At 49.1% G+C, this 54343-nt stretch overlaps 1 protein-coding gene and 1 long non-coding RNA gene across 4 annotated transcripts; one reads left to right on the top strand and one right to left on the bottom strand.

Moving 5' to 3' along the window:
- Window positions 1–15320: 15320 nt before the first annotated feature.
- ENTPD6 (ectonucleoside triphosphate diphosphohydrolase 6) lies at window positions 15321–33092 on the bottom strand. Of its 3 annotated transcripts, XM_055544134.1 has the most exons (15): window positions 32920–33092; window positions 31539–31629; window positions 28598–28921; window positions 26987–27063; window positions 25963–26106; window positions 25005–25080; window positions 24292–24327; window positions 23526–23614; window positions 22651–22730; window positions 21970–22034; window positions 20514–20615; window positions 18416–18556; window positions 17546–17602; window positions 16539–16651; window positions 15321–16446 (listed from the first exon to the last, which is right to left on the bottom strand). In XM_055544134.1, exons 3-15 carry the CDS (start codon window positions 28887–28889, stop codon window positions 16348–16350), a joined length of 1371 nt encoding a protein of 456 aa, XP_055400109.1. In that variant the 5' UTR covers window positions 28890–28921; window positions 31539–31629; window positions 32920–33092; the 3' UTR covers window positions 15321–16347. The 3 variants fall into 3 exon arrangements, with proteins under 3 accessions (XP_055400109.1, XP_055400112.1, XP_055400110.1); XM_055544137.1 differs by lacking the exon at window positions 24292–24327; XM_055544135.1 differs by lacking the exons at window positions 31539–31629; window positions 32920–33092 and adding an exon at window positions 31036–31197.
- A 103-nt stretch (window positions 33093–33195) lies between these two features.
- LOC129624942 (uncharacterized) lies at window positions 33196–34429 on the top strand. The gene is made up of 2 exons (XR_008701202.1): window positions 33196–33418; window positions 33892–34429. It is a non-coding gene; the product is annotated as an uncharacterized LOC129624942 (long non-coding RNA).
- Window positions 34430–54343: the final 19914 nt, after the last annotated feature.

The raw sequence follows: 54343 nt of genomic DNA, 5'->3' as shown, positions 1-54343 counted from the left end.
TGACTGTGTGGATCACAATAAACTGTGGAAAATTCTGAAAGAGATGGGAATACCAGACCACCTGATCTGCCTCTTGAGAAATCTGTATGCAGGTCAGGAAGCAACAGTTAGAACTGGACATGGAACAACAGACTGGTTCCAAATAGGAAAAGGAGTACATCAAGGCTGTATATTGTCACCCTGCTTATATAACTTCTATGCAGAGTACATCAGGAGAAACGCTGGACTGGAAGAAACACAAGCTGGAATCAAGATTGCCAGGAGAAATATCAATAACTTCAGATATGCAGATGACACCACCCGTATGGCAGAAAGTGAAGAGGAACTCAAAAGCCTCTTGATGAAAGTGAAAGTGGAGAGTGAAAAAGTTGGCTTAAAGCTCAACATTCAGAAAACGAAGATCATGGCATCTGGTCCCACCACTTCATGGGAAATAAATGGGGAAACAGTGGAAACAGTGTCAGACTTTATTTTTCTGGGCTCCAAAATCACTACAGATGGTGACTGCAGCCATGAAACTAAAAGACGCTTACTCCTTGGAAGGAAAGTTATGACCAACCTAGATAGCATATTCAAAAGCAGAGACATTACTTTGCCAACAAAGGTTCGTCTAGTCAAGGCTATGGTTTTTCCTGTGGTCATGTATGGATGTGAGAGTTGGACTGTGAAGAAGGTTGAGCACTGAAGAATTGATGTTTTTGAACTGTGGTGTTGGAGAAGACTCTTGAGAGTCCCTTGGACTGCAAGGAGATCCAACCAGTCCATTCTGAAGGAGATCAGCCCTGGGATTTCTTTGGAAGGAATGATGCTAAGCTGAAACTCCAGTACTTTGGCCACCTTATGCGAAGAGTTGACTCATTGGAAAAGACTCTGATGCTGGGAGGGATTGGGGGCAGGAGGAGAAGGGGACAACAGAGGATGAGATGGCTGGATGGCATCACTGACTCGATGGACATGAGTCTGGGTGAACTCTGGGAGTTGGTGATGGACAGGGAGGCCTGGCGTGCTGCAATTCATGGGGTCGCAAAGAGTCGGACACGACTGAGCGACTGATCTGATCTGATCTGATCTGATCTATCCATCCTCAGCTACTCCTTTGGGTCCTCTTGCCAGGATTCCCATGGTAGTTTCCTCATGGGCTCTCCTGCCTCCCAGATATTCCCCAGAACTATCCCCCCCACAAGGCAGACTGGCCATTCCCTCAGCAGAAGGTTGAGCTCAGCACAGCTTCTGCAAACCACAACCCTGGCCAGGTGAGCTTGCTAAACCAGTCTCAATCCTTCCCTAGCAGGTCCAGGCTGACCTGGGGGAGTTGAGGTGACAGGTGAGGGCAGGCCCCCCTGTAGCTAATGGGCAGGCATTCTAAGGTGACTAGGCCGAAGGGGAAGCCGTCAGAGCCAGGGTCAGTGAGAGAGCTGGGGGTGGAGAGAGAGAAGCAGTGCCAGAATGGTGAAGCTTGGGGGCTGCCTGTGGGGCTGTGAGAGGCGGTGAAGGACACACAGCCGACATCCGCAGGCTCCCTGGTCTGGTTCTCGCCCTCCACAGCCCTCGCCCTTGGGGAGCCTCTTCCTGGCAGGGCAGATTTGTTGTGAAGGCTGCCGGCCGGCTTCAAGCTGCATCTCAGGGCGCTGCCTCTGCCTACCCTCGGCCCGGGCTGGCCCACCACCTGTTTTGGTCTGGCCCTCAAGTTAGGAACACTTTCTACATTTTTAAATGATTGAAACGAATCAAAAGAAGGATAACTTTCATGACATATGAAAGTTAGATGAAATCCAAACTTCACTGTCTACAAATAAAGTGACACTCATTCCTCTGCATTTTGTCTAGACTGCTTTCACATGCCCATGACAGAGCTGAGCATCATGACTGATGTCAGCTATGGGCCCTGAATCTGCCCTTTATAGAGGGTGCTGCCCCTGGCCTAGAACATGTGCTCCTCTGAGAGCGCCCCATGTCCCCAGCATGGCCTCCCATGCTAGGCTCCATGATTATACTCCAAATAGAGCAAATCCCTGTGGTGCTATCTGCCGCATGCAGGCAAGGGTGCACTGAGTGGGAGAGGTGGCTGGCCTGGGCAGGATTCTTGAAGCCTCTTTAAAATTCACTAGGTCACATCAGGGAGACACACATAAAAACCCCAGGAGGCCCCAGGACTCACCTGTTACAATGCTCAACATGAAAATTACCAACAGCATGGAGAGACTGAAGCATGCGGCTCAAGGGAGAGTAACCTTTAGAGCCACACTGGAAACGGTGTGGCTGCTGCTGCTAAGTCACTTCAGTCGTGTCCGACTCTGTGCGACCCCATAGACAGCAGCCACCAGGCTCCTCTGTCCCTAGGATTCTCCAGGCAAGAATACTGGAGTAGGTTGCCATTTCCTGCTCCAATGCATGAAAGTGAAAGTGAAAAATGAAGTGAAGTCGCTCAGTCGTGTCCGACTCTTCGCGACCCCATGGACTGCAGCCTACCAGGCTCCTCCGTCCATGGAATTTTCCAGGCAAGAGTACTGGAGTGGGGTGCCGGCAGGTTCTTATAAAATCGTCAAATAGACACTTAGCATGTGGCCCGACCATTCCACTTTTAGGTATTCATCCAAGAGAAATAAAAAAATGTATGTCTATAAAAAATGCAAGGAGGTTCACAGGAGCCTTATCACTACTACCCCAAAGTGGAAATAGCCTATGTGACTATCAATAGGAAAGTGAAGAGACAATGTGTAGGATATTGAAATAGTGGAATATTAACTCAACCGTAAAAAGGAATGAATCGACACCAGTGAGTCTTACAAACATGATGCCAAACAGAAGCCCAGACAAAAGAGCACAAACTGCACCATTTCATTTACACAAAGTTCCAGAATTGGCAAAAGGAATGTGTTGGGATGGAATTCAGAACAGTCCCCCAGGGGCCAAGTGTAGGGGGATTGTCTGGGGACTTTCTGGGGTGACAGACTAAGGTAGGCTACAGGTTGTATTTGTCAAAATTGTTTGAACTCTATACTTAAGACCGGTACATTTTACTACAGGAGACTACCTCAATAAAGATATTCTTTAAAAAAAAAAAAATTCCCTAGGTCAGCAGTAAAAGCTAGAAAGCTTAAGTACCAAAAACAGGCTATGTCAAACAGGCAGCTTTTGAAAATCCAGGCCTCTAGGAAGCGATACTGAGTTTCTCCTGAGATCCATTCAGTGAAGAGAAATTCCAGCTGAGGTTCTGAGTGAGAAGAGTCCACCCAACAGGGAAGCGAAGGAAGGTTTCTTGCTGAAACCTTATTTGCTTTGCTAACCCTTTAGCCCTGCTGTTTGCTTTGGGTGGAGTCCTACCAGGCACTCTCACTGGGAAACAAGAGAATCCTTGGTTCCACAAGGAAATCTGTGGGGAGGGGAGGTAAAGTCAGTGTCTCTCTTCTCTGGATTTTCAATTCTCCTGCTTTCTTTTAGGCAATCTTTTATGACTCAGGAGGGCAGCTGAGTGCCCTTCCCTATGAGTCCAGCCCCGCAGGACCCAGGGCTTCACCAGGAAGGAGCTGACCTGACCTCTCACGTCAACTGGGAGGGGATCTTCTCAGCCTGAGGGGAGACCACGAGGAGACTGAAAAAGTCTAGGGGTTGCCTTTTCAGATAATTGCGAGTTCCCTTTGCTGCACAGAAGCTTTTTCCTGTTTAGTGTTTATTTTCGCTTTTATGACCTTTGCTTTTGGAGTCAGATAAAAAAAAAAATCATTGCCAAGACTGACATCAGTGAGTTTCTACCTATGTTTTCTTCTAGGAGTTTTATGGTTTCAGGTCTCAAGTTCAGGTCTTTAATCCAGTTTGAGTTAATTTTTGTGTGTAGTGTAAGATTGTGGTTCAGTTTTATTCTTTTTTTTTTGGCTCTCCAGTTTTTCCAGCACCATTTATTGAAAGGACTGTCCATTTTCCATTGTATATTCTTGACTCTTTAGTTGTAAATTAATTGGCCACATATGCATGTGTTTATTTTTGGACTTGTTATTCTGGTCCATTGATCTATGTATCTGTTTTTATGCCCATTCCACAACATTTTGATCATTATGTTATTGTTATTATAGCTCAGGATACCTCCAGCTTTGTTCTTTTTTCTCAAGATTGCTTTGGCTATTCAGAGTCTTTTGTGTCTCCATACAAAGTTTAGGACTCTTCTATTTCTGTGAAAAATACCATTGGAATTTTGATAGGGATTGCAGTGAATCTTTAGATTGCTTTGGGTAGTATGGACATTTTAACAATATTAATTCTTCCAATCCATAAACATGAAATACCTTTCCATTTACTTGTGTCTTCTTCAATTTCTTTCATCAATGTCTTACAATTTCCAGTGTACAAGATTTTGAAAAGCTTTTGCACAGCAAAAGAAACCATCAACAACAAAATGCAACCTACTGAATGGAAGAAAATACTTGCAAATCACATATCTGGTAATATTAAAAATATATAAAGAACTCGTACAACTCAATAGCAAAGCAAAAACAGAAACAAAAATGAAGCAAACAACTTGATTAAAAAATGGGCGGAGAATCTGAATAAATGATTCCCAAGGAAGACATGCGGATGGCCAAGTGCGTGAAAAGAAAAATGTTGGTGAGGATGTGAAGAAAGGGAAAACCTGAGTATTGTTGCTGGGAATGTGCAGCCACTATGGGAAACAGTATGGAATTTCCTTAAAAAATAAAAATAGAGCTACTGTTTGAGCCAGCAATTCCACTCCTGAGTATTTATCCAGAAAGACAAAAACACTAATTCAAAGATATATGCACCTCTATGTTTATTGCAGCATTATTCACAATAGCCAAGATATGGAAACAGCCTAAGTGTCCACTGATGGATGAATGGATAAAGATGTATATGTATACAATGGAATAATACTCAGCAAGAAAAAAGAAAATATCTTCTTTCCACTTGCGACCACATGGAAGGACCTAGAGGATGTTATGCTAAGTGAAATAACTCAGACAGAGAACGATAAGTACTGCATGAATTCACTTACATGTGAAATCTAAACAACAAAGCAAACTAACAAAAAACCCAATCTCATAGATACAGATTTGGTGGCTGCCAGAGGTAGGGGATTGAGGGTGGGTGAGATGGGTGAAGAGGTGCAAACTTCTGGACTTCCCCGGTGGTTAAGAGTCCACCTTCCAATGCTGCGGGGCTGCACAAGCTCCCACATGCCGCAAGGCAACCAAACCCACAAGTCTAAACTAGAGAGAAGCCTGCAGGCTGCAATGAAGACCTGATACAGCCATAAATAAAGAAAGAAATTAAAAAAAAAAAAGTCCTGAGAATGTAACACACAGTAGGACTATAGCTACTAATGTTGCATTGCATATTTGAAAGTGGCTAAGAGAATAGATCTTGGCTCTTCCCAGGTTCATGCATGTGTGCAAAGTCACTATAGTTGTGTCCAACTCTCTGTGACCCCATGGACTGTGGCCCACCAGGTTCCTCTGTCCTTAGGATTCTCCAGGCAAGAATACTGGAGTGGGTTGCCATTCCCTTCTCCCCCAAGTAGCTCAGTGGTAAAGAATCTGCCTGCCAGTACAGGAGACACAGAGATTCAGGTTCCATCCCTGCTAGAAAGATCCCCTGGAGGAGGGCATGGCAACCCACTCTAGTATTCTTGCCTGGAGAATCCCACAGACAGAGAAGCCTGGTGGGCTACTGTCCACAGGGTTGCAAAGAGTTGGATACGACTGAGTAACTGAGCATGCACCCACGCAAGTGAGTAGATCTTAAAGTTGTCATCACAAGAAAAAAAGGATAAGTTTTTAAAAAGATTTATTATCTTTTGGCTGTGGTGGGTCTTTGTCTTTGTGGAGGGCTTTCTCTAGCTGCAGAGAGCACGGCTACTCTTTTGTCATCATGTGGGGGCTTCTCCGTGTGGTAGCTTCTCTTGTTGCTGAACACAGGCTCTAGGCTTGCAGGCTTCAGTAGCTGCAGCTCACCAGCTTAGTTGCTCTGGGGCATGTGGGATCTTCCCGGACCAGGGACTGAACCCGTGTCCCCTGAATTGAAAGGCAGATTCTTAACCACTGGACCACCAGGGAAACCCCAGGGTAAAATCTTGTAACTATGTGAGGTGGTGGCTGGTAACTAGAGATGTGGTGATCATTTTGCAATATATTCAAGTATTGAATCATTACTTGTACTGCCGTTTTACTGCTGTTTAGTCGCTTAGTCGTGTCCGACTCTGTGTGATCTGTAGTCCGTCAGACTCCTCTGTCCATGGGATTCTCCGGGCAAGAATACTGGAGTGAGTGCCATTTCCTTCTCCAGGGGGTCTTCCTGACTCAGGGATTAAACCCAGGTCTCCTGCATTGTAGGCAGATTCTTTACCATCTGAGCCACTGGGGAAGCCCATGTTGTACACACTGAACTAATATAGTGTTATATGTCTATTAAATTAAAAGTAAGTAAACTTAAGAGAAATCAATTTTTTCTTAAATGCCTAGGAGCTGAAAATGGAAGAAAGGACCTTGTGCTTTCACACTGGAACAAAATGATAAGATGTGGTTAAGCACAAAGGGAACTTTCTAGGGGAAATGTGCTGTTCTAGGTAGCTGCCTTCCCAGAGTTCCAGTCTTCATTTTTCAAACTGCTTTATTTTGGCGCAGTGGTAAAGAACCCTCCTGCTAATGCAGGAGATGTGAGAGACTAAAATTCTATCCCTGGGTCAGGAAGATCCCCTGGAGAAGGAAATGGCAACTCACTCCAGTGTTCTTGCCTGGAAAATTCCATGGACCGAGGAGCCTGGTGGGCTATAGTCCATGGGGTCACAAAGAGTTGTACATGATTGAGCAACTGGGCACTCAGCACGCTGAACTATTGAGATTTTATATATGGTATATTAAATACCATTTTATAATTATATTCCATAAGTTACCCCCTTAAAGAGGCTGATTCAGTAGTGTTTAATAGCGTTTAATATTATAGAGTCATGCAACCATCACCATCACCATAATCTAAATTTAGAACCTTCTCATCAACCCCGCAAAACCCTGTACCCCCCAGTTAGGAGCTACTCCCAGTTCTCCCCACCCCCACCCAGAGCCCTAGGCAACCCCCAGTCTGCTTGCCGTCTCTGTGGATTTGCTTATTCTGGACGTTTTGTGTAAACAGAATCATGCAATATGTGATCTCTTGTGTCTAGCTTCTTTCACTCGGCCTCATGTTTTCAAGGGTCATCCATGTTATAGATTATGCCATTTTTACTGCCAAATAATATTCCAAATGCATGGAGAGTCATTTAAAATAATTCTTTGAAATCTCTTCTCTAAAGGGAAGAGAAAGCTGAAAACCCTGGTTTACATTCCCCTCTCCCCTTGTTGCTTTAGATCAAGTATCTGCAGGCCCTGAACTCCAGCATTTTCCTGTGCAAACCCGTTCAATCTGGAGCTACTTTCCAGTGGGTCTGGAGAACCATCAGCTACATATGTTGATCACCTCACGTCCTGGAAGGTATGTTTGGAGCCATCCCACTGCCTGTGTTCTGTGCCACAAACGCACCACTCTGGCGCCCTCCTGATCTTCAGAGAGGCTTCCGGAGAGGGTGCCGAACTGGAGATGTCTGCTTCTTAGCCACATCCACCCGGGGCAGACACTAAGGTTTACAGGCTGCACTCAGGCTCTTAAAGAGAAGCTTGTATCCACTAGTCAATAATGCGGCAAAGCAAGACATCTGGACTATCAAAGTGACAGAGGCAGTCAAGCCTGGAGCTGGTTTTTTTCTTTTTTTTAAAAATGTGATTCTTTAGAAATATTTTTTATTTGGCAGACCTGGGTCGTCACTGCTGTGTGCGGGCTTTCTCTAACTGTGGAATGGGGGCCCATCTCCACTTGTGGTGTATGGGCCTCTTATTGCCGTGGCTCCTCTCGTTGTGGCTCAGACTTGGTAGTTGCAGAGTGAGGGCTTAGCAGTTGTGGCTCACATGCTTAGTTGCTCCACTGCATGTGGAATCTTCCCAGACCAGGGATTGAACCCGAGTCCCCTGCATTGGCAAGTGGATTCTTAACCATTGGACCACCAAGGAAGTCCTGGAGCTAATTTTTAAAATTTTCTCTTGATTATTTTTCTAAATATTCCATGCTCATGAATATGTAATGATTGATTCTCCAGCAGGGAAACCCACTTTTGATAAATAGCTACATTCAAGGCCTGATGTTGAGAGGGTAACAGGCAGGAAGGCCAGGGGTCTCCAAATGGAGGAAATAGCCTGCAAGTGTCAGACATTTTTATCTCTCTTAAGCGGCAGGAGGAAACAAACTAGCAATATTTTTTTCCTTCTCTATACAAATTTAAAGAGAGGTTTCTCTTAAAATACTGTGTTGCCATAATGACACCTGGTTTCGCCTGAAGTTAGCTATTCTTGAGCCTAGAGATAACCAATGCCTTTTTCTTATGGAAATGTTTGTCTTAAGCTATGCTAATGTACTACGCCTTTACCCCAAACTCTGTCTCCAAGTCGGCTCCGCCTCTTGGCCCAAAACCTTCTTGACAAACCAGTATGTTATACTCAGATATTGTTCCCCTAATCTATGTAAATGAAACTATTTGTATGGTGGTCTGCCCTTCTTTAAGATTCAAGTTAATTATTTTATGGCCCAGGATAAACCATTTGGTGCCATTCTGAATTATAAGACATTCCTTTCTTTCATTAACAGACTGCTAGTGACTATATAACATCCAGCTGAAGACTAGCAAGGGGGTACTCTTTCTGCCCCCTTCTGATGCCTATGTCAGACGCTTTCTCTATCTCCTTTATACTTTAATAAAACTTTATTACACAAAAGCTCTGAGCGATCAAGCCTCGTCTCTGGCCCCGGATTGAATTCTTCTCCTCCGGGGGCCAAGAATCCTGGTGTATTCGTGTGATTCAACAACAACCTTTCAATGTGATGAAAAATTCATCTGGAGACACTCTTAACTCGGGAGGCACACCAGTTTGGGGTTTGGAAACCTGCGGACCTGGGTGCAAGGGACCCCCTTCATCTCCTGTCACTGACCTTCAGCTCAGACATCCCAGCCTCTGAGCTACATGATGGACTGTTGACTTCATGCCTGACACCCAGTAAGCCCTCCATCAACACAGGCCATGGTTGTTATTGTAGCTCAGAACTGAGGGATGCAGCATGTGGTTTGCTTATCTGGCCACACACTCAACATAATTTTCAAGGTGAATCCAAGGAAGTGGGAAGTATGAAACAGCCAGGGAGGCAACCAATGCTGACCTCTCACCCCACAGCAGGGAGGCCTTTTCGGGTACCCTTGAATGCTGACCCTTGAATCAAGAGCCATCTTCTTTCAGGACATCTTTCCCCATTACCAGCTTCCCTGTGAGTCTGAATTCTGGCCTCTGAAGCCACGAAGGCAGGGCCAGGCTCTGATAAACCTTTCAAGTTGTTTTATTTACTTTTTTTAGACTGTGCCATTTGGCTTGCCGGCTCCTAGTTCCCTACCCAGGGATTGAACTTGCGCCCTGGGCAATGAAAGCATGGAGTCCCAACCACTGAACCACCAGGGAAGTCCCAACACTTACAGTATTGAAGACAGGGCTGTTGGACCCCTGCCCATCTAAAGCTTCTTTCTAGGACTGTGATGTCATGATTTATAGAACAAAATATATGTCTGGTCTTCGTCCTGTTCCTGGCTCATAGGTCCCCAAACTCTGGGGAGTTTGTAAGCATAAGAGCAGCGGGAGCATCTTTTGTTGTATTTGGTCTCTTATCCTCAGTCCTGTTAGCCCCTTCAATCATACTTGAACTTGGGTTAATGAGGTGATTTTTGGCAAGCCTCCAGGTAACCACTGGGGTGGTGGCTGGTTGCTGGGGCAACCAACCAAGTGATTAGAGTGCTCAGGGAGTCTGCCTCTTTTAGGCCCAACCTCTGGGGTGGTGATGGGGGCTGGAAATCAGTGACTTAGTCAACCAAACCTATATAATGAGGCCTCCATAAAAATCTGCAGAGTACAGGGTTTGGAGAGCTCCCAGGGTGATGAGGTGCCAGGAGGGTGGTGTGCCCGGGGAGTGTGGGTGCTCCACACCCTCCCCTATGCTCTCCCCTCCTGTCCCTTCCATCTGCCTGTTGGTTTGTATCCTGTGTGATGAACTGGCAATAAGGAGTAAACTGTTCTCCTGAATTCTGTGAGCCTCTCTAGCGAATTACAGAATCTGAGTGGGGTGTTGTGGGGACCTCAGACTTAGAGCTGGTCGATCGGAAGCACAGGTCCAATCCCAAGTACCTGGACTTGAGAAGGGCCTCTGGAGGGCGGGCGATCATGTAGGACTGAACTCCTAGCTGCGAGGTCTGGCGCCGGCTCCATCTCTGGACGGATGGTGTCAGATGGAGTTGAACTGCAGGACACCCAGCTGGGCTCAGAGAACTGTCCGGTGGGAAAAGGCCCACTCGTCTGGTTTCAGCATGAGGCGCTAACAGCAGATCGAGGGGCGAGTGGAGGGGTAGAAAACAGAGTTTCCTCTATGAGGATGAACCCTCTTCACAGTTCATGGTCTCCAAACAAGGCATTTAAAAACAGCTTTACCAGAAATTGCACACCGAAGTGTGGCTTCTCACAGCGCTTACCTTGGGAGATGTGGTATTTATATTACTGACCTGTGATGATTCTGGACACTTTCTGAAAATTCCTTTAGGGAATCACCTCATGACTTTATTGCCACCCTTGATTTTATCCCCAAAATGGTATTATCCATTTGCTTTCCAATGATTATGAAATTGTTCTAAAAATCAAATCCACCCCAAAACAATGATTTGTTTTCCTTGAGAGTATTCAAAAGCATGTGCAGGGATACTGAAAGTAATATAAAAATGAAAACTATATCTTAAAAAAAAAACTGTTAACTTTTAAAACTCTCTCAGTGGGGGACCCTTTCTAACGATGACACAAAACCCAGAATTCAACAAGCAAGATAAATTGTACAAAAACTGTCATAAATTAGACAAATTTAGGGAATTCCCTGGCGGTCCAGTGGTTAAGACTTGGTGCTTTCACTGCCAGGGCCTGGGTTCAATCCCTGGTCAAGGAACTAAGACCCTACAAGCCATGCAGTATGGCCACAAAAAGAGAGAGAAATTGGATTCATCTGAATACATTAAGAGTAAAATTGTGTATTGAAAAAGTACTGTAAAGTAAAAATGTAGTAATATTGATAAAATGGGGGAAATTTGCAACATATTCTGTCACAATAGCTAATTTCCTTGATATATAAAAGCTTCCTAAAAATCAGCAAGAAAATGACCATAATCTGATAGACAAATTGTCAAGGGACATGAACAGATGTTTCACAGAAAAGGAAATACTCCTAGACATGCACATACAAGATAAATGAGATCGGTGCCTAGTGAAATCATCAGTTATCATTTTTACCTGTTAGAATGGCAGAGCAAACAGCCTGGCCAGCGCTGTGTTGGTGAGAGCTCAGGAAGCTGGCACCTGACTGCCAGTGGAGTTGTAGGGAAATTTGGCAGAATAGTCACAATTTAAAACGTTCTTGCCCTGCAGAGGAAAGCAAACCATCCACAAAACAAAACGGCCTACTGAAGGGAAGGAAGTATTTACAAATCATATATCTGATAAGGGGCTAATATCCAAATTATATAAAGAATTCATTCATATAGCAAAAAACCAAGCAATCTGATTAAAAATGGGCAGAGGATCTGAATAGACATTTTGCCAAAGAAGAGATACAGAAACACAACTGACACAGAAAAAGATGCTCAATATCACTCACCATCAGGAAAATGCAAATCCAAACTACAATGAGATATTATCTCACACTTGTCAGAAAGGCTATCATCGAAAGCCAAGAGTTAAGTACTGGCGAGGATGTGGAAAAGGGGAACTTTTGGGCCCTATTGGTGGGAATATAAATTGGTGCATTCACCATGGAAAATAATATGGAGTTTCCTTTTAAGGAAAACAGAACTACCATATGATGCAGAAATTCCACTTCGGGGACTATATCCAAAGGAAATGAAATCATTAATTAGAAAAGATACATGCACCCTGACATTCATAGCAGCATTATTTACAATAGTCAAGATATGAAAGCAACCTAGATGTCCATCAACAGATGAATGGATAAAGATGTGGTTTATGTATGTAATGGAATATGACTCAGCCATAAGAAAGAATTAAATCTTGCCATTTTCAACATGGATGAACCTAAAGAACATCATGCTAAGTGAAATAAGTCAGACAGAGAAAGACAAGTACTGTAAAATCACACAAAATGAAGGTCGCTCAGCTGTGTCTGACTCTTTGCGACCCCATGGACTACACAGTCCCTGGAATTCTTCAGGCCAGAATACTGGAGTGGGTAGCCTTTCCCTTCTCCAGGGGATCTTCCCAACACAGGGATCAAATCCAGGTCTCCCGCATTACAGGCCAATTCTTTACCAGCTGAGCCCCAAAGGAAGCCCAAGAATACTGGAGTGGGTAGCCTATCCCTTCTCCAGGGGATCTTCCTGACCCAGGAATCGAACCGGGGTCTCCTGCATTACAGGCAGATTCTTTACCAACTGAGGTATCACACACGTGGAATCTAAAAAACAGAAGTCATCAAAACAGACATCAGACTGCTGGTTTCCAGAGGTCAGGAGTGGTGGAGAGCATGAAATAGATCAGAAGGTAGATTTCCAGTTAAAGAAGCCCTGGGGATGTAGTATACAGAACGGTGACCATAGTTAACAATACCGCATTGCTTGTTTGAAAGCTGCTAAGAAGAAAGCTGAGCACTGAAGAATTGATGCTTTTGAGACTTGGTGTTGGAGAAGACTCTTGAGAGCCCCTTGGACTGCAAGGAGATCCAACCAGTACATCCTAAAGGAGACCAGTCCTGGGTGTTCATTGGAAGGACTGATGCTGAGGCTGAAACTCCAGTACTTTGGCCACCTCATGCGAAGAGTTGACTCATTGGAAAAGACCCTGATGCTGGGAGGGATTGGGGGCAGGAGGAGAAGGGGACGACAGAGGATGAGATGGCTGGATGGCATCACTGACTTGATGGACGTGAGTCTGGGTGAACTCTGGGAGTTGGGGATGGACAAGGAGGCCTGGCGTGCTGCAATTCATGGGGTCACAGAATGGGACACGACTGAGCGACTGAACTGAACTGAAGAGGGTAGGTATCACAAGAAAAAGTATTCTGTAACTGTGTATGGTGACTGTCATGTTAACTAGACTTATGTATGCTATGTATGTTAACTAGACTTACTGTGATCATCCCACAACATATACATTATGTTGTAGAGGGAAGCTAATCCAGTTATACATCAACTGAACCTCAATTAGGAAAAGAACAGCTCAAGACTGTCTTGGCTGGAGAACCCATTCCTACGTGAGGTGGGGAAAGAGCAGTAGGCAAGCCCTAGGAAGCATTTTGAGTGAAGTCCTTCCCAGAGCTCTTCTAGGGGTTCTCAGAACTGTCTTCTGGAGAGTGTAGCTTCTTAAAGGACTTGTCTCCCAACAGGGCCCTGATCTTCACGGGTGCTTGTCACTCGAGCAGTTCTCTGGATTGGCAAGGCTGCCCCTTCAACCAGTCCGTTTCTCTCTCTCAAGACTCGTCCCGGCTCTTCAGGAGGGTGGAGTAGATTCCCAACTCCACACAACAGCCTCTCAGAACCCAACCCCAGAGGGCAACCCCTCAGTGAGCCACCTAAGACCACAGAGCTCAAGGCATATTTCCTATTTTCTCGATGTTTAACCCTGTGAGGATGAAGGAGAAGTAAGTGGAATGATTCTGAGTATTCAGAGGGTACATTTCATGTTAGGGAAAAAGATTCAGCTTAATTCCATTTTTTTTCCTAATTTCTGTCAATCCAAGCCTCTCCACCACCATTCAATTTAAGCAGCAATTTATCTTAAATTCCTTATTAAAATACGCTTCTGAGAAGCACCCTAAAACGAAGCACATTCACATGTTGCTGCCGTTGGGTCTGCAGTGTCAGGCTGGTTCACGCATGTGTGCAGGAGTGCAAGCTGGATGCCACGGGGTCTTGTCATGCAGATGGGGTGGCTATTCTGAGTGAGTGCGGGAAAGTGGGCGTGGGACCCGCGGGGCAGGACACGTGGGTGGGAACCTCTAACCTGTGTGCATCACCCACAACCTGCTGGGATGTGCATTGTGTGGCTATTTTTGAAAACGCAAGAGCCTGCTTTATTATCACAAAGACAGTGAATGACTTGCATAGTCTGCTCAGCTCAAAAACGTTCCATGACTTATTTGGGACTCTCTTGGGAGATGGCCAGTTGTTTACTTTTTCAGACGTGAGATCACCGACCTATAAATGGACCAAATCAATTTTCACTTTGGCCTTCGTGCATTTTTGATCCCTGGCCTCTGGAATCCGCACAGTAGCTAAGCTGCTATCGTGGAAGGAAGGGGCTGGGAGGCCCGCCAAGGTGGGGGTGCAGGATGGGGGGAGCAGGTTTTCATTTCTTTGTCAAGCAGATCCTCAGGCTTCAGTCCTGAGGTGGCTTTTTGTCTGGGGATAGCATCTCCCCACTGTCTTTTCCTGCCGTGTCCGAACACAGAACTCTGTCCCCCACCTCAAAGTTGACACTTTGGTGAACCCACTGGGCAGAGGGCAGTTGGCTCCGGTTTTCAGCGTCTGTGTCCTGATGGCCTGCCCACAGCCCTCTGGAGTTGGGGATGTGCTGACCCCCCACCTAGTCAGACCCCCGGGGGAGGATGCAGACTCCCCGTATCTGTCCTGCAGGCTCAGGTCTTCTCAGGTTTCACACCTGTCTCTCTCTCCTGGTCCTTCCCACTCAGAGGTCAGGGCTCCATCCCTGTATGCCTGACAAGTGGGCTTATGCAGCAGTCACGCCACTCTGGACCCCTGCAGCCCTAGGAGGGGTCGGTCTGGTCTTTGTCCGGGCTGTGACCCCCTTCTCCTGTTCCTTGATTAAAACCAGATCCTCACCAGACACACTGCAGCTGGAGGTCAGTACCCGCTCCAGACCACTTGGCCCTGGAAGTGATGAGCCCACAGATGTCACAGTCCAGAGGGGGCTCTGCTCTGCTGGACCCCAGAAAAGCCTGGACCTCCACAGGCCTACCCCAGACAGGGGACACCAGGAGTGCCCAGCGGGGCCTCTGTGTGTCCTGCTGCTGCTGTCTCCCCAAGAGGCACTGACAGGACTTTAATCCTGCCATCACGCACCAATCACGGGGGCAGGTTTTTGTTTCACCTTTGGTGAACGGGAACGTCAGGTGCCCAATGTGGGCACTGGGGGTGGAGGGACAGAGCTGATGCTCACCAAGAAGAATCAGAGGAGCTGAAACCCTGGAAAACCCTTTATTTCCAGTGGAACACATGAGGTTCGGCTTATTTCGAGAACTGTACATTCACCACAGGAGCAGCTGTGGGCCTGGGCCCACAGAGCCCTGTGCCGGGCTCAGGGGGAGCCAGTGGGAGCTGGGCCACCAGAGGCTGGATCCAGGGCTGTGGCCGGGTGGACACTGCTTGGCGGCCAACGGCTCAGGCAGCGATACATCCAGTGGGCTCAGCACAGAGCTTCTGTGTGAGCACTCGGCACCACATAGATGTCACTCACACACACGCGTGCGGCTCAGGACACAGATTCTGTGCGAGCGCTTGGCACCACACAGATGTCACACACACACAGCGCACGACACAGCTTCTGCATGAGTGCTTGGCACCACACAGATGTCACACACAAGACACACACACACTCTTCACAGCAGTGCACACTCACATTCAGACACACACACACACACGGCTCAGGACACAGCTTCTGCGTGAGCGCTTGGCACCACACAGACACACACACTATTCACAGCAGCGCACACTCACATTCAGGACCCTTGAGGAGCCCAGGCAGGTGGGCCATGGAGAGGCATCCCCTCCAGCACCCCCGCCCCATGCTCAGTGCCAACCCGGCAGCTGAGCCTGAGCCCCCTGAGGATGCGGCTTCTGGATGACGTCACAGTCCACACCCCCGGGGACGCCAGGCCCACTGGCCCGGGGGGATGCCCGCTGGAGAGCAGCACAGAACAAGACTCCTGTCAAAGGATGCATGTCACAGCCACCCCAGGCCTGAGACGGGACAGTGTGGATGGCAGCGGGGCCGCCCTGGCCTCAGCCTGCGCCCCCTGCCCCGTCTGGACACCGTCCACCTGGAGCCAAAGCCTGGGCTGCGTTCCAGCGCACCCAGGGGCTGGTGTGTGCAGCCATGGGGAGGAAGGTCCCGGCTGGCACCGTGGCCCCCATACTGCAAGTCGGGGGTCCCAAAGGGGCCTGTTCTCACAGAGCCTGTGCTTCTGCGGGAACGGCTGGCAACTCAGTGGCTACGAGGCGGGGCTCTTGTGTTGGCTCAGGGAATCGATGTAATGAAAAGTGGCGCCCAGAGCCCAGCTGGTCTCCACGTTGTCAATCTTCCGGGTCAGCTTGAAGAGACAAGCGGGGAGAGGAGCACGTGTGTAGGGAAGGCGGGCACGTGCTCTTGAGGGGCAGGGAGGGGGCACCCCAGGATCCCTACCTTCAGCACTTTGTCCCCCGGGAAGCCGAGCTCCTGGAGCAGTGAGCTGACGTAGGTGAGGTCCAGGCACAGGAAGGGGCTGGGTGGCGGCCGGGTCTCTGCCGTCCGGCACACTGCGGGGGACACGGCTCCTGGGTGTGGGCACGGGCCCAGGCTGCCCAGTTCCACCCACGCAGGGCACCACCCCCCAGGCCCTGTGCCGCCCAGGGCCTCCCTGCTGGTCAGAGCCCAGGACCAGCAGGGACTTGAGGTCAACCCAGGGTCCACTACCCACCCCAGCTCTGTCTCCACCCAGTGACCCCAGCCACCTCTCCTGGGTGTGGACCCCAGCCTCCTGAGGACTGGAAACACCCTCAAAGCTGATGAGAGAGAGCAACCCATCCCTCTTCGCGAGGAGGACAGATAAACCACCCACAGCCTCTGCTCAGAGCCTTCTCCCGCTGGTGTCCAGGAGACAAACCCAGAAGTGAGGAGAACGATGGAAAAGAAGCCTTTCTGGGGGCAGGGAGAGGGGAAGGAGGTCGTTCGATGGAGAAATACAGAGTTAACTCCTTGGACCTGCAACTGGGAAAGGGACTCAGGGTGGAACTGCTACAAGCGGCCTGCACACCTGCCGGTGGGGAGTGAGAAGGGAAGGGTGGGCAACCTGCCCCCGGCCACACCCCAGGGGGACGGATCTTGGTCCCCCTCTCTGGGCTCTGCTGTGCAGGGGTCCCTGGCAACTATGAATCTGCTGGGACACATTGGGGGCTTGAGGTTACCCTAGCCAAAGAGTCAGAAAAAGTGAAATCAGGGGAGTCCACGCCTCACACCCCAGGACTAAAACCCTCGCCCCTACCGCTCAGGCCACACAAGGCGTGGTGGGCTGGGGTCCAGCTGGCTCGGTGGCCCCTCACATGCTCACACCCCTGAAGGCTTGTCTGGGCGACAGGCAGGAGCTGAAGAGAAATTCCGAGGCCAGGGCCTGCCTCGAGCCTGGGATGGTGTCCTGCCTCCAGGCCACTCACCATACTTGGCCGCTATCTCAAAGTCTTCAACGACAAGGCTGCCTCCCTTCTCCGCATCTGTGGATGAGACCAAGTGCCCCGTTGGCACCAGGGCTGCGGAGCAGAGACGGCACTGAGGCCCTGGGGCCCACGCACTCTAGGGGAGAGGTCCAGAGGTGGACGGCTGCATGTCTGGGCATCAGAGAATAAGGATGAGGTGCCCTGGCTCCGCTGAGGGGAGCCCGCTGGAAGGGCAGCTGCTAGGATGCCCCAGAGAGAGGGACCTGGGCCCAGGTGAGGGGTCACCTTCCCCCATTCCAGCCTTGTCCTGCTGGCCGTCATCCACGGAAGACCCGGCAGCATAGCCAACCTGCTGGCCTCTGTCTCTCCAGGGCGATTTTCTATGCACACTAATGTTTCATCCTCGCCATGGACAACATTCTGACACCCTTAATCTATCTTATCAAAAGACATTTCCAGTCCTGACCCAGTGAAACGACCTCATGACCCTCTCGAGACTTTCTAGCGGCTCTGATGAGCATCGGTCCCAGACTCCCAATGCTGTCTTCTGCCCTGATGGCACTCGCAGGTCAGGAAGGGGTCAGGGTGACACATATAAGCTCCTGAGGGTGGTCTGAGGACTGGGTGCCAGCCTGGGTGCCAGCAGCTGAGGGTTTGAGAATTACAACAGGTGAGAGGAGAATGAACCAACAGCCAGGAAGCCTTCCTGCATTAAGCGGCTCAGAGAACTGAATTATTTATAAAAGGGGCCTAGTACTCTCTACTCACGACAGGTCCCTGCCCTCCCACCACCCTGATGTGACTGGTGGGCCCTCTGCCGGAGGTCCCACACCCCAGGCCCCCACATAGCAAACCCAGCCCCACCCTTACCTATGAGGCCCACATTTGCGGCAAGGTCGTAATAGTAGGAAAAGGCATAGAATTCCACGTCCTTCACTTCCTCTGTCCTGTGCACTTTGTTTCGGAGGATCTCGGACACTCGGCGAGCGCACAGCTGGTAGAGGCTCCCCGCTGGGGCGAAGGGAAAGCAGACTCAGCAGTCAGGGGACTCTGGGCGCCTGACCACATGGCCCAAGGTGGCCACGACCTGGGGGTGCTCACCAGCAACCTTTCAGGGGCCACGTGCTGTGGGCAGGTCAAGGGGAGAAACTGCGAGCACAAAGGTGGCCGGAGGGTGGCCCTGATCCTGAAGGCCAGCAGCCTCAGGCTGGGCGCCTGGTACTGCCCTGACACAGCCCAGTGGGTCCACCCCACGCTCGCCCTGCCTGCCCTGGGCTCAGCTTGAGTGTGCAGCATCTCACCCATCTCACCAGCCATTTGGGTGGGGCCTGCACCCCCTCCTGTCACAGAGGAGGGGGCTGGGCCTCAGAGGCAGCTTGCCAAGCTCATGAGACTGGTCATGACACTTGCTCAGGAGTGCGACAAACACAGACTGAGTTAATGGACGTGGATGGCCCACAGCCCATGCCCAGACCCGTTTCTGATCTTGTCCCAGCCCTGCTCCACATCTGACGGCAGCTCTGTCCAGCTTCCCAGTGGCCCCCGAAGCCTCCCCGTCGCCCTTTGGATCTCATTTCCCTGCCTTCTCCCTGCTCTGACCCTGAGACCTCCTCCTCCTGTCCCCCTGTCCTCTCCCTGCTCTGACCCTCACACCGCCTCCTCCTTGCTCCTTAAATGCAGCAGCCAGCTCAGGGCCTTTGGTGAGCTGCCCCCTCAGCTTGGAGCTCATTGCCCAGTTCATCACGTCTCGTCTCTTCATGCTATGAGGCCTTCCCTGCTTGTCCTTAAACCACAACCCCCCTTCCCAGTCCCCTCCTGTTTATTGCCGGATAATAAAAAATAGAATTTGCTCTCCGTCCTTGGTCCTTAACACAGCTTGTAAAGACTTGTAAGGCCCTGAGTGGTGAGGGTGAGAGAGGTGTCCTGTTATTCTCAATAAGCCCTAATTTTATGCTAATGAGATGACTCCCAGTGGGACCCTCAAGGGCTTCAGGATGGGGGCTGGTGGTTAGAGGATTGGGACGTTCAGTGCCCCCTGGAGGGCATGGGCAGAGGGCTGGGGACTGAGTCAGTCACCACCGGCCACTGAGTTGATTAGTCCCTCTGCAAGAAGCCTTGTAAAACACCTTCAGGAAGGGGCTCAGAGAACTTCTGGGTTGGAGACGTGTGTGTGTTGGGGAGTACCCTGGGGGGCTCCAGGTGCCCCCCCCCACACGCCCGCCTTGTGCCTCTCTCCCATCTGTTTCCCAGCTGTCCTTTAGAAGGAATCAGAGACAGGAACGTGTTTCCCAGAGTTCTGTGATCCCTCCCAGTAAATTACTGGATTTGAGAACGGGGTTGTGGGAACCCCTGATTTGTAACAGGTCGGTCAGAGGAACGGGGGCCCAGCACTTGCAAGGGGTGTCAAGGAGGGGGGCTCAGGGTCTCTGCCCTGACTCTGTAAGTCAGTGTTAGAACTGAGCTGAATCACAGGATACCCACTGGTGGCAGAAAGCTGGGTGGTGAGGTCAGAAGTGCTGTCTGTGGAAACAGTCCCATCAGTGGCATGTCCAGGTTGGACACAGTATCTCAGTAACCCTTTCAGATGAAACTCAGAACACAGAGCAATGGGCGCTGTGGTGAGACAGGCCGGGGGCTCCTTGACCTCTCCCGTCCTTGCTGGAGCACGGGCCAGGGTGGCATGGTCCACAGCCGGGCCTGGCTGTCAGCTTGAGGCTGGGGGATGTCCAGGCCCTTCCTCACTGGAGGCCTGCTGGGAAACCTGGCCTCTGGAGGAGCATCTGGCAGCAGACAGGGAGGCCCGTGCAGGGAGCCCGCGGGAGGCAGGAGCTCCAGAGCTGAGTCTTATCTCACAGGCTAGTACAGGCCAGTCTGTGAAGGAGGCTTGACAGGCTCCCTGCTTCTCTCAGGTGCTGGGGGGTAAGGGGCTGCCATCGACCCTCCCAAGCCACCCGCCTCCATGCCATACCTGCCTCCTGTCCTGCAATCCTGTACGTCACTTCAGCATGCTCCCACTCTCCTCTGAAACCAGCAGACAGACAGGGGCTGACCAACTCCTGTCCATCCTTAGCTGAAAGAAGAGAGGAGGTGAAGAGCACTGGCTGCGGCGGAGCCAAGACGAGTCCCATGGAGGGCGGCCCATGGCACCGAGGGCCTCAGAGGGTCAAGGGAACATGCTTCCTTCCTGCCGTGAGGCTGAACCTCTGGGAGCACCCCAGGTCAGCGGCAGCGGGGCAGAGCCACAACCCCAGCAGAGCCACTCCCAGCTCACCGCCAAGAAGGGGCTCCGAGGTTCCAGGTGATGGAGCAGGGGGTGGGGCCAGGAGCCATGGCGGGTGCCTGCTCACCAGGAGCCTGTGCCACTGGGCCCATGACCGGCAGAGGAAGGGTGGTGGCTGGCCTCCAGGGCCCCAGCCCTCGGGGACACACCTGCTGGCCTCTCGCTGAGCACGCCCCCATCCTTGGCTGATTCTGGTCTGAGCCCTCCCGCACCAGCGGAACGGCCCCATGGGACCCCAGGGACCCCAGCAGGGGTGCCACTGCCTGTGAAGGCAGGAGATGAAAAAGACTGCTGTCTGCAAGTGCTCAGCCCGGTGTGTGGTCTGCTGAGTGACGACAGCTCACAAGGCAGGAGCTGCCATCACACTTTGGGGAGAAACATGGTCCCCTGCTGCTCTGAAGGGTGCAGGAGGGACAGGACCCTGAGGCTGGTGCAGACGGGCAATCGGGTGCCTGCCGTCCTCCGCTGACTAACGGATGTTTTCTAGACCAGAACAAGGCTGCAGGTGTTTGCGAGACACGGACACAGTTTAGGTTTGCAACAAAGGGGACACTATTAGAAGTTTAAACGGCAGGATCTGAAATAAAGGAGCTGAAGCGGGACGTGTGTGGAAGAGGATTCCAGGGGAACACGTGTGGGCTTGTGCACGTCTGACCAAGGCCTCTGGGGGGACAGGCTGAGGTGGCCTCAGAGCAGGGCCCTGGCCCGCCTTGGGTACACGGTTCCCTAAATATCCCAGGAGCTCAAGTGCCTGCTGGCAATGTCTGGCTTGTCTGAGCCAAGTGCGTCAGGATGGGATGACATGGAGAGGGCCTGGGAACAGACACAGGCTTTGTCACCAAACGCCACACCTGGAGGACGGTCAAGCCCGTTCCAAGTTCCCTCCAGTGCAGGAGAATGCAGGGCATGTTCTCAGAAGCCGCCCCATGGTAAATCCTTATAAACAAGCCGATGCTGATAGTGTGTGTTTCTTAGGTTCCTAAGACACTCTCCCTTAGTGATTCAGCAACCACTTCACTAGCCATCTTTCTTTAAAAGTAACTGGGGAGGTCCTCAGGGGCCCCCAACAAGGTCTACGGGCACACTCTTGGAGGCTCCCAAATCCTGTTGGCCAGAAGGGCTCTGGACACTGCACCCTACTCACCAGGCTTCCCCTCCTCGCCTCCCAGGACCGCCAGTCTCGCCGACATCAAGCCAAGCCCCAGGTAGCTGTGGAGAGAGTGCCCTGGTGAGGAGAGGCCACCCGGAGGCCCAGGTGCTGTCTTGCACACGTCCAGTGGGCGTGTCCACTGGACCCAAGGGGGCGGGGGGGCTGGGGCTAGGCGGGGCAGCGGCCTCCTGCTTCTCCCAGGAGCTCCTCGGCTCAACAAGCCAAGACCCTTCCTCGGCGGAGCTCAATCAGGAGCTGTGGACACTGCGGAGAGTGACAAGCAGGCCTCCACCTTCACGGTGCAGACAGGCCTTGTGGAAAGAAGCTACTCAAGGTGTCAGTGGCAAGAAGATGACCCAGAAAACCCCTGCACAATCCACAGGCTCTTCCCCACTTCCCCAAAAGCGTCTTCCAAAGCAGAACAGAATACATACAAAAGAAGAAATACTGCAGCAGAATTTTAAAAGGAGGAAAAGGGACGAGGAGGGGGGAGGGGGTAGCCACAGGGGGAGGGGGAGGGCAGGGGGAGGGGGATGGCAGGGGGAGGGGGAGCCCACAGTGGGGTCCACGGCAGGGTCCGGGGACTGAGTCTGTGCACAGCGCTCTGGTCACTTCCCGGGGGAGGCCTGCAGTGGTAAGTTGAGCCCCTGTCCACCCTTAGTCCTGAGGACGCACCTGTAGGAGTAGAGCCTGTAGGTCCTGTTAAACACCTGGAGAGACGTGAGGAAGCTGGGCGGCGAGGTTTGAAGGGTGCCCTGGGAAGAACACGGGATTAGTGCTCCTTTCCTGCTGGCCTTTTTAGAAAACCGGCCCCCACCTCCCTCAATTCATTTGAAACAGGGATATGCACAGATGTATTCATTTGGCTTTTCATCAACTCACAAGCCATGAAACAGCTTAGACCAAGCAATGAAGCACTTGGATTTTTCCTTTTTTGGGGGGGTTGGGGGCAGGGGTGCACTGCATGGTACATGGGATCTCAGCTCCCTGACCAGGGATGGAACCGTGTCCCCTGCAGCGGAAGCATGGAGTCTTAACCACTGGACCGCTAGGGAAGTCCCGTGTCTCCCCTCTTTTTGAGTAATATTTATCCATTCTGAGAAGTATGGCCCAACCAGAACAGTTCTGAGTATACTTAAGGCTCTTCCATTAAAACTAAAAAAAAAAAAAAAAATTAAAAAGTGGTGGATGAGGAAAGTGCTTTTTAAAAACACCATGCGATGCGATCTTAACTGGAGATGTGTCCATCCTAAAAAGGACTGTGACCCTGTCCCATGTGAGTCAGACTGATGGCCCCTCCCTGGAAGCCCTTGAGGGGCAGGGAGGAACCCACCCCACGCTCTCTGCCCAAAGGGCTCCAGGTAGTATCTGCTAATAGTTTATCACCCCAGAGAAGAGCAAATTCCTAGGTTTTCTAGGCAGAGTTAAAATCAAACTAAGCAGGATTCACTGTGTGTGATGACCCTCAGGAGGGAAGTTGAGCTCATGGGCCTCCAGGGGGCTGCGGCTCCCCAACAGGGCAGGTGGCCTTGGGGGTGGGGGCTGGTTACCTCGAGTCTTGGGAGGAAGGTGATCTGGGTCGACCCCCCGCCTAGGTCCAGCATGCCCACGCTGCCCCTCCCGGGGGTCTTCAGGCTGCCTGCAGCACCGGAAGTAAAATCCACATGGTAATGACAGTTAATAAACAGAATAGCAAAAAAAAAGGGTGGGGCGGGGAGGTCAGAAGCTGGGCCCTTCCATGGAAAGAAGAACAAGACAACAGAGGCTGCAGCCACTTAAAAATCTCCACATGTTTGGGGGAGTGCACAAAGAGCAGCTGCCTGGTGGGGCCTTCATCTGAGCTTTCACCTGGGCTCCGGACCTCTCCCCTGGCATGGCTCTCCACTCCCGGTGGCAGAGCCTGTAGGCAACTTCCCTCTCGTCCAGTGTCAGAGATTCTGGGCTTGTCCATAATTACAACAGAGGGACAAAAACCCACATCCGGAGAGTTATCTGAGAAAAATGGCTCCTGATTCCAAGGACCTATGTTCCTGGTCCCTGGTCTTCCTCCAGCGGGACTTCAATTATAAGGCAATCAGCACTTGCCTCACGTTCAACATTGACTGCGGTGACTGAGGGCTTCTCTAGGAATGAGGATGGTGCTGCTGCAGGCCACAACCACCCCTGGTACCTGCAGCCACAAACTCGGGGCCCGCCACATGCTGGGGTCAGGAACACTGCAAAACCCTGGGGGGTTATTTTAAAGAGCAGAAATGAGGCTCCTGCTCTCAAGACCAAGGTATGTGAACAGTGGGCTCTGTGATGAAGGGAACCCACCTGTTAAGAAGTTCACGGTGATCCATGCGGAAACACCTGCAGGACAGGGTCACAAAGGGCATCTGAATCACCTGAGAGGCTGTAATTACAGCACCAGGGGCTCATGGCGACTTTCGGATTTCAGGGGCACGAGGAGACCACTTCCCCACTACTCTCAGCCTCTGGATCGGCTACAGGAACGGGCGTCACTCAGAGCCAACAGCGGCTTCTGGCAGACTGCTCTAGAAGACACCACACTAAAAGCCGGAATGCTTGGCCAAATGTCCCATCCTACGCTCCCACTCTTTATCGACTGCCTCTTTTCAGAAGGGGAGGGACGAGAACCAAATGTTCTTTCCTTCCACCCACACAAACTCTTAAGGTCACATTTAGAGTCGAGGCTGGTAAGGAACCTTATTAAGCGATGCTCTTGGAATTAAGGCAACAGCAATGTACTCACACAGCAACTGGGGATTCTCTCTAAATGTTCTTAGAAGAGAGCATTTGTTTTCAGGACTGTGATCTGTGCCAGGCTGGCAGCCAGTCACGAGGAGAATCTAACACTGGCCCCAAGAAGGAGGCTCTGAGACAGTCAGACTGTGGGCAGTGGGTGGGGCAGGGCTGTCACTTGGGTGTCTGTGCCTCCGGCCAGGGAAAGCTCCAGCGAGATGCTGACGGCAGCGCTGCATGCAGCCTGCCCTGAGGGATGGCCTCGCGGCACTTTCGGTAATTACCCTCGTCAGTGCCGTTCATGATGGAAACACAGTCGTCCCCCACGAGGAATGGCGACGCCTCAAACACTTCTTTCACCTAAATGTAAAGAGAGACGCGTCTTTAACCTTAAGAATCTAAACTCCTAGTCCCCAGTCACTACCCTGGTGTTAGGATAGGACAGGAAGGGTGGGAAGCCCCATGGGGCAGATTCCAGCTCTGGGCCCCCAGGCAGACTGGTGGGCACATGCCCAGGGGATGGCCTGGCACAGGGAGGCGGAGGCCGGGAGCAGCTGGCTCCTTCTTCATGTTTTAGCCATGATAGATACACAGACCTCAGTACATCTGCACTTGTGTTCCACAATCTGACTTGAGCGCATGAAGATAGTTTCTATAAAGGGACCTTGACAGGCCTGCAACAACGTCATTTAGCAGCTGGCAGGTGCAGAAACAGCTCAGAGCAGGACCATTTTGCTGAGAACACTTTCCCTGATTCCTGATGGTTAAGACTCCTACAAGCACCTGTCAAAGACAGTTTCCAGGGCCACCTTCAGGAGGTGTAGTGCCTGGGCACAGGCCAACGGCCTCCTGAGCTGTCCCATCTGAGCATCAGATCAAGAGAAGGACCTGTTCTTCCTGCGAGGGTGACCAGCTTGGGCTGAAATTTCAAGAATTCAGGTCCCATTGCCTCAGACACACAGCAAGTCCTTGGATGGAAGGAAGCCCTTCAAACATATTATTTTTCACACAAATTTGTTCTTTTTATAACACAGGTTCATTCTAGAAAACATGAATGGCTTTAAACATCTTGAGGAAGAAAGCATCATTCATCCACAAGCCCTCCACCTAAGGTGACGCTGCAAACACGCTGACATGTTTCCTTCTTGTGAGACCTTCTCCAGGGGCCTGCTCGGACGTGGACGGATGCTCCATGGTCTCAGTTATCATCGGCCAACCCTCGGGGGAAATGGACGCGCTCACCTTCCGCAGCAACTTCTGAGCCTTTTCTCCTGGCAACAGGCGCAGACCAGCTGTGGCCTTGAGGACCAAGGGGGTGGCCTTCCAGAAGTCAAAGGGGATGTCCTGTTTGGCCACGTCCAGTAGCTCCTGGATCCCCGGGGCACTCTGTGGACATGGTGGTTAAAGCAGGGTTGGTCCACTCACAGCGTGGTCACTGTTGCTCCCCACCCTTTAGGTTTTATACATCTGTAAATGTATTTTTTTCCTGATTTTACAAATTGGCAGAAACAGTGACTCAAGTGGTGCTGGCGGGGGCATGGGGTGGACGTGTGGCAGCGGAGTGGACTGGGTTCTACACAACTGGCCTGGCCGCCTCAGGCAGTGTCAAGTGAGCTGCCAGGCCTTGGCACCATGAGAGAATTCTAGGGTCCCTTAGGGCCCTAAAACCCATGAAGAGCGACACCAGAGATTCACCTGCACCTGCTGGTATGCTGAGTGCCACACACTGGACCAGGGCCCGTGTGTGTGTGTGTGTGCGCGTGAGTGGACCAGGGACCATTGTGTGTGTGTGTGTGTGTGTCTGTGTATATACACGTGTGGGGTGGTGTGTGGTTGTGTGTATATGTATATATGTATGGTGTTGTGTGCATGTATGTATACATGTGTGGTGTGTCTATGTGGCACGTGTATACACGTGTGGGGTAGTGTGTGGTTATGTGTATATACATATGGTGTGTATGGCTGTATATATGGTGTGATGTATGTGTGGTGTCGTGTGTGTGTATATATACATGTGTGGTGTGTGTATATGGGGTGTGTGTATGTGATATGTATGTGGTTGTGTACACATGTGTGGTGTATATATGGGGGGGCCTCCCATGGGTACCAGTGTCCTCCATAGACCCCCTACGCTGTGGAGCATCCCAGGTCAGCACAGCAGAGATGCTGCCCTGGGAGAACCACACTGCATCCGAGAGGGAATCACTTTAATAAGGCTACAGAAGACAAATGTGATGAGCAAACAGACATGAGAGAAAACTGTTACCTTTTCAACATCATCAGCATAAGCAGAAAGACCTGGCTTCAATGCTTTGAAGGTTTCATGGGTCAAGGTGGGAGTTTCTAAGGGAAAATCATATTTTATACAAGGTACAAGTGTGAATATAAACACAAATGCAGGAATCTCTACAACTATGATGAGCCACACTTTTAAGGCAGACACCTGAAAACAGACATTCACTGTTTCTTGTCTAAACTCTGCCTCTTTAGTCTGGCTAAATGAGGAATATCATACTTAATGTTTTGGCTAGAACTTTTCCTCTTAAAAGAAAAATGAACCTTATTTATTTACTTAGGCCACACTATGAGGCATGTGGGATCTTAGTTCCCCAACCAGGGATTGAACCCCTGTCCCCTGCATTGGAAGCATGGAGTCCAATGCATGCTTAACCACTGGACAGCCAGGGAATCCACCAAATCAATTTTTCTGACATATAATTTACATACAAAAAGCCTATCCATTTAAAGTGGTTAAAGTTTAATAGTTATTTCTTGCTGATTCAACAAGCAGAGGAGCAGGGCAAATGATTTTAAATGAGAAATGTAAAATAATTTTCTGATTCTAGCATGGACACATTACAGGTTCTAAAGAATATTTCATTCTTCTTTTTAAAAAAAATTCAGTGTCTTAAATTATTCAGGGTCTTGGCTTATGTGCTTACACCAGGGGAGAGTATTCCTAGGCACACTGAGGCAGAGCAATGTTGTCAAAATACAGACATGAGGAAAGGTCAGGGACAAACTTTTTGTAAGGACATCTCTCCAAAGAAACTACACTGGAACATGGCTACTAAAGGGTTGTCTGCTGACATGTGTTGCCTTAAACTTAGCTTCAAATCAACTCTGGAGGTAGGCAAAGTCCAGCATATAAACATTTAACTATTGTTAACAAGTTTAAAAATAAAGCAGATGAAAAGTGGAAAAATGTGCCACAAGAGCCTTGGAGGGGCCTCCTGAAGGTGCCCCAGTGCCTTCAGCTCAGCTAAACACGCAGAAGGGTCAGCAGAGAAGAGGGACCCCCAGATGTGGGAACTGACTCCCCAAGCGGTAGAGGGGGACTGGGCCACACTGGGGGTCTCCCCATGGGAGAAGTCAAGGGGTGAAGATGCCCAGTTCCACCCTCATCCCTCCCCAGCCCCTACCTGGGAAGCAGGCCCACAGGCGATGGCCAGTTCCCCTTTCACTGAAGCCATGGCCATTGGGCACCCTGTCGCTGCCTGGCCCCAGCGAGCAGCTCCATGTCATTGCTCATGTACCTGACTTTCCTGAACTCGCGGCTCCCACTGGCCTGAACCTGGGGCTACCAGCTGCCTTGAACTCATCCCATGTGACTTCTGGCCCAAGTCATGGTCCCAGGCACCCAACCCACCGGAGACGCCAGGAGGGGACAGGACACCCCCATACCCTCTGAGATCTCAGCTGCCCTTAGCTGGTCACCAGACGCCAATGTGAGTGAGGACATCGGGGACCCCTGAGAACCAGCCCTGTCGACAAGCTCCCCGGGGAGTCTCGGGCAGGAGGTCCTGTCCACCCCGAGGGCTGTGCTCTGCAGTGAGGTGGAGGGCAGGGGGTGTGGTCGGGGCTTTCTGCTCAGTACCTCCAGGCTGCCGGCTGAACTGGAAGACGTGCACACGGGTGCCGGTGCTGCCCGCGTCAAACATGATGCCGTAGGAGACCTCAGGTCCGTGGGCGGCCAGCCCCGGGGGACTGTGGGCCTGCTGGCCTCTCCGGGCCCCCATGGCCGCCTCGGGGATGCCTAGAAAGGCCTGGGTGGTGGAGGCCCAGTGCCACTTGATGTAGGCAATGTAGATGAACAGGCACACGAACAGCCCCAGTGGGTACGCCACCTTCGTCATCCTCAGGTTCCCATTGTTTGGTATTTTTCTCATTTCCTCGTGTGTGGAAGATGGTACAAGAGCAGCTGGTGGGAGGGAGAGGGCAGGAAAAACACGCTAGGCTCTGAGGTTCCAGGGCCAGTGGGACATTCCTGTGTTGAGACAAAATCTGTTCAACCACAATTCTTTCCACAGGGACTTCCCTCGTGGTCCAGTGGCTAAGACTTTGCGCTTCCAATGTGGGGGGCCCAGGTTCGATCCCTGGTCAGGGGACTAGATCCCACATGCTGCAACTAGTGGTGCACATGCTGCAATTTAGCTGGTGCAGCCAAATAAATAATAATCAATAAATATTAATAACCATCCCGCAGATCTGCATTTTTCCTGTGGAATCAGAAGCTTCATTTGCTTCTCAGAATGATTCTGGAAGGTGGAATCCCCATGGAAGAGAAGAGGAACTGAGATATGTAGAGACTAGATAACCTGTCCAAGACCGATGGTCCTGCTGGTGCTGACCAGGGCCACAGACCCCAGCCCCATGGTGCCCTCCAGGGGCTGGTCCAGGCAGATGGCTCTGGACTTGGTTCTATTTTAGAAGCCAAGTGTACACAGTGTCCCTGGACCTTTCATATAGGGAACAGACATATATCCAGTTCATTCTCCCCAGTCTCACTTTTCCTCCCACGTTGGTAATTTACTTTCCAAAGGTTTAAACTCTGGTCCCTTGGGGACTACAGAGCCATACAAGATCAGAGAAACAGCTCGTTCTGGGAGTTTCATAGCAGATACCCCCTTTCATTTACACGCACATTCCTGCTGAGAAGGGAATCACGCCCATGTGCTTTCAAAGCCCCTGACAAAATAAATTGCTTTGGCCCCACTATTTTCGGTTCAGCATACCTCAAAATGGAGGCCTTTGCTCAATGGAGGCACCAGGCGGGAACCAGAGGCTCAGAGGATGAGAAGGGAGGCGCCTGGTTGTCTAGGCTGCCCCTGTCCTCAGGGACGTCCACCATCTGTCCACCTTCACTGCCAGTTGGAGGTGGAGTGGACACCCCAGGAGAGGGAAGACAGCAGTGCTGGCTGGGTGGGAAGCAGGATGTGTGCCCGTGGGCAAGCCCCTGGTCGGGGAGCTGGTCTCACTTGTAAGTGGTGGGGCTCGGTGCTCAGGACACAAAAGACAGTGGGGGAGGAGGGCTGGAGAACAGCATGACTGCGCTGGCCAGGGAGGCGGGGGAAGCCAGGCCTGGACAGCAGGGGGCAGTCTTGGGTGGACTCATGACACCCCTAGGCTGTCTGGGGGAGGACAGACAGAACAGTAGGGGATCCAGTCCTTCAGCCACACCTGGATGGCTGCGGCCCCTGGAGCATGGCCCAAACCTTAGGGGCCCCTTAGGGGCCCCTGTCGGGGGGGGGGCAGCTGCCCGGAGGCCTGGGGATGGAGGGGAGACAGCATACCCCCTCCCTGAGCTTCTGCAGCTGGGTTCCGGGGTCCTCGGTGCTCTCCCCTCCCACTCTCGAGCAAGCTGCGGTTCCTTTGTGCTTCCCTGCCCTCTGGTGAGAAGAGGCCTCTCTGCAAACAGGCACCAGCCCACTCATCCTGATTTCCCGACCACAACACAAGGCCAGAAACCAGCAGCTGCTCAGCCAACACCTGCAGGTGAAGAAGGCTAGCTGATGATGCAGCAATTCACCGGGAGGCATGAAGGATGCTTCAGGACCCAGGTGATGGCCATCTGAGATTGGGAATGTTTGGGCAGGAGATGGCAGTGACCAGGTTTTCCACATGTGGAGTTTGAAATGATGGCAGGACTTCAGTTGGACACAGAACTGAGCCTTGTGAGAGATGCCAGGTTTGCGGTTGGTGCTTGAGCAGCCATCCCCGGGCAGCCAGCTCCACTCAGGAACAGGCCCTTTCAGAGGCTTCCTGTTTTTAGGTTACAGTAACCCAAAGTTTCCTATGGCTAAGTGATCTCTGAAAAAAAGTACTTATAGAGAAAGCTCTAAAGCAGCTATTTCCAAGGATGGTTAGCAAGGACACAAAAGCAAAACTAACATCTTACAACTCTGAAAGTGTTTTATAGAATCCTTTTACATAATCAGTTTTGTTTTTTTTTTAAGATAAGAAGGGACTTATTAGAATGCAATTTGTGAAGCTTATAAGCTGGAGGGCGAGAAATGCCATACCCTGAGAACTTACTGGGCTACAGTTTCTAATCAGAGGAAAAGTGGGAAGGCGGAGAACTTCCTGGTCTTTCTTGAGTAGATGTGATGCTTCCATCATCAGTTCCTCCTTCAGGTTGGGCAGGGGAGCTGTCTTGTCCCTACACGGTCAGGCTAGGTCCAGAAATTATTGTTTTTCTCTGTGTGTAGAGAGCATGTCCTAGGGATAATTAACTCACTGAGCTCACTGTTTTATTATTTATGAGCAAATTTTACTGTTTTACTGTTTATGAGCAAATTTCATCATGTCCTATGTTAGTCTGAGAGCCATAATACACATAATTAGATTAACAGGTAGAATATTACATTTTGAGGCAAAGGCTGCTCTTAATTTGTCTACCCATTTAAGAAACACCACTTTACACACGCTATGAATATATCCTGTTACCAGAGCCCACAGTGCAGGCACCTATATACCACATGATGACTGACTTCCACACAACAGAACCAATGCCCAGGGATGTCTGTAAACGGACTTGCCTGGGATCACTCGGTTGGCACACGGCAAAGCCGAGGAGTTTCAGGCTTCTGAATCCAAATCAAACGTGCTTCATTCATCACTTCCCTGTCCCTGTGAATACAAGACTACTTCAGACAACCAGAAAACACGTGAAATTACATACACATAATCATTAAAGTTACAGGGGGCCTCCCAGGTGGCTCATTGGTAAAGAATCCACCTGCCAATGCCCCGAGACTGGGTTCGATGATCTCTGGGTGGGGAAGATCCTCTGGAGGAGGAAATGGTAACCTACTCCAATGTTCTTGCCTGGAAAAATCCCATGGACAGAGGAGCCTGGTGGGTTGCAGGCCATGAGGTCACAAAGGGTCAGACATGACTGAGCACAATCATTCAAGTTACACACCAAGTTCAGGGTGGCATAAACAGCAGTCAAACAGAACATAACTCTGAGGGGGCCTGAGCCAGGAACAGCCATGTCCCCAAGGCCTGAGCTTAAAAGTCAGTTTCATTCCTTGGGGTAGGGGCTTGTCCAGAGGTAAGACAGCCGCAGGAGGAGCGGGTCACATTTCGGTGACACTACCAACACCTCAGAGGATCACCAAAGAAAATAATTTTCGTTCAGTTTTGCTCTTTAAAGGAGAGTCTAGAACAACAGCTGTTAAGGCAAGGCGGTGGGGAATGAGGACTCGCTGGTGGTGCGGCAGGATCTAGCTGCACAAAGGTAAACAGAGGTTTGGCTGAGCTAACCTGGCTCCCAGTTGGCTACGGGAGTTGGGTGGGGCTGCATCCCCCTGTCCTGGGTCAGAGAGGAGAGTGTCGGTGTGAAGCAGCGGCAGTGATGTCCCGCCCCATCCCCCGGGCAAGCTTTCTAGGAGCTGGGGACAGGGAGGTAGGAATACGAGCTTTATCCGATTTAGATCTGTAGGCCAGTTTCTCCAAGGGTAAAGTCCCCTCAAAGGACCGTGCGTGAAAATGACTGCCGCATATACTGAAAACCTATCCAAAAATTAAAGCGCATAACCGAACACGAATCCTCCTGGTAGGTGTCAACGGGCTTTCCTCCCCTGCTGATCAGGCCCCTGTCGGGTCTTCTGCGCCCGGGCTGGGAGCGGGTCTGCGACGCCGGCTTAATGAATGAGGCGGCAGGCTCCGGGCGGTCTTGTCCACCTCCGTGCCAGAACACAGACTGCGCCCCCCAGACATCAGCAGAGCCCGGGGTGCCAGTGACCCTGAGGCCACCTCCAGGCGCTGCCGCCCGGAGACGGGAGTTGCCGGGCGCCGGGTCTGCGCCCCGGAGGCCCCCGATCGGCCCGGTCCCCGGGGCCGAAGCGCACAGTGCCCGGGGAGGAGGGGCGCACGTGCATCCGCACCCCGGGGCGAGCGGGACCCGCCGCTTACCCTTCAGCGCCCTGCGCCCCACCCGCGGAGCGGAGTGCCGGTCCCCGGGGAGCTCGCAGGCCTCCAAGGCCGCTTGCCCGCCGTCCTGCCCCACCGGTGTCAGCGTGGCCTCCACCCCCCTGGTCCGCGGGCGGTGGACCCGGGAGCCTCGGCCCCGCCCACGTGTGCCCCGCGTCAGCCCAGTGCGCAGGCGCAGCGTGGCGGCGGGGGCGGGGGCGGCCCAATGCGCAGGCGCAGCGTAGAGGCCCGGGGTGGGGGGGGGGAGGCGGCGGGGCGGCCCATTGCGCAGGCGCCGTGGTCCGTCTGGTGTACTCCTGGGTGGTGGGGTCTAGGTTGCGTGGCTCCAGCTCCTGGCTCTTTTCCGCGGCACGGCGGAGCAGGCTTGCGTGGTACTTGGCCAGAGTCAGCCCTGGAGTCTCACAACCTTGACCAGCTGTGGAAGTTTTGATTTTTCTCGGGTTCCCCCCCACGACATCTAAAGTCACTCTTTTCCCTTAAGGTAATTTATAGTAGAAAATGTCACCACAACAGGCCAGGCAGTGGACCCCCATGTTCTTGTCTCTTTCTGGAAGCGGCCCGGGTTCCCTGCTCCTGGGCAGGGCAGTCGTTCACGCAGCCCTGTTTCCTCAGGGCCCTGCTGGCAGGGCTGCCCACGTGTCCCCTCGGCCAGTCTTCTCTCCTGGCCACAGTGCGGCCGGCCTTCCAGCATCTCTTACTGTGGATGTGCATATGTGACAGACGGCACCGGGCCAATGGGGTGTCAGTGCGCCCCTTGCAGACCTGGCCCTGGGAGAACCTTGGTGGTTCCTGAATCCCGGGGTCTTCCTGAGTTTGTTGTGAGACATGGGCAGTTGGGAGAGAGTAGGTGCTGACAGGTGGGATGTAGGGACAAAAATACTAAGGCCAGGCCTGGGCAGGGGGGCGCGTTTGCTCACTGCCAGCATCTGGTGGGACACTGGCCTCATTTACCAGGTTGTGTGGCTGAACACGGACTCTGTTTGATCAGCTCCACCTTGGGTTCACAGTGCTACCACTTCCCTGTTCTGGGTGACTGAACTTTAGCCTGCTCACAAGGAATGAACACCAGCCAGATAACGTTCTCATCGTTTTGCCAGGCCTTCAACTGCTGTGAACACTGGAAGAGCGCCTTTTGTGTAGATGGTTAAAGGTCACTGAGACCCTCCTCTCCCCACAGTCAGATTCTATTTTTAGCTTTGGTCCCTTTCAGTTCCCCTGTACCCATTCGGCAGCAAAGAGTGCAGTTTCGAATGCCTGTGTATGTTACCCACAATAAACTTCGTCATTGCTCTATAAAATTGCTGCTTTCTCTTTCAGTCTCATGGTTCCTTCTCAGGTCAGAAAATACTACTCACTGTCTTAGCCACCCAACACAGGCCAAGCCAGGAGATCTGGTTGTTCAGGCAACACTTAATCAGCACTGTCCCTTGTTCCACCAGTTTGCTGTCGTGATTAATGCTACAGGATCCCAACGACTATCTCTGTGTACATGTGTGGGTATATCTGTGGGGAAAATGCCCAGAAGAGAAATTGCAATGGTAGAGGATGTGTCTTTTGCCTTTTTTATCCTTTTAAATATTGGATCCATATGGCTAAATTGGGCTTCCCAGGTGGTGCTAGTGGTAAAGAACCTGCTTGCCAGTGCAGGAGACTAAGAGATATAGGTTTACTCCCTCGGTCGGGAAGATCCTCTGGAGGAGGGCATGGCAACCCACTCCAGTATTCTTGCCTGGAGAATCTCATAGACAGAGGAGCCTGGCCGTTTCTGGTCCATAGGATCTCAAAGAGACATGACTGAAGGGACTTAGCACTGACGCATGTCTGAATTACTCATTACACATTGTACTAATTGGCCTGCCCAAGGTAGTATATGGGAGCACGGGTTTCCCCGTCTTTTCACTACTGGAGTTTCAAACTTTTGGATCTTTGCAGTCCAGTTGTACACCATTCTTTCTCACATACAACCATACAAATCTGCCTGCAATGAGGGAGACCTGGGTTCGATCCCGGGGTTGGGAAGATCCCCTAGAGAAGGGAAAGGCTACCCATTAAATGCCAGTATTCTGGCCTGGAGAATTCCAGGTTGCAAAGAGTCGGGCATGACTGAGCGACCTTCACAACCATGCAGTTTTTCAAAAAGCATTAAAAGTATATATATTATTTATTTATTTTTGTCTGTGCTGGCTCTTCATTGCTGTGTGTGGGCTTTCTCTAGTTGCTGTCAGCGGGGGCTGCTCTTTGCTGTGGTTCTCGGGTTTTTCATAGCAATGGTTTCTCTTGTTCCAGAGCACAGGCTCTAGGTGCTCCGGCTTCAGTAGTTGCGGCTCTCAGGCCTAGTTGCCCCAGGGTGTGTGAAATCTTCTCAGACCAGGGATCCAACTGGTGTCCCCTGCATTGGAGAGCAGATTCTTATCCATTGTGCCACCAGGGCAGTCCAGCCATGCAGTTTTAATTTACATTTATTTTAATATTTTGAAATTGTTGATCGTGGAACTGTGATAGCCCTGCTTCTGTCAAACTCACAAAATTTTCACCATGTTTCATAGGATTTCTAGCATTAATCTGTTTTAATGACATGGGCTTTGCATATGCTGTTTACTGCTTGGAATGCTCTTCTCCCAGGTCTTTCTTTAGTAAAAGGCTATGATCTGAATGCTGAGCACCAAAGAATTGATGCTTTTGAACTGTGGTGTTGGAGAAGGCTCTAGAGAGTCCCTTGGACAGCAAGGAGATCCAACCAGTCCATCCTAAAGGAAATCAGTCCTGAATATTCATTGGAAGGACTGATGCTGAAACTGAAACTCCAATACTTTGGCCACCTGATGTGAAGAACTGACTCATTTGAAAAGACCCTGATGCTGGGAAGGATTGAAGGCAAGAGGAGAAGGGGACGACAGAGGATGAGATGGTTGGATCGCATCACTGACTCGGTGGAAATGAGTCTGAGTAAACTCTGGGAATTGGTGATGGACAGGGACACGACTGAGTGTCTGAACTGAACTGAACTGAATGGTCTGAATGTGTGCATCTCCCCAAGTTCATACATTCAAATCCTAGCCTCGAAATGATGGTGTCAGGAGGGGAGGCCTCTGGAAGGTGGACGGCACTAGTGCCCTCCTAAAAGAGACTCTGCAGGCAATCCGTCACCCCTTCTGCCACATGATTTCAGTGAGAAGCCAGCCCTCACCAGTCCTCATCGGACCATGACTCTTGTTTTATATTTTTAAATTTCTCTCAGCTTATTTCTTTCTGTCTACTTTTTGTGGTGTATTCTGTTTTTTGTCTTTCTGATTAATTATCTCAATTTTCAGCCTTTTTTAAAAAACTGATTTGTTTGCCTGCACAAGCTCTAGTTGCAGCCATGGGATCTTTAGTTCGGGCATGCGCATTCTTAGTTGTGGCACGTTCCGCTGCCAGGGAAGGAAGCCAGGCCCCTGTTTTGGGGTCCCACAGTCTTAGCCACTGGACCACCATGCAAGTCCCAACATACCGAAATTTAATAAACATATTTTTTTCTTTTTGAACTTTTTACTTCATGTTTTCATTTAGCAATACATTCGGAGAAGGCAGTGGCACCCCACTACTCTTGCCTGGAGAATCCCAGGGACCGGGGAGCCTGGTGGGCTGCTGTCTATGGGGTTGCACAGAGTCAGACACGACTGAAGCGACTTAGCAGCAGCAGCAGCAGCAATACATTGTGATGTCACAAAATTGAAAACATACAAAATAAAACATACAGTGATAGTCTTTCGAGACATGCTGTTTCCCTTCCTGGAGGCGACCACAGCTGACACTCACTTGTATCTCCAGAGGAGTTTAGTACATGCATACGCATTTCTGCATCTGCATGGGCTGGTTTCTAATATATTTTTCAATTGTAATAAAGTGGCTCGTCCTCAACCTTATTTGTTCCATTACTTCTGAATTCACACTTCTGGGAATGTGCTTGGTGTCCATTTGTTGAGGGGACGCCAGGTGGCAGCATTCTACTGAGAGATGGAGGCCAAGGACCAAGGGGAAGGGGCTTGTCGTGCCAAAAATTAAATAGTGATTTCACGTGGTTTTCTTTTGCAAAATGGGCCTCTTCAGCCCTCCGGCAGTGAGTGCCGTGTAAGTGTGCAGGTGAATGCTCGCCCACGTTTAACAAATTAAAGGGGACTTAGTTGAGTTTAAAAACTGTGGCAAAGTGGAGCTATAGGATCTGACATGGGACTCAGTTATGTTTAGTTTTTTGAGAAAAAGTGTTTTTCATTTATTTTTTAATTGGGGGAAAATTGCTTTACAATTTTGTGTTGGTTTCTACCGAACAACAATGCAAATCAATCATAATTTTATATATATCTCTCTCTCCAACAGATGCTGAACTAGAGCTGGATTTTCCAGCCCCATGCCAAGCTGGGAATGCAGAGACGAGTCCAAGTTCAGGCTCTCAGAGTGTCTGTTCTGGAGGGAGATGCTGAAGGGTACCCTCAAGGGATGAGCAAAGGGAGGGTGCTGATTGGTAGAAGGAGAGGAACAAAATGAATTCGAAGGAAGAAGAGGATTCTGCTTAGAAGACAGACAGAAATAAATATATGTATCCCTTCCTTCTTGAGCTTCTCTCCCCTCCCCGCATCGCACCCCTCTAGGTCATCACAGAGCACCAGGCTGGGCTCCCTGAAACACAGTTTTAAAGCTGCTCCCAGTTCAGACTCCCTGACCCGCCTTCACATGTCTATATTTGCCTCTTCCCTCAGACTGTGAGCTTCCAGCGACTTAAACCCACAAACAAATGTTATCTGTGGGGTTGAAGTGACAACAGAAGCCCTCTTCCTTTTCCATGCTTCCCTTCACTTTAGAAGATGGCTTAACTCCTTCTTCAGGTGAGCCCCCACTGCAGGCCCACAGCCACCCGATTCTCTCTTCTGGATACCACACCTTACCGGTTTCTCTTTCCTTCTCCTGACCTTCTGGGCATGAGTATATATTTCCTAAATTGAAACCTCTCCCCCAGCAAAAGACTGCATTCAATATTCCTTGTTCTGTACGCATTTTCCATTGAATAATACACCCTGGAGATAATTACTGATCAATAAATACAAAGAGAAATTTTTTTTTTTACAGTTTTAAAAGATTTTGTTTTAATGTGGACCATTTTTAACCTCTTTATTAAATTCATTATGCTATTGCTTCTGTTTCTTACATTTTGGTTTTTTGGCCCCTGAGGTGTGGGATCCTAGCTCCCTGACCAGGGATTGAACCCACACCCCCGGCGTTGGAAGGCAAAGTCTTAACCAGAGGACCTCCAGGGAAGTCCCCCAAAAGAATATTTTTCAAGCTTTAAAAAAAATTGAGCTATAGTGTATTACAGCTGCTGGACAACTCAAATCTTAAGTGTGGGCTTGATTTTTTGCAAATGTTCACATCAGTAGCACCACCAATCCCTCATGATGAGAGCAGGCCCAGCTCCCAGGAGGCCCCTTGATCCCCTTCCCAGTAACCACAATGGTGACTTGCAGAGACCAGATCAGTCCCTTTGGTGGCTGCATGGTGTCCTGACGCACGGTTGTGACATGCTTAGCCACATGCCTCTGGTCTTTGCGGTTAGACAAGACAGTCCCCTCACAGACCTTGGACACATTACCTCTTGTCTTTGCACTTTTACAAGCCCAAGCTCATCTCACAAAAAACACATAAAAGTAATTTGAACAGGGCTTTTCGATCTTGCTACTTCTTCCTGCTATTTCTGTCTTTGTTCTAAACAGGTTCCTCTCCTTCCTTTGAATTCATTTTGTTCCTTTCATTCTACCAATCAGCTCCCTCCCTTTGCTCATCCCTTGAGGGTACCCTTCAGCGTCTCCCTCCAGAACAGACACCCTAAGAGCCTGAACCTGGACTCGTCTCTGCATTCCCAGCTTGGCACGGAGGCTGGAAAATCCAGCTCTAGTTCAGCATCTGTTGGATAAACAAATTTGTGTGCCAGTATCTTAGATCTTATGAGGGTTACAAATACCAGAGCCTGCAAGGATCAAACCTCCGTCTGCTAAACACTCAGGCCACAAAACTATCCATAATAGGCCGTGGAGCAGACTCTGATGGCTTAGTTTAATAGTTATAATTAGTCTCTCCCCCAGGCTTCTGCTAAGATGCTCTCCTGAGTAGCCACAGTGCATGCGTCACAATCAGAAACTGAACACCGATGCGACTTAGAACCCACACACCAAGGTTTAACAACTGTACTGTGTGTTACTGGCCACGCTCACCTCTGGCTGGAGACCCCCAGGCCCCAAGGCTTTGTCTGACCAGAACCCTCACACTTCTTTGCCCTTCCCTCTGATTCTTTGACCCCGGTCTCCCCCTCAGCCTGGGCTGACCCTTGAAAGGCTCTTAGAAAACAGCCCTTGGGCCCTTGCTCCCCGTCACTGCCCACCCTGTGTGCAGGACATCCACTGGCTATATCTGCTTCAGCTCCAGCCTTCACTCAGCCAGGAGTCCTTTGCTTCACAGCATACTCCCAGATTCACTCCATCTTCGTTTGGCTCCCCTAGAAGAAGAGCTTGAGGCAGAAGGGAGCTGGGGTGTTTATCCATCGGCTCCCATCAGCCGTTGGTCAAGTGTTAATTCCCTTGGATGTCTGGCCTGCTATATGTGAAAACCCTGGAAAGGGTTATTATTATTATTATCATCATCATTATTTTTGGCTGCCCTGGGTCTTCATAGTGATGCATGGCGTCTTCTTGCTGCTGAGCCCTGGCTTTCTCTAGTTGCAGCGAGTGGGGGCTACTCTCTAGTTGTGGTGCAAGGCTGTCCCGTTGCAGGGGCTTCTCGTGTGTGTGTGGGCTCAGTAGTTGTGATGCACTGGCTTCGTTGTCCGGCAGTGAGTAGAATCTTCCTGGACCAGGGATCGAACACATGTCCCCTGCATTGGGCAGGTTGATTCTTAACCACTGGACCATCAAGGAAGTCCCGAGTAAATTATTTCTAAACATGCCTCTCAGTTTGTTTCTTCTACTGTTTCCTTATGACTAGATTCAGATTAGGGCATCGGATGTGGTGATATCCCTTTTCGATGCATCTGGTCGGAAGGCACGAGATACTGGTCTCTGCAGTTACTGGTGTTGTTCAGGCCCATCACTTGGTCAGGGTGCTGTCTGCCTGGTTTTTCCACCATCCAGTGACTGTACTTCTTTGTGAAATTAATAAATATCTAGTGGGGAAACACTTTGAGACTGTAAAGATCCCTATACCCCTCCAACTTCTACCCATATCATTATCTGTTGATAATTTTTCCTGAAATAATTGGGACTCATTTTCTCTTTTGAGGGTATGAGGGTTGATGAGATGATTCAGAAAACTCTGTGTTCTCTGGAAAAGTATACAGACAAGTGTTGGTCTGTTCTGGAGTGGTACATAAAAACACCTAGTTCAGCCAGGCTCAATTTACCCTGTTAACAGAAAATGACATCTTGTCTCCAGTGGCTTAAAACCAGCTCATGTTTTGGAATCTGCACTCCACACTTTTAGACCTGGAGGGTGCATTTATGATTTGGTGAATTTTTTTTAAAGAATACTAAGGTTGTCCTCTATATTATGTATTAAAATGCAAATAGCAAAAATTGGCTGACTCCAGTGGGAAAAGAAAGACAATGCCAAAGAGTGCTCAAACTACAGAACAACTGCACTCATCTCACACGCTAGTAAAGTAATGCTCAAAATTCTCCAAGCCAGGTTTCAGCAATACATGACCCGTGAACCTCCAGATGTTCAAGTGGGTTTTAGAAAAGGCAGAGGAACCAGAGATCAAATTGCCAACATCAGCTGGACCATCAAAGAAGCAAGAGAATTCCAGAAAAACATCTATTTCTGCTTTATTGACTATACCAAAGCCTTTGACTGCGTGGATCACAATAAACTGGAAAATTCTGAAAGAGATGGGAATACCAGACCACCTGACCTGCCTCTTGAGAAATCTGTATGCAGGTCAGGAAGCAACAGTTAGAACTGGACATGGAACAACAGACTGGTTCCAAATAGGAAAAGGAATATGTCAAGGCTGTATATTGTCACCCTGCTTATTTAACTTCTATGCAGAGTACATCATGAGAAACGCTGGACTGGAAGAAGCACAAGCTGGAATCAAGATTCCTGGGAGAAATATCAATAACCTCAGATATGCAGATGACATCACCCTTATGGCAGAAAGTGAAGAACTAAAGAGCCTCTTGATGAAAGTGAAAGAGGAGAGTGAAAAAGTTGGCTTAAAGCTCAACATTCAGAAAACTAAGATCATAGCATCCGGTCCCATCACTTCATGGCAAATAGATGGGGAAGCAGTGGAAACAGTGGCTGACTTTATTTTGGGGGGCTCCAAAATCACTGCAGATGGTGATTGCAGCCATGAAATTAAAAGACACTTACTCCTTGGAAGGAAACTTATGACCAACCTAGACAGCATATTAAAAAGCAGAGACATTACTTTGTCAACAAAGGTCCATCTAGTCAAGGCTATGGCTTTTCCAGTAGTCATATATGAATGTGAGAGTTGGACTATAAAGAAAGCTGAGTGCCGAAGAATTGATGCTTTTGAACTATGGTGTTGGAGAAGACTCTTGAGAGTCCCTTGGACTGCAAGGAGATCCAACCAGTCCATCCTAAAGGAGATCAGTCCTGGGTGTTCATTGGAAAGACTGATGTTGAAGCTGAAACTCCAGTACTTTGACCACCTGATGTGAAGAGCTGACTCATTTGAAAAGACCCTGATGCTGGGAAAGATTGAGGGCAGGAGGAGAAGGGGATGACAGAGGATGAGATGGTTGGATCCCGTTACCGACTCAATGGACATGGGCTTGGGTGAACTCCAGGAGTTGGTGATGGACAGGGAGGCCTGGCGTGCTGCAGTTCATGGGGTCGTAAAGAGTCAGAGACGACTGAGCAACTGAACTGAACTGAACTGAATGGGAAAAGGGGCTTCCCTGGTGGTGCTAGTGGTAAAGAACCTGCCTGCTAATGCAGGTTCGATTCTTGGGTCAGGAAGATCCCCTGGAGGAGGGCATGGCAACCCATTCTTATATTCTTGCCTGGAGAATCTCCATGGACAGAGGAGCCTGGTGGGCTACAGTCCATAGGGTAGCAAAGAGTCAGACATGATTGAAGTGACTTAGCACACACAGAGGGAAAAATCAATAGCTGTTGCCTATGGAGAAGGCAATGGCAACCCACTCCAGTACTCTTGCCTGGAAAATCCCATGGAAGGAGGAACCTGGTAGGCTGCAGTCCATGGGGTCGCTAAGAGTCAGACACGACTGGGCGACTTCACTTTCACTTTTCACTTTCATGCATTGGAGAAGGAAATGGCAACCCACTCCAGTGTTCTTGCCTGGAGAATCCCAGGGATGGTGGGGCCTGGTGGGCTGCCGTCTATGGGGTCGCACAGAGTCGGACACGACTGAAGCGACTTAGCAGCAGCAGCATGGGATGGGGATGGGGGTGAGCTGGAGGTGGGGCTGGGTTGATGGAGAACTTTTTAAAAATTAATTTTTATTGGAGTATCGTTGCTTTATAATGTTGTGTTAGTTTCTGCTGTATAGCAAACTCAATCAGTCATACATGTATACCCTCCCTTTTGGATTTCCTTTCCATTCAGGTCACCACAGTGCATTAAGTAGAGTTCCCTGTGCTATAATGTATGTTCTCATTAGGTAACTATTTAATACGTGCGTATGTGTCAATCCCAGTCTCCCAACTGCTCCCGTCCTTTCCCCCTTGATATCCATACATTTGTTCTGTATGTCTGTGTCTCTATTTCTGCTTTCAAATAAGATTACACCATTTATCTAGATTCCATACGTACGCATTAATATATGATATTTGTTTTTCTCTTTCTGACTTTGTGTGATGTCCACATCACTACAAATAACCTAATTTCATTCCTTTTTATGGCTAATATTCTATTGTATATATATGTACCACACCATCTTTATCCATTCCTCTATTGATGAACATTCAGGCTGCTTCCATTTCCTGGCTATTGAAAATAGTGCTGCTATAGACACTGGCGACTTCACTTTAACTTTTCACTTTCCTGCATTGGAGAAGGAAATGGCAACCCACTCCAGTGTTCTTGCCTGGAGAATCCCAGGGACGGGGGAGCCTGGTGGGCTGCCGTCTGTGGGGTCACACAGAGTCAGACACGATTGAAGTTACTTTAGCATAGACACTGGGGGGCATGTATCTTTTTGAGTTACGGGTTTCAGTGAACTTTTTAAGGTGATAGAAGGTAATGCGTCTTCATGGAGCAATTCAGAATGGGGCATCTTGGAGTCGAGAGTGACATTACGTATGTTTTACCTAAAAATGCCACATCCCATTGTTCATTGCAGCACCATTTACGATAGCCAGAACATGGAAGCAACCTAGATGTCCATTGACAGATGCATGGATAAGGAAGCTGTGGTACATATACACAATGGAATACTACTCAGCCATAAACAGGAATGCATTTGAGTCAGTTCTAATGAGGTGGATGAACCTAGAACCTATTATACAGAGTGAAGTAAGTCAGAAAGAAAAAGATAAATATCATATTCTAATGTATATATATGGAATCTAGAAAAATGGTACTGAAGAATTTATTTACAGGGCAACAATGGAGAAATAGACATAGAGAACAGACTTATGGACATGGGGAAGGGGAGGAAAGGGTGAGATGTATGGAGAGAGTAACATGGAAACTTACATTACCATATGTAAAATAGACAGCCAACAGGAATTTGCTGTATGGCTCAGAGAACTCAACAGGGGCTCTGTATCAACCTAGAGGGGTGGGATGGGAAGGGAGATAGGAAGGAGGTTCAAAAGGGAAGGGATATATGTATATCCATGGCTGATTCATGTTGAGGTTTGACAGAAAACAACAAAATTCTGTAAAGCAATTTTCCTTCGATGAAAAATAAATAAAAACCCACATACAAACACACACAATGGTGTACTAGAATCTATACATTCCAGTTGTTATTTTTAAAATAATATAAATGTAATAAAAATATAGAGCACACACAAAAAAGATCAAGTTTGTACATTCTGAAATAAAATTTACGGTTTTAGTTTAAAATTAAAAAAAAAATGCCCACAAATACATGTGGACCGCAGGTTAATGACGAACACGCCGAAGTGCTCAGTGGAAGGATGAGGATATCAGCAGCTTAGATGCCAATTCAGATGGATTGATCGCTGGACGGGGAATAAATTTGTGGTGAGGCAGAAGTAGCCGTTTTGACAACTGGGGAATGTATGTGGTGGCTAAATGGGAGTTCACTTTGAACTTTACATGTATTTGAAATTTTTCATAATAAAATGTTAGGGAAAAATGGGTTACCAAAAAGTGATAATGTTTTAGTTGTTTGCATTTAACAAATATTGTAGATGCCTTTAACATACCAAAATAAAGTGCAGTGGAGTTGTGCCCTTTAAAAGGTGACTGTTGAATTCTTGGAAAATTGGAATTTATAGTGTGAGGATGTGGTCTCATAATGGGACACATATTAACAGAAGTATGAAGGACTTTTTAACTTTTAAAGTCCGATGGTGTAAGTCAGAATAATACTTTGTTTTGTAAAAAACTGAGGCATCTACACAAGCTCTGTCCAAAGTCTGAATTTGCTGGGGCCCGAGATGCCGTGTTCGTTGTTCCCCCCCCCCCCCCAACACAGCCCAGTTGCGACCCACGAGATCCCTGACTTGCCCCCCACAGGCCCCTGGTTCTCTACTGTGCCTGTGAATAACAAAGCTTTAACATTTACTAAGCGGGAGGTGACAGGTCCTTGCCATCTCTTTCTATTCATGGCTTCAATTCATAATTAGTCCCCTGAAGAATGAGCCAATCTGTTTCTTGGAGGGAAGGACCATGAGCCAAGCCAATTAGCATCTTGGTTCCGGCTGCCTTGGGAATTTAATTTAGTCTCATGGCCCATTTAAGTTCTCCAAATATTGTTGTCTCCCCAAGATTGAAGTCATGATAGTTAAATGAGCAAAGACCCTGGGGACCCATATGCTGAGGATGCCCCACAAGGCAGGCTGGCCGGGGCACGGGGCCGGCGGCTTTTGTCCAGCCCACATGCCCAATCCATTCTTCTCCCAGGACTCGGCAGCTGGCCCCAGGCAGTGCAGACCCTAACCACCCGCGGAGGGAGTGGTGGCTGCCCCCAAATAGTTGCACACTTGAGTGGATCTTTTGTGTGCTCAGAAGACATTCCAACTGCCCGTTACCAGTTTGCCTGTGCACAAAAGGGGGTGGCCGCTGGACAGAGCAGTCTGTCTGTGCAGCGTATTGTTGAGGGGTGGCGAGGCTGCAAACAGGCAGTCCGAGTGGTCCCCTGCACGGAGGGTGTACGGAGAACAGCCAGGAAGGCTGAGGCCAGGGCAAGGTTCAAGGAGAGGGATTAGTCAGACAATTTAATTAGGGAATGTAAAGAATCAGAATCAGGATGTTGGGGCTTCAGGGGGAACAGTCTAGAACTTTTCTCTTCTCTCTCAGGAACCACCCAAGCCTGGCAGCATGGAATCCTCTTTTAAAAGAAACACCCGGGTCTCCTTCCTTTCACAACTGTTGCTGGAAGAAAATTCTTTGAATTGTGCAGATTTAAAATCTGCTCTCCTTTTTTTTTTAATTTATGAATGAATTTTATAATTAGTTTAATATGTACAACAGTAACAGCAAAATCTGTAGGATTTTTGACTGTGATTGCATATAATCTATAATAGATATGGGAAGAATGGATACCTTATGATATTGCAACTTCTATGAACAAGGCATATTTTCCCATCGATTTAGATACTTATCTTTCAATGAGACTGTATTTTTTTTCTCTATAAAAGCTCTCATATATGTTGTATTAGGTTTATTCTTAGGTATTTATTTTTGATAACATAAATAATAACTTTAAATATTTTTGCCTATTTTTGACTAGATATTTTATTGATAATTTTGTGTCTGGCATCCTTGCTAGACTCTTTCCTAGTTCTGTATGTTGTCCTTCTTCTTACATTTGTTTTTTTTTTATCTTCTTTTGATTCACTGGGTGTTTTTTTTTTTGACCTTGCCACGCAGCTTTTGGGATCTTAGTTCCCTGTTCAGTTCAGCTCAGTCCCTCAGTTGTATCCGACTCTTTGCGACCCCATGAATCGCAGCATGCCAGGCCTCCCTGTCCATCACCAACTCCCGGAGTTCACTCAGACTCACGTCCATCAAGTCAGTGATGCCATCCAGCCATCTCATCCTCTGTCTTCCCCTTCTCTTCCTGCCCCCAATCCCTCCCAGCATCAGAGTCTTTTCCAATGAGTCAACTCTCCGCATGAGGTGGCCAAAGTACTGGAGTTTCAGCTTTAGCATCATTCATTCCAAAGAACACCCAGGACTGATCTCCTTTAGAATGGACTGGTTGGATCTCCTTGCAGTCCAAGGGACTCTCAAGAGTCTTCTCCAACACCATAGTTCAAAAGCATCAATTCTTTGGCACTCAGCTTTCTTCACAGTCCAACTCTCACATCCATACATGACCACAGGAAAAACCATAGCCTTGACTAGACGGACCTTTATTGGCAAAGTAATGTCTCTGCTTTTTAATATGCTGTCTAGGTTGGTCATAACTTTCCTTCCAAGGAGTAAGCTCTTTTAATTTCGTGGCTGCAATCACCATCTGATTTTGGAGCCCCAAAAAATAAAGTCTGACACTGTTTCCACTGTTTCCCCATCTATTTCCCATGAAGTGATGGGACCAGATGCCATGATCTTCGTTTTCTGAATGTTGAGCTTTAAGCCAACTTTTTCACTCTCTTTCACTTTCATCAAGAGGCTTTTTAGTTCCTCTTCACGTTCTGCCATAAGGGTGGTATCATCTGCATATCTGAGGTTACTGATATTTCTCCCGGCAATCTTGATTCTAGCTTGTGCTTCTTCCAGTCCAGCGTTTCTCATGATGTACTCTGCATAGAAGTTAAATAAGCAGGGTGACAATATACAGCCTTGACGTACTCCTTTTCCTATTTGGACCCAGTCTGTTGTTCCATGTCCAGTTCTAACTGTTGCTTCCTGACCCATGTATAGGTTTCTCAAGAGGCAGGTCAGGTGGTCTGGTATTCCCATCTCTTTCAGAATTTTCCACAGTTTGCTGATCAGGGATCAAACCCTGGGCCCTCTGCAGTTGAAGTGCAGAGTCTTAACCACCAGAGCACTGGGGAATTCCCTCACTGGGTATGTTTTCATAATTTTTTACTTCCTTCCCCTTTGCTAATTTGAAGATTACACACTTTTTACATTCTTTTAAATGCTGTCACTGAAGTTACAGCATGCATATTTAACTCATCAAAGCTCAGTTAGCCTAGGCTTTCCCTCTTCTCTACTGATTGGGGAACTTGGAAGGAATGCTATTTCATTCACCACTAGCACCTCTGACCTCCAGATTTATATGCTATATTTAAAATTTTTTTAACCACTTAATACATAATGGTCTTACGCAACTGGTGTTTAATCAAGATTTGTCCTTTTTTTGGCCATACTATGGGGCTTGCGGGATCTTAGTTCTTCAACCAGGGACTGGATCCAGGCCCACAAGAAATGAAAGCATGGAGTCCTAACTGCTGAGCTGCCAGGGAATTCCTCTGTCCTTATTATTTGTTTATTTATTACCATTTTCTGTGCCCTTCACTCTCCCCCTTGCACCCTGGACCTCACGTCTCTGATCGCCTTCCTCAGTTAGCCCCAGATGACCAGATTACCTGTTGCCCAGGAGTAATCTGGTGGGTCCACCCTGGCCCTGGCCTGCATCTGCCTTCTGGCCTGGGGTTCCCCAGATGTACGTGTGGATGCCCATAGGGAGTTGACACACTTCCCAAAGCCCCTTCCAAGGCCCTGCACAGACAGGGTGACCTTACATCCCAGCATCGGTTCCCTCCTTCCCCAGCCCTCATGCCTGCTCTGCGGGATCACTCCTCATCCCTCACCAGGTCTGCCCTCTTGGGACAAGCTGTCCATCAAGGCTAGGTTGAGGGACCCTATACACACTTGTGGGTGGGGGCTCAGCGGCTAGGGACTTGGCTGTGTGGTCTGCCAGAAAGCTCCACAGGACAGATGGCCCTGAAACACATGAACCCTGGCCTGAAGGGCAAGCAGACAGTGGTGAGATGGTCAAATCCTTGAAACAAGTCAGCCACGTTTCCATGTTCAGAAGGGGACAGAGAGCAGGGCCCTGTTGGCCTGCTGCTGGAGGGCGTTGTATTCCAAGGGGCTCAGAAGGTTCAGGCAAGTGTCCTTTATTTTTCCTTATCTTCCTGCAGTTCAGGGCCACAGATCGACTGAACCCTAGAGTCATTGGCCATCCCTGGCAGCCGTGTTCTAGGGACTCCCATGTGTCAGTGGGGGGACTTACACAACGATAGTACATTATCAAAATGGGCACATTATTTACCATATGGCAAACTTTATTGGGATTTCACCAGTTTTTCCACTAACGGCATTTTTCTTTCTCAGAAACCAATCCAGGATTTCACACGGCATTTAGTCACCACGGCGCTTTAATCTTCATTTGGGACAGTTTCTTGTCTTTCCTTGTTTTGCATGACTTCGAACCCTTGAGCAGTATGTTGACTACTTTTTTAAAAAACAAAGCTGGCTGACAACCAGGGGGGCTGCAGACACAGCGATGGTTTTGGCCATTCTGGTCCCAGAGACCTGGCTTTTCAACAGCCAAGCACCCTGCAGTCTTCCCTGAGGTGGATCCCCAAGCCCTTTCAAACTGTACAATCCTGCATGTGTGCACTCGGGTGCACTCTTGTTGCTGCTGTTGGAAGGGTGTTCACGTAGAAACGGGCGGCAGCAGCCAGTGTGTGGACATGGTTCTGAGCTTGTGCACCTGCAGGGACAGGCTGGTCCCGCAGGCCCCCTGTTCCAGCCTGGAGACATGGCTCACTCCGCCGGCACCTGCCTGGCCTGGCCCCTCAGGGAACCCCCCCTGGGCAGATGTCAGACGCTGCCAGTGGTGGCTCCAGGCCAGTCTGGACTGGGTGTGAAGGTTTCTTGACCCTCTTTCCCACCCAGGGCCCTCTGGCGCCCCAGTGTAGATGCAGCCCAGCTGTACCTCCAGGGTCAAGCTCCTTGCAAAAGAAAGGCTCTACACTCATGCCCTCAGGACCTGTCTCTGCAGTGAGATCACACAGTATTTGTCTTTCTCTGACTTATTATACTAGCATAATACCCTCCAGGTCCGCCTATGTCCATGTGGTTTTGGTATCTAATTGCCATTTTGTGTAGGATTCAAAGAGGTTTAAGGGTCCCTAAATCCTCGATTTGATGACATAGGAGCATTCCTGAAAGCCACCCCCAAGCTAGATCGACTGTAGTAACCTAGTTGCAACCAGAAGTGATTGCATCTAAACTCAGCTTCCCCCAGTTGCCTCCGACCTCCCAGAACAAGCTGACACGTGGGAATGCAAGGAGGACCAGTGGGAGCGTCTTAAATGCCCATAGTCACAGGAGGTGACTGCTGTGGATTTTACAAAAACACATGACCACATGAGCTCCTTATTGGCCTTTGAAAGGGCATTTGTCCACCATTTGGGTGAAGATTAAGTAAACCAGAGTGTATTCTTAAGAAGGAATGTTACACAGCCAAGGGAAAAAAGTATTTTCAAATTCAAAAGTACTCTCCTCATGATAATGTACATTGTAGGAAATTAAAAAAATCAGATAAAAATACATAAAATAAGAAAATGAAAACATCATATTCCTACTACCCCAAGGTTTTCACTGTTTCTACCTTGGGATATATCCTTCTAGATGTTGAAACATTTTGATGACAGCTTGTGAAGTAAAAAAAAAATCAGTTCGACAAGCTGTATCTACAGTGACACTAAGTTGTAAAGTTACGTACGCATGAAATATACGAAACACATTAATGGAACTTACCTGTGAGTTATGGGTTTAAGGTGATTGTTACTTTCTTATGTCCCATACTTCCTACAACAAAAGGCATGCAGGCTTTTATAATCAGAAAAACAAGTCATTTTAGAGAATAATTTGTAGTCATTTCAAAAGTGAGATGCGATTGTGAATGTATGTAAAATCGGATAAACAGCTTATTTTATGTCTGATGATTATGTGGTTTCAGATTTTCCTCCCTCAAAAAATCAAATCAGATTGTGATTTTATTCCCTGATACTAACACGTGGGCGTTATAGGAGCGTGTGTGCCACGTGGTTAATTCATTGGCAGAGGATTATGCCGTCGGGAATAAACGCGAAATTCTCAAGGTACTTTGCTTCTGTAATCAGGACTTTATTTATCTCTAAGCTAAAAGAGGGGATTGAATTCTTTAACAATGATCACAAAATGCTTTTAGGGAGATTCTTTCCTATTAAAAATTTTCTTAAAGTAGCAGTGCACATGGTGGGACCTGCCACGCAGAGGGCTTGATAGGCAGGTCCCTTTACCTTGAAGGCACAAGAAAGGATGTCATAGGATCCTCGCAGGGAAAATAATTGGGAAGAGGAAAGGGTTGAGAACAAGGGCAGTCAACATTACTGATGGCAAACCTGCAAGGCTTTCGGGCCCAGTCACCTTAGGGGACTTCAGTTTCCCAAGCAAGTGTTACTGGTGATAAGACTCCCACCATGGCCACCAGAGTGTCTCCTAAACCAATGGAGAAACCAAAGCCTTAAAGTAAAATCAGATTCATGCAACTTAGTTGTATTTCAGCAGTTTGATTTGAGTGCAGGTTCTGTGTTTAAAAATGTAAGAGTGTGTTGGTGGTCTGGTCGTGCAGGTGGGATTGGCTGGTACCCATCAGCCGATCCAGCCCCTGGAGACCTGAGGCTTCCAATGAGAAGATGGTAGGCCACAGCTGCTTACCCCACCTTTTCCTTGGGGTTGCCCAGAATCTTGGGATATTCCCCTTGACTTGTGCCATGGCACTTAGGCCACTGGAAGCTGACAACAGATTCTCTATCCCCCGGCCACTGCCCAGAGGAGAGGACCTGCTTTCCAGAAAAAATGGCCACTTCCTGTCCTGATCAGGAGGCAAGCAGGAGCCCTGGTCCAGTTCAGAGCTTAGCTAGGGGTTCTCTGCTGTGTTTCCAGGGGGCTTGGAGGATGGGGAACACCACTTACCTGGATCTGAGTGCAGACTCCCCTCCAAGGAGGAAGAATTTACTCACGGTTCTATGTTCAGAACCACATACCAAGACGGTTCACAGTTGCAGGTTTGACCCAAGAGAAAGCCACAGCTCAGACATAAACAAGTATTGCTATTATACATGATTCTTTTGACCCATAAACCATTGACATTAGCTTCTTTAACAATTTTCTGGGCACTCAAGTATAATCTACTCATTCCAGGTCACTGGGAAAAACATCATGGCTGAGAACTAAGTAAGTACTGAAATATCAAAGAATGTCTATACAAATCTCACTAAATCCTTCTGGTGTCCTAGGGATTTGCTCACATACATGGAACTTACTGGTCATAAGAGTCTTTTCCATTCTGTATAAGATGATCCTGGCTGCTTTGTAAGTTGTATGGCTGAAAAATCATGCCCTGTAGGGTTAGAAGGTCATGTGTTGAATACTGTGTGATCTTGGACAAGTTACTTAGACTCTCTGAGCACTAGATGCATCATTCTTAAAAAGAAGGTGATGAAATGCAGTCACATTTTATGACTTTTATAAATATAATTTCTACAGTTTTGCAGAGAGAAACAGAGAGAGTGAGACAAAGCATCAGGAAGGACAATGTAGATATCAATGGTCATTCAAACAGCACTCCCCTGATGAGCATGTGGCCCAGAAAGACAACACTTGCCCTGGTTGTTCTCAGCCCCACGTCATTGTGGAGTGGGAGCCTAACACTCCCATAGGTGAAGCACAATGAGTGAATCCTGATATTCTCAGATGGTTGAGCTTATTGAAAGATGGTAGGTCAGCCTTCCACATAGCAGCTTTCCAAGAGATAATCAAGTGCAGTCTTGACACTTTGAATGTGGTCCTCTGCTCCAAGCCTTGGGGAACCCGTCCTGTGGTGAGCCATGGCTCCAGCACTGCCTTGTCAAAGGCTGGTTGTACAAAGATTTAGCCTGGGGACATGACTGAATACATTAGGAGCTCAGGAGATGTATATTTTCCCTCCTAGGGGAAATATTGAGTCTAAAGTGAAAGGATCATTTAACAAGACTGTGGGATAAGCATTTTTCTTTTTTTTTTTGCCATGCTAGTTCCCAGACCAGGGATGGAACCTGCACCCTCTGTGGTGGAAACATGGTTTCTGAACCACTGGACTGCCAGGCTGGTGAATCTCACCTACCGGGCTAGGTGCTCCAACTGCCCTGTGGTAAAAGATAAACTGAGGCATATTAAGGAAATTCCTGGATGGTTCAGTGGCTAGGACTTCGTGCTTTTACTGATGGGGCCTGGGTTCGATATCTGGCCAGGGAACTAAGATCCTGAAAGATGCTCTGCCAAAAAAAATGGGGTTTGAGCAAAAAATGTTTTGAATCACAGTGTGTTAAGTCCAGTAGGTACAGAGAGCTCTGAGGAGGTGTGCCAAGTGAGACTTTCGTAGGCAGAAGGGAGTGGGAACAAGGAAGTTTCACGAGACAAAAAAGCAGGTTGTTTATAGAAGGATCACTTCCTTTCAGGGGACAGCAGGGGTCCATCGGGCAGATGACCTCATTAGGGCTGACTGATGGTTAAGATTCCACTTCTGGGAGAGTGGAGACTGGGTCGAGTCTGGGTTTGGTGACTCAGCACAAGCGACTCCACATGGCCCTGTTGTCTAGTTTTAAACTCCAGATTCTGTCTGTCCTTCCCATACCCATGGGGCACACAAGTGTTCTCACTTTACAAACAGGAGCTGACAAGTGGCCACCCTATTGTTCAAGGTCATAGGTGGCAGAGGGAGACCCAGGCCAGCCCAGCCTCGGGCTCTGGTCTGCCCACCATAGCTGCTTGGAGTCTAAATTGGAGCTTCTTCATGTGTTACACAGCCTTTGACTGCGTGGATCACAACAAACTGTGGAAAGTTCTTACAGAGATGGGAATACCAGAACACCTTACGTGCCTCCTGAGAAACCTGTATGTGGGTCAAAAAGCAACAGTTAGAACTGGACATGGAACAATGGACTGGTTCCAAATCGGGAAAGGAGTACATCAAGGCTGTATATTGTCACCTTGGTTATTTAACTTATATGCAGAGTACATCATGAGAAACGCTGGGCTGGATGAAGCACAAGCTGGAATCAAGATTGCCAGGAGAAATATCAATAACCTCAGATATGCAGATGACATCACCCTTATGACAGAAAGCAAAGAAAAGAGCCTCTTGATGAAAGTGAAAGAGGAGAGTGAAAAAGCTGGATTAAAACTCAACATTCAAAAAATAAAGATCATGGCATCTGGTCCCATCACTTCATGGCAAATAGATGGGGAAACAGTGGAAACAGTGACAGACTTTATTTTCTTGGGCTCCAAAATCACTGCAGATGGTGACTGCAGCCTTGAAATTAAAAGACATTTGCTCCTAGGAATAAAAGTTATGACCAACCTAGACAGCATATTAAAAAGCAGAGACATTACTTAGCCGACAAAGGTCCATCTAGTAAAGCTATGGTTTTTCCAGTGGTCATGTATGGATATGAGAGTTGGACTATAAAGAAACCTGAATGCTGAAGAATTGATGCTTTTGAACTGTGGTGTTGGAGAAGACTCTTGAGAATCCCCTGGACTGCAAGGAGATCCAACCAGTCCATCCTAAAGGAAATCAGTCCTGAATATTCAATGGAAGGACTGAAGCTGAAGCTGAAACTCCAATACTTTGGCAACCTGATGCGAAGAGCTGACTCATTAGAAAAGACCCTGATGTTGGGAAAGATTGAAGGCAGGAGAAGAAGGGGACAACAGAGGATGAGATGGTTGGATGGCATCACTGACTCAATGGACATGAGTTTGAGCAACCTCTGGGAGATGGTGATGGATGGGGAAGCCTGGCGTGCTACAGTCCATGGGGTTGCAAAGAGCCAGGCACGACTGAGCGACTGAACAACATATGTTACAAAGATGGGGGCAGGTCCCCATCTCCCGTGGGTGTCATCCCATCCTGGGGCCCATGCAGCAGCTCCTGGGGCTTTGATTCCGGGCTGAGCATCCCTACACACTTGCCTTCCCCTCTTCAGGCACCAGGAGGCCCTCCTGACTCACTGGCTTCACACATGAACCGTGAGCCTCAAGTGGGGTTGGGAGCAGGGGTGGGTGACTGTCACCCTGGCCACATCCATACAGACGTGTGATGAAATTCCCCTCTAGGAATTTCCTTCTTGCCTTAGGGAAAGGAAGACCAACCACAAAAGGGTTAAACACTTTATTTCGATGGCTGTGCTTGTTCTGGAG

Source organism: Bubalus kerabau, chromosome 13 (genome assembly GCF_029407905.1).
Source record: "Bubalus kerabau isolate K-KA32 ecotype Philippines breed swamp buffalo chromosome 13, PCC_UOA_SB_1v2, whole genome shotgun sequence".
Lineage (NCBI taxonomy): Eukaryota > Metazoa > Chordata > Mammalia > Artiodactyla > Bovidae > Bubalus > Bubalus kerabau.
The sequence above is the reverse complement of the archived record's forward strand: the minus strand, read 5'-3'. Positions and strand labels throughout refer to the sequence as shown.

What these genes read in the sequence shown, in the direction of transcription:
- ENTPD6 (XM_055544134.1), bottom strand. Translation starts at nt 28,889, where the DNA reads ATGAGAAAAATACCAAACAATGGGAACCTGAGGATGACGAAGGTGGCG. An exon ending in CTCAGAAGTTGCTGCGGAAG is followed by an intron (nt 25,081 to 25,962) that starts GTGAGCGCGTCC and finishes CTTTACATTTAG; the next exon opens with GTGAAAGAAGTGTTTGAGGC. An exon ending in AGGCGAGGAGGGGAAGCCTG is followed by an intron (nt 20,616 to 21,969) that starts GTGAGTAGGGTG and finishes CTCTTCTTTCAG; the next exon opens with CTAAGGATGGACAGGAGTTG.